This window comes from Platalea leucorodia, assembly GCF_965183815.1.
Source record: "Platalea leucorodia genome assembly, contig: HAP1_HAP1_SCAFFOLD_24, whole genome shotgun sequence".
Classification (NCBI taxonomy): Eukaryota; Metazoa; Chordata; class Aves; order Pelecaniformes; family Threskiornithidae; genus Platalea; species Platalea leucorodia.
In genome coordinates this window covers 462,636-525,940 of record NW_028121458.1, presented here as the reverse complement: position 1 = coordinate 525,940, position 63,305 = coordinate 462,636, and the positions used below count along the sequence as shown (strand labels likewise).

General features: G+C 53.1%; 1 protein-coding gene and 2 pseudogenes across 3 annotated transcripts; 1 reads left to right on the top strand and 2 right to left on the bottom strand.

Annotated features, from left to right (window-relative positions):
- Positions 1-4,549: 4,549 nt before the first annotated feature.
- On the top strand, positions 4,550-5,509 carry LOC309603161 (olfactory receptor 14J1-like; the record flags this gene model as incomplete). Its single annotated transcript, XM_082338075.1, has 1 exon — positions 4,550-5,509. The coding sequence occupies one exon, from the start codon at positions 4,550-4,552 to the stop codon at positions 5,507-5,509; it is 960 nt and encodes a 319-aa protein (XP_082194201.1).
- Positions 5,510-18,169: 12,660 nt separating this feature from the next.
- On the bottom strand, positions 18,170-19,160 carry LOC309603160 (olfactory receptor 14A16-like; annotated as a pseudogene). Its single transcript has one exon. The product of its transcript is annotated as an olfactory receptor 14A16-like (transcript).
- A 10,859-nt stretch (positions 19,161-30,019) lies between these two features.
- LOC309603159 (olfactory receptor 14C36-like) lies at positions 30,020-32,700 on the bottom strand (annotated as a pseudogene). Its single transcript has 2 exons — positions 32,696-32,700; positions 30,020-30,978 (listed from the first exon to the last, which is right to left on the bottom strand). The product of its transcript is annotated as an olfactory receptor 14C36-like (transcript).
- Between the last annotated feature and the right edge of the window lie 30,605 nt (positions 32,701-63,305).

Below are 63,305 nucleotides of genomic sequence, written 5' to 3'. Positions count from 1 at the left end.
GAAGGGCGTGCTGAGGAAAACCCAGCACCGTCCTACGTCTGCCTGGAGAGATGATGGAAAAACCCTCTCTTGTGCTGTCAGAAATGGTATGGCATGGGCAACAGCCCCAAACTGCCTCTTGGGAGATTCACACAGGGCAACAGGAAAAGTAACAAAAACCCTAGGAGTGTGGTGCTGCACTGCAGCAGGACACCCAGAGTGCCTCTGTGATCCCCACCCGGGGAGGTTTTCAGGTCTCAGCTCCCAAAAGTGCCACCAGCCTGACCACGGGGTTGGTGGTAGTTACCCTTTGGGCAGGAGGCCAGGCTGGAGACCCCCAGCAGTCCCTTTCCTACTCACGCTTCCACCAGCAGCCTGTGGCTTGCAGTATGCCCTAGAAGAAAGGACTCAGTTGAAGGTGAGGGTGTCTCTATCAGGATCATGGGAAGATTCAGAGAAGAAAGCAGCTCAAGCAATCTCTAGCCCATTGTGCAGCTCAAAGCAAGGCCAGCTCTGAGGTCAGACCAGGTTGCTCCTGAAATGTTGGTATTCATGAAAAGGCTCGAAAGAGGAGCCAGGCATCTAAGCCATGGTTAGAGAATCAGAGACAAGGCATTTGACCAGCTCCCTGGAGACCGGTATTGGGAACACCTCACCTTTTGGTCCTCTGCTGGTTTTGGTTGGGATAGAGTTGATTTTAATCATAGTAGCTCATATGGTTTTATGTTTTGGATCTGTGATGAAAACAGCCATGATAACACAACGATGTTTTAGCGATTGCTAAACTGTGCTGACACAGGGTCAAGGCCTTTTCTGTTTCCCAGGCTGCCCTGCCAGTGAGTAGGCTGGGAGTGGGCAAGAAGTTGGGAGGGGACACAGCCAAGACTGCTGGGGGAATCTCCACTTAATTGCTGAAAGGAAGGTTCTCTGCTGCGGATTTCAGGCTTCAGAGATCGGATCTGAAGAGAAGAGCTTTGAACTAGCAAAACTTTTCCATCATTTTGCGTGTGTTGCCTCACTTCCCCGCTTTCACTCATTGGCACCCAGAAGCATCACCATCTTCAATTTGCTCTCCTCTGAAATACGGCCAAGTGATGGGAAGAAAGGAAGAAGAAGGAGGGAGGAGGTCTTTTTCAGTCTGTATACGGCTGAATTTCAAAGGTATAATTCAGGTTAATTTTGGTACAAACCTTGAGAGTTTGAAAGCGTTCAAGGGACTCCCCTCCAGCCGCCCACCTTTGGCCCTGGCCTGGTGAGCACCTCCAGGGCCTGGTTCTACAAGCGCTGCAGTGCCATGGCTGTGCTGGGCCTTTGTGTATCGGCCGGAGCCTGGCACTTGGAGGGACAGGGTGTTGTGCCATTGGGCATCCATAACGGCTCAAGCTGGGAAGTGAGTCTGCGAGTCAGACCCAACGAGGTCCATGGCCAGGCATGGCTGTGCCCATGGCTGTGGCTGGCGAGCAGTATGCCCACAGCGTAGCTCTGGTCAGACTGACACTGGATTTCACATCCCTGATCCACTTTTCCCTGTTTGCAAGTACCAGATCCAGGTGAGCATCACCTCTGTTGGCACATCTGGCAGCTGGGCTAAGAAGCTGGCCCCAGGAACCAGAAGAAACCTGCGGGGCTGTTTGCACCCTGTGGTTTCCCCTTCTCATGAGCATCAGTGTGATTAGAGTCCCCAGGAGTGATGTGGGGTCAATGGACTTCCTCCCATTGCTTAAATAAGACTGTGTCCTCTTCCTCACCTGATCCCAGGTATTTAGCTCCTACCACAATGTCTCCCTAACTGGTCTCTCCTGTGACCCCCACCCACAAGAGCTCACCCAACCTGCTGCCCATCCCATAGAGGACCTCCATACATCCAGGCAGCTCCCTCCCCCTGAGGGCATCCCCCTCCTGACGTTCCCCACCTCTCTCCTCTGAACAGCCTGTATCCATGCATCACAGAACCTTAAGGTTTCTGACCTGTCCCACACACCTCAGCAGGTATTTACATCAATGTCACAGCTCTGTGACAGCACACAGGGCTCCATCCCCTCCTGTCTGTGCCCCAGGCTGAGGCCATTGGTGCACATTTGGGCTGCAGCCCCTCAGCTTGGTGCCACCAGGGCCAACCTCAGACTTGTCACAGCTCTTGCACCCAAGATCCTGTGCAAGCCAAGGCTTTGCTTCAGAGCGGAGACATGCTGGCGTGGATGGCAGATGGCAATGTGAGGCTGAAATGAGGGGCCCACAAGGTGAGCAAACCCTGTGCTCCCCAATGCCAGAGAGAAACAGGTTTGGACTGTGCGGCCCTGGCAGGAGAGGGCTTTGCTGTCTGCAATGTCACTGCAGCCCAGAGAGGCTGTGGTGGAGGTGAAGCTGATCTCCAAGCAGGACAGGTTGCTGCTGAAAATATCCTTGACTGTGGACATCCTGTTATCCAGGCACGCTATGAAAATCATTCACTTCTTCCTTGATTGTATCATCAAGGAGGTGAATAAAGGATGGGGGGAAGAAGAATCCTTTGAAAGTGTTGGCACATGAGTGGAGACCCTGCTGTGGTGTGCCTCGTACTCATGCACTGCCCCATGCATCTAATGGCTAGACGTGGGACAGACACTGCCTCCCTGCAGCAGTGGCATTCAGTAACTTGCTCCTAAGCCCCAAACCTCTCTGAGATGCCATTAGAGGTGTCTGTTAGTGACCAGCTCTGAATGGGGATTGCTGTGCGATAGGTCCTAAGACGCCCCCATCAGATGCCCTTGTGCTGGGCAGCTTTGGCATCTGAGATAGCACTACAGGCCGGTATTTGGCCATTAAATTGAGCAGCTGCCCTGTCGCTGTCTGGGTGACTGGTCTCATACCAGAACAAAAAAAGGCAATTCCTAGACCTAACTCTGACAGAAATGACACAGCTGGAAAGAAGTGTCTCTCCCCAGCTGAGAGGGGGAACATGAGTGATTGCTCCAGCCTGTTTCACAGCAGGTTCCCCTGGAGCCCCAGGGACACCTGGAGGGAGCCCAGAGGGGCAGAGAAAGTGCTGCCTTGGGCTGGGCCTCTGCTGCTGAGCTGGGCTGGGCTCCTGGGATGGAGGGAGCTCCTGGCAAGCGGGCAGCCCTGCAGAGAGACAGCTCTGCCCAGGAGCAGCTCCTCTGCAAAGCGCAGCAGGGCTGAGGGCACTGCCTGCAGGCACCGACGGGAGAGGAGCGAGGCAGAGAGAGGGTAAAGGCAGACGTGAGTGGGAAGGTGCATAGAGCTCACTGGAGCAGACATCTTCACAGCCCTTGACACGGTAAGGCTCTGGCTGCAGGGCAATGCACTGGAGTATTCTGGAGGGATCTCCTAGAGCTGGCACATCCCATGGTTGGTGCAGTGGAGAGGGGCGTGCTCCAGAGCAGTGGTTCTGTGCTGGGGCAGGGACCCTGCCGCCTGCCAGGGTCAGCTCTCAGCCTGCCCAGGGAGCTCCCCACAGCAATCTAGGGAGAAGCTGTGGGTGGAAGCAGGAACCCTCGTCAGGTTCTGCTTTTGAGAGGGTGCTGCATGGGCCAGGGCTGCTCACAGCTCCAGATCATCCCCAGGATATTTGCAGAGGGTCCTTTTGAAGAAGGCCATTGAGGCAGCATTTACCCAAAGGAGAAGATGGCTGGGTGGGCAGTGGAAGATGGGAATTTCCTTCTGCCTTGTGGAAAAGGCAGGGAGACCCCAGTTCTCATTAGCACTTGTCTGAGCTGCTCGTCAGCCCCTGCAGACACAGAAATATCCGCGGGCAGTGCCCTGCTGCCAGGAGGGGTCTGCAGGGCAGAGCTGAGCACACAGTGGGGGGGACTGACTGTTTGAGCAGGGACGAGGAGGAGATGTGGGGACAGAGAACCAGCCCCTGGCAGAGGCAGCTCCAGGCACCAGAGATGTGGGCAGGGAGGCAAAGGGATCTGCTCCCAGAAGCGCCATGGGAAGCGGGGGATTCAGGCACCTCTCTGCCATCCCCTGCACTGCAGATGCCTTCCCTGGAGCAACTCCCTGCTCTCCTCTCCCACCCAGAAGAGCCTCTGTCCCCATGGCCCCAGGGTCGAGGGCATGAGTTACCTCCTGCACAGCTGGACCTCCGGAAAAGAAGCACATGGGTCCTACAATTAATATTTATGTGTGCTTGTGTCTGTGAGGTGGAGAGCACAGCTGCGTATGGAGAAGGCTTCCCTGCATGCCTCTCTGCCTTCCTCTCCTTGCTTCATTTTTGTTTTTTTTTTTTTTGAGCGTAGCAGTATCCTTTCTTGATTCCCTCCCTGTCAGTGATGCTCTTGGTCTCTGGGGTTGGGGTGGTGGTGCAGGTCAGCTTCTCTCCTAACTATGACTAGGGGTCCTTCAATGGAGGTCTCCTCATGGGAACTAGGTGCCCAAGCTGTATTTACAACTGTGAGGCACCATGTCATTCAGTTGACAGGGTTGGGGACTGAGCTGACTCGTTCCTCATTCAGCTCAGGGAGGCGGGATTTCAATGAGAAATGGCAGAGGATTTTCGAGAGAAGATTCTCCTAACTTGTTGCTGTCTATTCCTTTTTGGACAGTGCCCAATGCCCAGAGGAAGCAAATGTCCAATGGCAGCTCCATCACCCAGTTCCTCCTCCTGGCATTGGCAGACAAACGGGAATTGCAGCTCTTGCACTTCTGCCTCTTCATGGGCATCTACCTGGCTGCCCTCCTGGGCAACGGCCTCATCATCACCGCCATTGCCTGTGACCACCACCTCCACACCCCCATGTACTTCTTCCTCCTCAACCTCTCCCTCCTTGACCTGGCCTCCATCTCCACTACTCTACCCAAAGTCATGGCCAATTCCCTGTGGGACAACAGGGAAATCTCCTACTTGGGATGTGCTGCACAGCTCTTTTTTTTAATCTTCTTTATCTCAGCAGAGTATTGTCTCCTAACTGTCATGTCTTATGACCGCTACGTGGCCATCTGCAAACCCCTGCACTACGGGACCCTCCTGGGCAGCAGAGCTTGTGTCCACATGGCAGCAGCTGCCTGGGGCAGTGCGTTTCTCTATGCTCTCTTGCACACTGCCAATACATTTTCACTACCCCTCTGCCAAGGCAATGTCCTGGAGCAGTTCTTCTGTGAAATCCCCCAGATCCTCAAGCTCTCCTGCTCAGATGCCTACCTCAGGGAGGTTGGGGTCCTTGTGGTTAGCGCGTCTTTAGCATTTGGGTGTTTTGTATTCATTGTAGTGTCCTATGTGGAGATCTTCAGGGCTGTGCTGAGGATCCCTTCTGAGCAGGGACGGCACAAAGCCTTTTCCACGTGCCTCCCTCACCTGGCTGTGGTTTCCCTTTTCCTCAGCACTGTAATGTTTGCCCACCTGAAGCCCCCCTCCATCTCCTCCAGATCCCTGGATCTGGTGGTGGCAGTTCTGTACTCAGTCGTGTCTCCAGCAGTGAACCCCCTCATCTACAGCATGAGGAACCAGGAGCTCAAAGGCATCTTGAGGAAAGTGATTTCAAGGGCTTCTTTCAGGAGGCATAAACTTCCTATCTGTATCCACAAATAACTCCCACGGTAAACCATACCAGGACTTTACTTTGTGAGGTGTTCTATCATCATTAGCATCACTATGTTTATAAGTATAATTATCATCATTATTATTATCACTATCATTATGGCTTCATTGAGCTTTCTCTGTCTTGCCTGTAGCATGTATTTATGTCTGTCTAACACTGGGTCAGTGCTGACTCTCTCGTAGCAGCTCTTTAATAAACGGCTTCTCCCCAGTGCAGTGCCCGAAGCCTCGACTTGTCTTCCAAAGCTGTTGCCAAGCGTGGTCATGAGCAGCTGCACCCCAAAAGGGCCTGTTGCTCCCTGGACTCAGGAGCAAAGAGCTCAATGTCATGTTGTGACCTGTTAGAGAGCAAGGTTTGCATTCAAGTTTCTAGTTACAGTGGAGATGGTGAATGGTCACTGAGGTACATATGCAGGGCTGTCCCACATGGGGGACATATCCCAGGGCTTCCAGATATGGCAGGTGATGTCCTTAAGGATGGGAGTCTGGAGTTGCCTGGGGAGCCTGGGGCATCCCCATGGACAGCGTGTGCTTGGGGTGGGCAGTGACACGAGCCCCGCAAAGTGAGAGGTCCCCCACAATGGAGTCACCCAAAGGGAAAGTGCTAAACGCAGGGGTCTGTAGGGAAACGAGGACTCTGCAGTCCCAGGGGAGGCAGTGGGCACCAAGCAGGTACAAAAAAGGAAGACTGGAGAGTGATTCTTGTCACCCTCAGGCCCAAATGAAGACACCTACTGTCCTTGGGAAAGCACCACAGTCCCTTCAAGCACCTGCCACATCCAGAGACCCCCAGGGAGGCGGATTAGCGGTTGTGATCCCCATCCAGGTCAAGGCCCTGCAGGGAGCATGGGGAGGGGGCCAGGAAACATCCAGCTGCATCAGAGGAGGGGTGGGGAAAATTCAGGTGGCAGCTGATGTGGGCTGGAAATTGCCTGGGGGAGACAAATTCTGGCATTGCGCTCGTCAGCAGTAGTGCCCAGACTGTGGTTACCCTAAAGCAGGCTCACGGTGCAGAGCCACAAGTCCTTTCTGTCCTGGTGCTCCCTGAGGTCTGGGAAGTGGATGAAGCAGAATCGGCATCCCTCACTCCCCACCCCTTAGTGCCATGGTTCCTCCTGAAGCGTGGCATTGAAAGGGAGGCTGGGAACCTTTGTCAGGGCTTGCACTGAAGGAAGCATGACCCCGTGAGTTTGCTGTTGTCCCTCAGTCCCTGTGCCCAGCACATGCCCTAGAGACAGTCTCCCCCAGCCCATATGCTGGCCCCAAAGTCACCCCCAATCCTGACCCTTTGTGTTTTCCAGCCCTGGCCATTCACCATGGTCCAGGTGTGGGCTGATCATTTAAATGTGACCAGCTCCACCTACACTGGGAGAACATCCAGCCCTTCCCCAACTCCCACATGCCCAGACCCTGGCAGTCCCCTGTCTACAAACCCCTGCCCGGGACACAGCCAAGTCTGGGCAGGGACTGGTGCTGGGGAGGGCTGCCAAAGCAGGAGGGCTGCCGAGGGATGTGGCACTGAGGTCCATTGGGCAGACCGTCCCAGGGGGATGTTTTCCCTCCCCCAAATGCAGCCTGCCCCATTGATGCCTGCACAGCTGGGCTGTGTGGCAGCAGAGCTGCGCTGCTGCAAGGATGGGAATGAGAACAAGAGCCATGATGCTCCAGGAAGCTCCCACACTGCCAGGACCCCAAATGACCCTCAAAATGACCCTCAAACAGGCAGGGCTGTCACCCCAGTCATAGTACTGGAGGGGCAGGCTGAGCTCCAACAGCTCCAGCTCTGCCAGCAGACTCTCTGAAGCCAGAGCAGCTCCCCACAGTCAGGAGAGGACTCAGGGCTACTCGCAGGCTTGGGGGTGCCTTGGGGGTGCAGCCCCTGGCACCGCTTCCAGGAGGCCCAAGACATGGAGGCAAGCATCAGTTCCCTGCACCACAGCCCCTGGTGCCTCCTTCCCTGCGTCACCATCCTCTCTCAGGAGCACCACTGGGTGCATTACTCCCTGCCTTGGTTGAAGGGGAGCTGCTGGAGGTCGTCTCTGATGTCCTCCATGGCCCCTGGCTCTGCCCCAGCACCAGCTCCCATTCACTACCACAGTCCTTCTGTAGGGCTTGTCTCTGCTTGGATCTGGCCACCCCAGCCTGCCTGCATGGTTCCAGAGGGTCCCAGCGAGGCTGTGCTTGGAGAGGAGGTTGTGATTCTCCTTGGTCTGAGTAGGTGCGATGATCTGGCTAGGGATCATGAAGGGAAGGAAGGGACAAGAGACCATAGAGACAAGCAGCAGTAAGGGGAATTTCTTATCAGGTTAAGCGAAGAAAAAAAAAACCCATATATATACTCATGCACACAGAGAGAGAGAGAGAGTTTTTTACACATCTATGTACACATATATCACCACGATAGTTGATAAGCAGTGGGTCAGGGGCACAGAGGTTTTCAAAACTCGGCTGGAGAAAGCACTGACCTCCCTGATCTAACAGTAAACTTCTCCCTGCTCAGAGCAGACCTTCGGATGTCCCTTCTGACTCAGATCCTCAAGGAAGAAGGGGCTGGACATGGACTCAAGAGGAGGGGACACTGCTGTATGTTGAGGCATTGCTGCCATTTATAATCACTGTTTCACCCTGTCCTCAGGGTTACAAGGTGAGGGAGATCATCCTCAGGAGGAGGCTCTGCTCCAAGGGACACCAGGAGTCCAGTTGGTGTGGGGATCCTACAGAAAAGTTCTCAGAAAGCCTGCCAGGCATTACAGACCCAGAGAATCACAAAAGAGTTGGGGTTGGAAAGGATCTCTGGAGATCACCTAGTCCAACGCCCTTGCTCAAAGCAGGGGCAGCTAGGGCAGGTTGCTAAAAGCCATTGGGTCCAGCTGGGCTGTGAATATTTCCAAGGATGGAGACTCTCTGGGAAACCTGACCCAGTGTTTGACCTCCCTCACATTTAACAAGTGTTGTCTTTTGTTCAGATGGAATTTCATGGGGTTTAATCTTTTTTTCTGTCACTGGGTACCACTGAGAAGAGTCTGGATCCCTCTTCTTCACTCCCTCCCATCAGGTTTTTTTTTACACTTTAATGAGATTCCCCCCGAGCCTTCTCTTCTCTAGGCTGAACGGTCCCAGCTCTCTCAGCCTCTCTTCATGTGAAAGATGCTCTGGTCCTCAGTCATCTTCACAGCCCAGAGACAGCCTCGTGTCTGCAAGTTCTCAATTTCGTTGCACTGAGGAGCCCAGAACTGGACCCAGCACTCCAGGTATTGCCTCACCAGTGCTGAGGAGAGGGGGAAGGATCACCTGCCTCTGCCTGCTGCCCTTCCTAACGCAGCCAGGGATGCTGATTGCCTTCTATACCATGAGGGCACATTGCTGGCTGATGTCGCACTTGTTGTCCACCAGGACCTGCAGGTCCTATTCTGTAAAGGACCTTGCATTTCCCTTTGTGGAACTTCATGAGGATCTCCTCTGAACCACTTCTCCAGCCTGTTGAGGTCCCTTGGAATCCCAGTGCAACCCTCTGGTTTATCAGCCACTCCTCCCAGTATCCTGTCATCTGTTAACTCCCTGAGGGTGCCCTCGCTCTCATCCTCCAGACCAGTAAGAGATTAAACAGTATCGGCCCTAATATTGGACCCAGGGGAACACCATTAGTGACTTGCCTCCCGCTGGAGTTTGTGTTGCAGGTCACAAAAGCTGTGAGCCCAGCAAGTCAGCCAGTTTGCCATTGCCCTCACTTTCCCCTTCTCTAGTCCATTCTTGGTCTAGGAGGGTGTTATGGGAGCCTGGCTGAGCAGCTCCACAGCTCCTCCTGCTCGTCCTCCTTGAAGACAGGACTGACACACGCTTTCTTCCAGTCCTCAGAAGTCTCACCCAAAAGCCATGGGACCCTTCAAAGGTGACCAAGAGTGGCTTCACAATGACATTGGCCACGTTGCTAAGCCCTCACGAGCACATCTTGTCAGGTCCCATGGCCTTGTTTATATCTGGTTTCTCTAAAGGTTCCCTAACCTGATCCTCCTCCACCAGACTTGCCCTCTGGTCTCAGGGGCCTGGGATTCCTGAAGGCCAGTCTCACCAAGAAGGCACTGGGTGCCTTGGCCCTTTCTGCATCCTCTGTCACTACAGCCCCAGCCCCATTTAGCAGCAGGCCCGTGTTTTTTCCCAGCCTTCCTTTTGCTGCTGATGTCACTGTAGAAGCTGCTCTTGTTCTTCAAATCCCTCCACAGATGCAACTTCAGGTGCGCTTTGGCTTTCCAAGCCCATTCTCTGCATTCTTGGGAAGTTATCGTTGATGGTCTCCAGAAACCGCCTGGATTGCATGTGTCCTGCTCTGTTGTCCTTCCAGCAAATATCAGGGTGGTTCAAGTCCTCACGAGGACCAGGGCCTGTGAATGTGGGGTTTCTGCTTGTTGCCTGAAGAAGGCCTCCTCTGGTGCTTCCTGCTCAGGTGCTCTGTACCGGGCACCCTCTAGAACATCAGCGATGCTGGTCTGCCTGCTAATCCTGACCCATAAGCTCCTAGCTAGCTCATTACCCATCCCAAGGCAGAGCTCCATGCGTTCCTGCTGACCTCTCCGATAAAGGGCAGCTCCCTCTCCTTTCCTTCCCCAAAAGCTTGGATCCTGCCTGCATGTGCTTGAGGTCTTTGTCCCCTTGGCCATGGCAGCTGTCTGTGCTACCGATGTCTACGAGGAGACAGGTTGCTGTCATGGCACCGGGGCCTTATTGTCTCCTTGCAGCCCCTGGGAAGGCCGGCCACTGCCATACTCTTGTCCTTCACTAAGCATTGCACATCCCACATCACCCTGCCCCAGGAAGAGCCCTGAGCTCTGTGAGGGACAGGATCTCCCTTCCCACAGGCTGCAGGTCAGCACTTGGCCTTTCTGCTTCATAAAGTCAGCCAAGGCTTGACTCACATCAGAGCCACCTGCACAGTGCCTTTGCCTACCTGCAATCACAGCCTCCAGCTATCTGCTCTGACAAGTCCATGAGGAGGCTTTGTCAGTAATGGCCCTCAGTGGGGCCCATTAATGCTTCAAGACAGCTTGGGTTTTGCTTCTGACTTTGACTTCTTGAGAGATTACTTCTGTCTTCTCTCAGTGGAGGACGTTCATGGACTCAGAGCACCAAATACACCATGGGGCTCATTAAAATGAAGAAAGGCCTAAGGAGTCATGTCTCTTCCATCATCTTCATCAAGTCTTCTCCAGCTAATTAGAGGGGTTTCAGGAGTGGAGTTAAAGAGAAAGATTTCAATGACAACTTTGAAGACGTGATAGCAGCATTCTCCAGTTGATATTGATCCAGGGTCTCCTAAGGAGGTCTCGACCAGGACGAAAAGCAGTCCCTTGAGGTCCAACACTGTATGGGCCTCTGTGCTCCTCATCTCCCCAACCCCACCGTTTCTCTCCTTCACCGCCTGGGACTTAGGTCACTTTTCCTTACAGCAGACTTCTCCAGAAGAGAACTGGCTGCAAACAGGCACAGAAGGGTTTTTCCTAATTGTTAAAAAACCCCCAAACAACCAAAAGTACAACATGATAAACAATAAATCACACCTTCACTGTATGGTACATCCAAGCTGCCTCCAAAGAGGTTTGCTTTTCACAAGGGGTAACCAGACAAGAGATGTTTTAGACAGAGAGGAAATGATAAATAGAATTCAAGAGCTAGCTATAGAGACAGCTAGGCAGACTACTGAAAGAAAAGTTCAAAGTAGCAGCTGGAATGGTGAGAGGTATCTGAATGGTCACAGAGGCAGAGGAAGGGGAATCTGGAGACCAATGGAAAGTGCATGAGTCCAGTTAGTCTGCTGGAAAGGTGACTTCAGACATGATCGGTTTAGTCAGGCCAGGTGGAAATACCTGAAAGATTAGTGAGATGATATGCACACTATAATACAGAGTAGCAGCAAGGCAAGTACAGGGGGAAAGCTATGTATCTTCTCACACGATTAAGACACATCCTGAAAATTCTGGCATTTTGGCATGAGAGAAATTACACTGACATTTTATTGAAAGTATTGAACCATTTCAGCTGATTAAAAGGTGCTCTTTTTTTTTTTTTAATATTGAAAAATTTTCTTAGGTTTTCAGGCTGAGTTCCTCTGTCTGACCATAAGCACCCAGTGCCACCTCTAGAGGCCCCAGTGCATCTGAGGTGCTTGCCTGGGACTGGCAGTTATCAGAGACCAGAGCCCCTCGGGAGCTGCAGATGGAGCCTGGGCAGAGGATGCCAGGGCATCGACACTGGCACCAGGCATCTGTGTCCCTGGAACTGCATCCTCCCCAGCACATGAAGTCACCAAAGACGAGTAGATTGCTACAAACCAAACCAAATCCAGGAGGATAGGAACACAAAGAATCCGAGAGGCTTAGCATTTTCTTCATTCTAGATCATTTTCTTATTTTCTCTGTTGGTTTTATTTTTTGGTTTTGTGTGGGGTTGTTTTTTGTTTTGCTTTGGTTTTTTGTTTGTTTGTTTTTTGGTTGTTTGTTTTTTTTTTTCACATTTTCTGATGCTAGTCAGGCCTACAGCATTCAAAGAGATCATTTTCTGTCTTGCAGAAAGCCCAGTGCCCCCCTCAAAAGAGTCCCTGCCCAGGACTGTGCATATCCCTCCTCACTCTTTGCACACAGCAAGTCACATTCAGGTGCCCAGCTTTCTCACCTGCTACAGGGGAGCAGAGTGACCAGTAGCATTGAAACACCTTGGGTTTGCATGACTACATTTGCGCTCGTCTTACATTTCTGTTACAGTGGCTTCCTAAAGGAGTTCTCAGACATCAAACCACGTTTCCTTTTCATCCCCTACAAGGTGTGTGATGCGTGACACTCTTTTAGGTGATGAAATAGATGAGAGTGGTCTCACTCGGTATTAAACAATTCAGCGCAGATGTCTATGACTAATCAGGTTGTCTAGACTTCCCTCTGTAGTCAGTGCAGAGCAAGAAGCTATTTCAACTGATATGTCCAGAGGTGCTTTTCTGGCGGTTACCAGCTAATGCTCCGGAAGGGACCCTGGAGGTCCTGTGTCATGGTTCCAAGCTACCCCAGGGAATCTCAGGCAGCAACAGACTCTCTACGTGGCCAAATTATTCAAGACCCAAATGTGGATTTTGTCATGAGTTGAAACCTAGCTCAAAAATAAATCTAGGCAATAACTGAAGAAAAGTCATCTTTCTCTAAACTTCAAATTTTTTGCCAGGTCTAATGATTCTTTGGTATCAATTCCATTGATTTTCTTCTTTCATTTTACTGACAGCGTCAAGTGTGCACACCACAGTTGTTGCTCTCTTGCTCTAGGAGCATATTTATGTGTAGTCATTCATAAAACCACATTTCCCACCAACACTGCTAGCAGAGAAACTTTGTTCTGAAGAGCCACTCAGTTTACGTAGGTCAGATCAATCTGCTCCTGAACCAGCTGGAATCTGCTTTTGGGCAATTCTGGGCAATGATTCTGCTCTTTCTCTTACTTCTCCACCAGTTCACGGTCATTGCAGCTGTGGCTATCCTCAGCACTGATATACCCATCCAGTTTTGCCTTTGTTATGAGTAACAGAGTCCAGCCCAAGTCAGCTCATTAATGTCTGTGACAACAGATTCTCTTCAGCATCCTCTGGGATGCTCCTGGGCTGCTGGTGCCCAGCCCTACTGGCCGTCCAGTGATTTGGGGCTTATTAAACTACACCATGAGAAGCAAGACTTGTGACCATGGGGCTTCCAGATGCCTGTGTGCATATCAAAGGACAGGAGGGCAGTGGGTGTTAATAAGGATGTCTTGGATAGTACAGGTCCTGAGCATAACGCAAATAGCAGGAATAAGTGGTGGAGATTGTACTGGGGCTGGCTGGGATGGCATTAATTTCCTTCACAGCAGCCAGTGCAGTGCTGTGCGTTGGCCTTGTAACCAAACCAGTGTTGATAACAATCCAGTATTTTGACTGTTGCTGAATATTGCTCACACATCAGCAAGGTTTTTTTCCTTTTCCTACTCTGTCCCCACAGCCAGTAGGCTGGGGATGAGCAAGAGGCTGGGAGGGGACACAGCCAGGACAGCTGACCTGAGCTGACCAAGGGGATATTGCATACCATATGATGTCATGTTCAGCAATAAAAAATGAGGAAAAGGATGAAGAAGGGGAGGATGTGGGTGCTTATGTCATTTGTCTTCCCAAGTAACTGTTACGTGAGCTGAGGCCCTGGTTTCCTGGAAATGGCTAAACATCTGTGTGCTGATGGGAAGTAGTGAATGAATTCCTTATTTTGCTTTGGTTGCGCGCGCAGCTTTGCTTCACTTAATAGACCAATAAATAGTTTTTTTATCTTGAACCACAAGTTCTCCCACATTTGCTCTTCTGCTTCTCTTTCCCATTCTGCTGGTGGAGTGTGAGCTTGCAATGGGTGGGTTCTTAGTTGCTGCCTGGGGTCAGCCCACCACACCTGCGTACAGTCTAGCAGTGCTGGAGTCAAAATTCTCTTTGCCTTTATTGAGAACTTTCATACTGCCACTTGCTTGACAGATAGAAAATGTTTTCTTCTTGTACGTTGGTCTAGATTGATCAGGGTTGGCCAGAGTGTTGGATATATGTCTCAGACAATATTTATGCACCAGGAAAACTGGCCGTTACTGTGCTAGGTCTGTGTTTTTGAGTATTTGTCTTAACCCTTCCCCTTCTGGTGTCCTCAGGACCCATTCCAAACTGCATTGGCTGGCCTTTGGAAATCCCGGGCCAAGGGTCTGGGTCATTGGCTGTTTTTTAGCTCCCAGATGGATTGCAGCAAATCAGCAATGTGGCATTCCCCTTTTAAGGTGCCCTACCTGTATAGTATAAAAAAACTGCACTCCTGGACGGAAGGCAGGCCTTACTCCTGCACACAGAATTCCCTCAACAAATAACTCTTTGTTCATTTAATATTGGGTTGGCTGACTTCAGGTATTGTCCCCAACACACCCTTGGCTGGACTCAAAGAGCATTTTGTCTGGGAAGCTATCCTAAGAAGCAGCCTCATGCCAACTTCATTCTGTAAACTGAGGGACAAGCCCTGCAGCAAAAGTGGAAGGTTCATGGGTGAGGGTGGTAACTGAAATGACGAGCGATACATCTTTTGGTCTGGCTCTCTGGATGCTCAGAAGCAAAAGAGCTCTGAAGAAAAGTAAATCTGGAATTGCTGCTTACAGAAAACACATTTAAAACTCCTTATTAGCCAGTTGGAGCAGCAAAATTCTTGTTAGTATTTGTTTGTGTGAAGGCAGCATGGGAAGTGCACAGAATCAAATAGATGACGCAGCTTGAGCTAAAATATATGTTAAGGAGCAGAAGGGTGTTACAAAACTCCATCAGTGGGTGATTAAACAAGGGAAATGCCCTTGGAGGTTCCATTGTTTTAAGGTAGCAGATCCCACCTCTGCAGCCTGTGAAGCACACTTGAGTCACTGCAAACAGGAAAACTTAAAAGGCAGTAAAAAACGAAGCTTGTGCTGTTGGCACCCGGCGGTGTACCTGATGTGATTGACAGGATCTCCTGAGAGAAACAGATGAGAAGGTGAAGAACGTGCAAAAAGACATTCAGAAATTGAAGGAAGAGGAATTTCCCAAATTAAGAGAACCGTCTTAATCAAAAGAGAGGAAGATCTTAGGGTTCACAGACATAGACTCTGGTTACAAATTAAATAGCTGGAGTTAGAATTTGAATGAGTACAAGATTTAGGAACAGACCTAAAAGTTCTGAGCTAGAGAAAGCTGGAACAGCAGCTCTGTTTCTAGCGGAGCAACATATAGTCACTAACATAAGTCACAATCAATGCAATGCAATCACTGCAGTCTGGGAACTCAAGAGTAAGTCTTGGACAAGATGCATAGGTTCTACTGGGAAGGCCCAGGTTCCTGTGGGCTGGCACCATGGATCCTGGTACCCTTGCCAGCAGATTCTTGGGGATGACCCACAGTGAAGTGGCCATTGGGAGCCTGAGAAACCTGGCCCTATTATTAATAGACACACGAGCATCCCTGAATGCTCCTGGGTCATCTATGGTGAACTCAGGCTGAATAACTCAAGAGCAAGTCACTTCAAGTGGCTGTGACAGAGCCCATCATCTTGACCCAATCTGGGAAAATGTCACCTTCTGACGAGGGACGTTAAAGGGAGTAACGTGAAAAGACCCATCAGGTCAATCCGCATAGTAAGGCAAAGTAATATTTATTGTGCTGTAGATGCAGAAGGCAATAAGCTTTGGATTGTGCCTCAGAATACTCAAGGAGATCTAATCAAGCTCATCCATGAGCTAAGGCAAACACTCTGAGCAGAGTGAAGGACAGTGAGTGGTGGCCTAACATGAAGAAGGGTGTAGATTGTGGGTGTAGGAACTGACTGTCTCATGCCATGACGAATGCAGATTACACTGGAGTAAAAGCCCCAGTCCAGCAACAACGTGTTGAAGGCCCACAGGCACAAGTGCAGATTGACTTTGTGGGACCTCTGCCAGCGACAGCTTGAGCTCTGCCAGAGCTTAAAAAAGCTTAAAAAGCTTTGCCTTCCTAAAAACACTGAAGTTAATATAGAAATACATTTCTCCCTTGTAAACTGTCCTTGCTGTCACGTCCCAGCAGCTGCTTCATGGCCCCTGTCAGAGCCAGCCCTGTCCCTGCACTGACCCGGCCCTGCTGCCCCACCCCTGCTGTATCGTCAAGGGAAGACCCATGGTGGAAGGAAATGCATGATCACTCATCCTGGAAGGGACCTTGGGAGGTCTGTCGGCCAAGCAAATCATAGTCAGTGGAAAAAGGGAAACAAGGCTTGGGCTGTTTGTATGCTATACGATGTTAGTGTAAAATGTATGCCTATATAGAAACGCAGACAGTACGGATCCCTCCAGGAAGCTGTCTTAGACACTCTGTCTCTCCAGAACCTGGCCCTGGGATCCCCTCGTCCCCCTATGCCCAGACAAGAACACACACATGCAAAGAGTTCTCTCCAGCACACAACCACAGAACTATTGAGTCATCCAGCTTCCACCTTTTCTGTGTTTCCTCTTCATGCTTGGTTCCAGTCAGGAGCTCCTTTCTCATCCAGGCCTTCCTCCTGCCACCTCTGCAGGACCTCCTGCCTGCCAGGGTGGACCATTTTGGAGCTGAAAGAAGAGACCCTTGACCATCAAACAGCTCTCTGCACCCCTCTTCTCTGCAGGGCTGTATCCCATGGGAGTCTTCCAAGCAGGTCAGGCCAAAGCCTGCTCTCCTCAAGTCCTGCTCTTTGCCTTGGTCCCCTCTCTCAGGAGCCTCCACTCTGCCTTCTCATCCCTGACCAGCTCTTCATTGTTTGTAAGTAGGAAGTCCTACAGGGTGCCTCACCTCACTGCCTCCTCAGTCACCCTTGTCAGGAAGATCATCGAATCGTAGAAGCATAGAAGCATTGAGGTTGGAAAAGACCTCTAAGATCATCAAGTCCAACCATAAACCTAACACTGCCAAGTCCACCACTAAACCATGTCCCTAAGCACCACATCTACCCGTCTTTTAAATACCTCCAGGATGGGGACTCAACCACTTCCCTGGGCATCTGTTCCAATGCTCGGGAACACATTCAGTGAAGAAATTTTTCTTAATATGCAATCGAAAGCTCCCCTGGCACAACTTGAGGCTGTTTCCTCTTGTCCTATCACTTGTTACTTGGGAAAAGAGACCGACCCCCACCTCGCTACACCCTCCTTTCAGGTAGTTGTAGAGAGTGAGAAGGTCTCCCCTCAGCCTCCTCTTCTCCATGCTAAACAACCCCAGCTCCCTCAGCCGCTCCTCATAAGACTTGTGCTCTAGACCCTTCACCAACTTCGTTGCCCTTCTTTGGACACTCTCAGCACCTCAGTGTCATTCTTGTAATGAGAGGCCCAAAACTGAACACAGTATTTGAGGTGCAGCCTCACCAGGGCCGAGTACAGGGGCACGATCACTTCCCTGGTCCTGCTGGCCACGCTATTCCTGATGCAAGGCAAGATGCTATTCTTGGCCACCAGGGCACACTGCCAGCTCATTCAGCTGGCTGTCCACCAACATCCCCGTGTTCTTTTCCACCAGGCAGCTTTCCAATCACTCTTCCCTGCGTGCCTGTAGTGGTGTGTGGGGTTGACCTAAGTGCAGGACCCAGCACTTGGCCTTCTTGACTCTCATAAAATTGGCCTTGGCCCATCAATCCAGCCTGTCCAGATCCCTCTGTAGAGCCTTCCTACCCTCCAGCAGATCAACACTCCTGTCCAACTTGGTGTCATCTGCAAATTTACTGAGGGTGCAATGGATCCCCTCCTCCAAATCATTGATAAAGATATTAAACAGAACGGGCCCCAGTACTGAGCCCTGGGGAACACCACTTGTGACTGGCCGACAACTGAGCAGCCCTGACTCAATGAACTCTGTTCATTTTTCTCAGTTCATTGAGTTCCTCAGTGAACTGGCTGCACGCGGACACAGCATGTTTAACTTCCTTGCTAACAAAAAAATTTAAACATGATGTAATTCAGGAAACCATAAACTGCTCTCCTCAACCTTATGCTAAGTGCAAACTGCATCTGACGCAGTCTGCCTTTCTCAAGGACCCTTCATACAAGAGCTCTTTGAGACCTAGAGATAAAAAAGAATAGACATAAACACAATTGAAGAGTGGGCTAAAGAGCTATTGAGACGTACTCCTGGAAGATAGGAAAGTTTTTAACTCCGTGAAGCTGGAAGCAGCAGCTACATAGTTTCTTCAGCTTCTTCAGTGGGTCTTTGAGCTCCTGGTTCCTCAGGCTGTAGATGAGGGGGTTCACTGCTGGAGGCACCACTGAGTACAGAACTGCCACCACCAGATCCAGGGATGGGGAAGAGATGGAGGGGGGCTTCAGGTAGGCAAAAAACGAGGTGCTGAGAAACAGGGAGACCACGGCCAGGTGAGGGAGGCACGTGGAAAAGGCTTTGTGCCATCCCTGCTCAGAGGGGATCCTCAGCACGGCCCTGAAGATCTGCACATAGGACACCACAAGGAAAACAAAACACCCAAATATTAAACAAGCACTAATCACAAGGAGCCCAATTTCCCTGAGGTAGGCATCTGAGCAGGAGAGCTTGAGGATGTGGGGGATTTCACAGAAGAACTGGTCCAGGACATCGCCTTGGCAGAGGGGGAGGGAAAATGTATTGGCAGTGTGCAGCACAGCATAGAGAAACCCAGTGCCCCAGGCAGCTGCTGCCATGTGGACACAAGCTCTGCTGCCCAGGAGGGTCCCGTAGTGCAGGGGTTTGCAGATGGCCACGTAGCGGTCATAGGACATGACAGTGAGGAGATAAAACTCTGCTGTAGCACAGAAAAAGAAAAAAAAAGACCTGTGCAGCACATCCCGAGTAGGAGATGGCCCTGGTGTCCCACAGGGAATTGGCCATGGACTTGGGGAGAGTGGTGGAGGTGGACACCAAGTTGAGAAGGGAGAGGTTGAGGAGGAAGAAGTACATGGGGGTGTGGAGGTGGTGGTCACAGGCTATGGCAGTGATGATGAGGCCGTTGCCCAGGAGGGCAGCCAGGTAGATGGCCAGGAAGAGGCAGAAGTGCAAGAGCTGCAGCTCCCGTGTGTCTGCGAAAACCCGGAGGAGGAACTCGGTAATGAAGCTGGCGTTGGACATCTGCTGCCTCTGGTCATGAGTGACTGTCCAAGGAGGAAAATGCAGTGAGAAGTTAGGGGAGACTTCTCTAAACAAAACAAAAGCCATTTCTCCTAGATGCTCCCCTTTCTACACCCACCCCCTTTTTACTTTTCTATGAGAACTTCCTTCAGCTCCATTTCTGAAACCCTGCTTGGTGCTGGCTGAATGTGCCATGAGAAATACGGGCTCTGCCTGCTGCCTGCCGAGGAGTCAGCCTGCTCTGCAGGAGTGGGTTCATGGGAAAGGTGGGGGAAGGACCCAGTCCTGGTGTTGGACTTTGTCAGATGAAACTGCTCCTAACGCAGAAGGGCCTGTCAGCACCTGCACTCCCTGTGGTGAGGAAGCAGAATGGCAGAGGGCAATTTCAGAGTTTATTCTTAAAGTTTCCCTCCGTTTCTCCTGGGGAGTGTTCTTGGATGTCAGAAACCTCAGAATTTCTGCTGTCCTCAGGGAGAACAGAGGGAGTCCTGAGAGGCAGGAGGATTGCCTGTGGCTTAGAGCAGAGTGAAGGGAGCTGGTCTGTCCCTCCGCCTTGTTCCCAGCTGCCCTGGGCTTGCACCTTTCAGAGATGGAGGGTGATCACACTCCCATGGTGCCCTGAAGAGCACCAGACACTGCTGAGAGCAGAGGGATTCACTGCAGACCACTAAATGTCTCACTCGTTCTCAAGGTCTCAGAACCCCACTTCTAGCCAAGGACACACATGCCTCATTTCACCAACCCGACAGCATCTCCTCGGTCGTAGAGTCTCTGTGTTCTCCATGGGGCTTTCAGAGAAAAGAGAGGTGCTATGGGACAGCTTTGCATCCTTGAGGGCAGTTCAAGGCTTGGAAGAACAACTCAAATAGACAGCCAAGTGCCCTAAAGATGGCATCTCAGTAAGAGTCAGCTCATTCCCCAGCCCCACAGACTGTATGGATGAGATCTCCACAGGTGAGAGGAAAGCTGGGACACCTGTTCCCATGGACACACCTGCATGGGATGACACACAAGATCAGTGTGTGACTCTGCAGCTGAAACTCCCATCCCCAGAGAGCCTGACAGCAAGAACAAAATAAAATAAGAATAACCTAGACCAGTGGAGAAACAAGTTAAAATAAGGTGAGGGTCTGGCTGAGAGATGCCAGGTTAGAAGCACTCAGGCACTGACTCAGGACAGCGTTACCCTTACCCAGCTGTGCACACCACCTCCCGGACACCAACATTGCCGGGCAGCTGCTCTCAGCCCCTGTGCTCTGCAGAGGGAGAAGGGCCCGTGGCTGGAGAGCTGCACCACGGCTCTGCTGGAGCTCTGGCTGCAGAGGAGGTGGTTCACGCCTTGGACCCCGCGGCCCTGAGGGCATGGGATTTGCTGGGTGGGAGAGGAGGCTTGCTCATTCTCCCTCCCACAACATTTCTGGTTTTAGTTTCCTCTCATTTCCTGATCATATATCTGCTGCCTAGAGATTTTTTTTTTCCCTGGGTGGTGTTTCCCTGTTCCATGTCTTTTCCCTGCTAACAAATCCCATGTGAACCTCTGGGCACTCACCTTGGCCCTACAGAAACCCTTCTGTTTGCAGGGACTGGCTGGGCACATGTTCCTGTTGGGAGTGTCAAAAGTTCAGAACAACCCTGATGGGTCCAGCAGAGGTGATGCTGGTGCTGTCCATAGGCAGAAGAGCAGTTGAAGGCACTTTAGGAGGCTATTAGCAGACCTACTGGCCACTCCAAGTTGCAGCTCAGGAGTCTCAATGACTTGCTCAAACTTGACAGGTCCTTTTCTCTTTCTCTTTCCCTCCCCCACTGCCCCTCTTCTCTCCCCTGCCCTCACAGTACGAAACTGAAAACACAGACTTGGGAAATCTCCTTATCTTTATTGTAAACCCTGCCTTGAACTTCCCCTTGAAACATCCCCTTGGAAGTTTCGTAGCGGTGATCTGGAGCTGTGAGCGGCCCCGACCCACGCAGCACGCTCTCTGCAGAAGAAGGATCCTGTCCTGCCCTGCCAGAGGTTGCCTTCCACTCACAGCTTCTCCCTGCGGCATCGTGGGCAGCTCCCCGGACAGGCTGAGTGCTGACCCTGGCAGGCGGCAGAGTCCCTGCCCCAGCACACAGCCCCAGCACACAGACCCTGCTCGGAAGGACGGCCCTGGGCACACCCAGCTTCACACCCCTGCAGTTGTCCCCAGGAGAAGGCAGCGATCGTGCCCTGTCCCTCTGACTGTGCAGCAGGGAAGCCCTGCTCTGGAGCATGTTCCTCTCCTCTCCAACAGGGATACTGTGAGAGTCATCCTGACAGATCCTGTCAACTGTGGGATGTACCAGCTTCAGGAGATTCCTGCAGCCAGAGACTTACCGTGTCAAGGGCTGTGAGGATTTCTCCCTTAGTGAGCTCTCAGCATCCTCCCACTGCTGACTGCCTTTAACACCTCTCTCTGCCTGGCTCCTCTCCCCTCGCTGCCTGCAGGCAGCTCCCATGCTAATTACTGGAGATGAAGCCCAGGAGTGAGGTGTTCAGATGCAAACACCTGGTGACAGTTGAGGTGCCAGAGCTGGTCCAAGAGACATGGAGGTAACTACATGTTCTAATGTATCTGCTCTGAGAGACAGGGTGGTATCTGGGGCATCATTTCTGAGCAGGAGGATGATTTCCTTTGGACAACTGAGATGACAGCAGATGCACACGTTTAGGACAAGAGAATCTTTCTCTAGTTGTCATTTTCTGGGCAGCCTACACAGGGATTCAGCTGATCAAATGGACTCATGGACCACAGGGAGAGCTAAGTCTCTCGCTTTCTGATCTCCATCAGCTGTACTTCCCAGATCTCTCCTGACTATCATGAGAGCTGTCTCGTTTCATCCCCACATGGCCTAACAGATTTCAGGACAGTTACTCAATGGAATGGCCAAAGAAAGGCCTGTAGTGTTATGTGAGGTGCCAAGGCTTTCACAGACAGCTACGTGCAGCTGGCAGGGACAGCACTGGTTCTGCACAGGAAAGCTGCCCCCCTTCAAAGCCTGTGTGTGACACACAGCCCAGACAGCACTGCCTTTGTGCAAGCCACTGATTGCCACCACTGCCCTGCAGCAAGGTCCGTCCCTGCTCTAGCCAGTAGATGCAGGACAGTGCAGGAATAGGAAGCACATCACACTGGGGTCTGCACTCGTGTGCCTACACTCTCAAGCTGCTGGTTTTTCTCTCCGCCACCCTTTACTCACCCCCTTGATGATACAGGCAAGGAACAGAGCAGCAATGTTCACAGTGTGCCTGTCAGCAGCACCTTGTTCTTGCTGGAGATCAGCTTCACCTCTGCCAAACAGCCTCAGGAACAGCGTAGACACCACTGACAGCAGTCAGTGGTCCTCAGAGAGGGTCTCCTGGTCATAGAAACTAAACCCCTGTTGCTGGTACTAGCTGTGCAACCAATTGCTGACCCACAGGATCTGTCCAGTCCCCAAGCCTCTCCCCCTCACCAGCAGGACTGAGGAGAACACTGCCTGTGCCACCATGCCCGTCATCCCCAGAGCCATGCAGTCACACTCAATCCTTTGCAGGTTTGGCTGTGTCATTGGTGCCTACAGGGAAGAGCAGCACGGGGTAACAGTCCAAGGTTTGGAAAAACTTTAGCAGCCTCTCAACACTGCACCTTTTGATGAAGGACAGTGGACAGGGTTCGTTAGAAGATGCTTGAGGTTAGTAGCAGCTTGTTGGAGTCAAGGAATCCTGTAGCCGTCCTTACCTGGCAGCAAAAGGCACCCTCAGCTTCCTCAGAGGGTCTCTACGAGTCCACCAAAGATCTTAGACATTTTCAGGACACTCTTGGACAAAAGCCCTTAGGAAGTTAATGGGAATTCATTGCTCATCCCAATGTGAGCAGGAGGTTAGTCTAAAGACCTCCCAAGGTCCCTTCCAACCTGAATGGTTCGGTGATTCTGTTGTCTCTGATGATAGCTACCACGATTCTTGCAGTCATGAATTCCCTCTCTGCATGTGGGTTAGCACCAAGCATGGCATCCCCAGAGCCAGCCTCTCCTCGTGGTGTGATATTGCCTCTTAGGCCTGAAACATGCTAGGTTCCAAGTTCAATTGTGAATGACGTCATGTTCAGACTGGACCCTCCTCACAGCCTGCAACACCTGCGCATGACAGCATGGTAACTAGTGAGAGTGGCACATGCAGAAAGCCAAGTGGAGGGGGCTGTGAAAGCCCTTGACGTGTTTCATTAAGGAGGATGGCCAAGCCCTGACCCCAGGACCCTAGGAATGGGGATCCTTTCCTTCCTGGGTGTCTCAGGGCTCTTGCTAGGGGCAGAGAGATGTGAGGGTTTGTGATGCTGAGTGCTGGTCAGTGCTAAGACACCTCCCAGGCTCTCTCAGGGGTGAGGAGGCAACAAAGTATGGGGGCTGCAAGGAACTGGTGTCCTCACATGGGCCTCAGCCCAAGAGTCAGCAGCCCTAGCCAAGAGAACAAGGACCTCAGTTCTGGGTCCCAGCCCTACCAAAGCCCTTGGCTTTCCCCACCACAGGCTGTCCTACACTGTCCTCTGTCTGTGCCCGTTTCTCTGCAGATTTTAACCACCACCCCTGCTTCCCCAGCTCACTCTGCCCCCATGATATCCCAAGGCTTACTGATAACTCTGTGTCCTCACTGTTCTTCAAACACAAAGGTGTGGTTTTCTGAGGATTTGCCAATGTCTCTGAGTTCCCCACAACCCATCTGGCTTCTTTCAAAGCCCTGTTCACGTTCCTCTAGCACCCAAGATGTCCTAGCCCCAGACTTGCTTGAATCCTCACATGCTCTGCTCTCTCCCTGCACTACCATGTGCCTCACAAACCCTTCCCTCTTCCCCTGCAGTGGCAGGACCTCAGCCCAGGAGGTCTGTGCATCCTCCACGCTCATCGATGTTTCCTGAGGTCCATCCAAGTGTGGGAAGTGAAGGAGGTAAAGGGAGCACGGTCAGCTCACGGTGCATGACTGAGCACAGCCATCCTCAGCAGCGAGCGTTCCCCTTCTCCTAGGGGATGCACATCACATGGAAATGTCTGTCATCCCTGATTTGCAGAAGAGGGGTCTTCCCTCCTGACATCTTCCCAGGACAAACCTCCTCCTCTTCCCCATCCACACACATCAGTTGCTTTCCATTTCTGGGCTCAGATATGCTTAAGGATAAAGGATAAAGCCATCAGCCACCTCCTTGTTTCTCACTGACACCCCTCGACCCTCTCTCTGAGACCTACGCACAGCCAGTCAGCGTTGCTTACAGCCACTCACTCTTCAGAAGTGGCCTTAAGCTTCCTGGATCTTCCTGGTGCTTGTTAACTATCTTCCTGGCTCCCGCCAGAGCCCATGGCAAACTTTGTTGTCTATAACAGGGCTTTTACGACCATCTGCTATGAAATCTTTGTCTTTTTAAGATCTTCTGTGCAGAAAGAGTAGCCACAGAAAAGTACCAGGTACACCAACAGAGATGCCAGTAAGAACCAGGTGAGCAACACCCAAGGCTGGGACTCCCTGGCACGGAGTCTCTCCTGCTTGTCACCTTTTCTCATGAAAGAAACAGGAAAACTGTCCATGCCATGGAGCTCTGCAGCAGGAAAATGGAGCTGTACCTAGCGTCCGGTGACACAAGTGGGATCAGCAGGGAGAGAGGACTTCTGTAGGGAAGGCTTACCGAGGCAGTACCCTGGCTTCACCCAGATCAAAAATAGAGACCAGGCAGTGTGCTGACGTGATGGGGAGAAGTGTCCTGGGGTAAAAGAGTGTGGAGGAGAGAAGGCTGGAGAGACTTGGTTTGCAGAGAGTTGAGGTAGTACTTTCCAGGTCTGAGCAGCCTGAGCTTTGGAGACGAGGAAAAATAAAGAAGCTCTCAAGGATGTTTTGGAATTAGTGGTACTGTCCCTAATGGCAGTAACAGGACAGTGCTGTAAGGGAACTCCTTCGTATTCGCGATGATGAACTGAAGCTCTTCCATTTCATCTTTACTTGACAAAATAGCTACAAGTTCTCCGTGATTAGCCTCTGGCATGCAATTCTTAGAACAGTGCTTTTTCTCTCACTGCTAACTCTCCGTTATTATTTAATGCTTACAGCTCTTAGACAGAATTGCCCTTAAATCATCTCTGCTCCATCTGTTTCTCACAGTTTTCATCAGGACAGGGAGGTGGAATAGGGGAGTTGTTCTGTTTTTAGCCAAAGGTGGCCAAGGGACAGATCCCAGGTTAGTGAAAAGGCACAAAGGAAGGCAAAACCTTGATGTGGAGCACACCGCCACGACACCGTTACCTGCCTTTCCAGTCTCTGAAGTCCTAACTGTGCAGCAGGGAGCCTGGAAGCTCTGAGCTCCCTGCATCTGCCCTGCATGTCAGCATGTAAAATGAGACTAACCTAGTCATCAAGTTGGTTTTGATTGTCTTCAGAGCCTAAAGCACCGCATGGGTCAGGAGATTGGCCAGGACACATGAAGAGGAATCACGCTTCTGTGGACAAAAGCGTAGCTGTTCCCAGGAGTCTCAGGTGGCATGGCATACCGATTCCTGGGTGCAAGGAGCTGGTCAGGTGCCTTGTCTCCATGTCTGCAATGGTGGCCTCCCACCAAAGGGTGGGGTATCACCAACCCCAGGGTCAAGCTGGCTGTGGCTTTGTGGAGCTGAAACCTGAAAACCTCCAAACATGGAAATGAAAGATCCTCTCTGGATGTCCTGCTGCAGGGCAGCACCACCTGCCTTGTCAGGGTTTCCTAAGGCCCAGTGTGAAGCTCCCGGAGGAACTTGGTGGCTGTTGCCTCTGCCATACCATCTGACACCGCAGAAGAGTTTGGCTCCACCACTTCTCCAGGTCGGTGTCACCTGCTTCTAGACTGCCCTGTGCCTCTCCTTCAGCAGACTAAAGAGGCCCAGGTGCCTCCACCTCTCCACACAGCTCATGTGCGTTAGGCCCCGAAGCCCATCATGACCGACTTCCTCTGGACCTTCTCCGGTTTCTCCATCCTCCTTTCAAAATGGGAACCCCACTGGCTCCTATGGCATAAGTTTTATTCAGGTAGAATAATAATTTTGACAGAGTTCAATGAATTCGATGGAATTTAACAAAGTTTAAGAGTGGTTGCTCAAGGTTCAATAAGTTAGATGATGATGTTTACTCTATTAATTACTGCATGGAAGAAACATACAAAGGAAAATTGAGTTACACTCAAGTTCACATGATTCACGGGGAGACCAGGGATACAAAAGGGTAAGGAGGACCCTCCCGTTGAGTCACAAGGTTCAGAGTAGACCTCCTTGCTTTCTAAACTCCTGATGGAGCTTAGGTGTGGCTAGGTCCAATCTTAGTCTCAGACTTGGACAACGATTTATGTCTAAGAGATTATATAGGCAAAATTTGTCAATTCAGCATGCAATCAAAGTTGCCAAGACAAAATCAAAGTTACCATGCTACAACGTTCTGCACGATATCAGTCTCCTACCAAAGATCTGTCGTTGTTAAAAGGTCTCTCTGCCTTGAGGAGCAGCCTTGAGAGGTGTCCCAGCTCAAGGGGGGATCACCGCCAGGCACCCACGCTGCCTAGCAGGGAGAGCTCAAAGAAGGCTCACTGAGGCTGTCGTATTTATAGGATAAAGTGGTTGGCTTGCGGTCAAATTACATGCGATAGGAAAGGTATGCAGGAGGCTCCTTGTACCCCCGAGTTTCTTTGTTCCTTGATAATTGAGTCTTGGAATAGCCACCCACTATTCCCGTGTCAGTCGCATGATTGGTGTTCCAAGCTCATAGACATCATGTACCCCTCGTCTCCTTTGTGGGTTTTCAGAGAACAGATAGAAACTAGAGGAGTTCATGGCCTGGCTACGGCTCACGCCTTTACCTCTTCTGAAGCCTGTACCAAACTACTGCTCGTTTGGTTAAGAGGTCGAGGGCATCCATCGCAACTGGCTGCACACAGGCCACATAAGGATTTTTCCTATTGCAAGCAAAGCAAAGCAAAGCATGATCAGTTTTCACAAACAATAAAACACACTCTGTAACCACAGGCTAAGTACAAGCTGTCTCTAATGAGGTTGCCTTTGTACAAGGGATAATCTTATGAGAAATGTTTTAGATAGATAGGTACAAACAGATAGATTTGAAAACAACTCAAGTGTTGGCTAAAGAGACAATTCGACTACTGAAAGACAGGCAAGCTTTGAACTCTGTGAAGCTCAAAGCAGCAGCTGGGTAGGTGAGACATCGAATGAACAAAGAATAATGGGAGGAGAAAATTAGAGACTAATGGAACTGGCCTTGGCCTAGAGAGTCTGCATCTGCAAAGATGGCATTAGAAATGGTCATTGTATGGGGACAGGTGAAACTGTTTGAGAGATTAGAGAAACTAAAGACACCATCTAACAGGCAGAGGAGTGATGAAGAAGGTACAGGTGAAGATCAATATTTCTTTTGAATATCCCTTCTGAAAGGTCATGGGATTGGTAGAGGTCTCTTGTGAGTGAGGACAAGCAAATGGTGCACCCATCTTTGAAAGAGGCCAGAAGTACAAGCCAGGGAATCCCAGGCTGTACAAGCTCACTTTGGTGAGGACTGGGCCATTGAATGGGTGCTCTTGGGTGACATTCCTGGGCACCCAAAAGAGAAGAGCATCGTCATGCACTTCCCAAGGGTGAATCATGCCTCACCAACCTGGTTGCCTTCATGAGGAAGTAGCTTCCTTTGTGCATGAGGGGACAACAATGGATGTCATTTACCTCCACTTCAGCAAGCCTTTTGGCAAGGTCTCCCTCAATGTTCTTGTACCCAAGTTAGGCCATTACAGTCTGGATGGACAGACAAACAGATGGGCAAAACACCGCTTGGATGATGAGGCTGAGAGAGCAGTGGTGAAGGGGCCAGACTCTACCTGGAGGCCAGGGGCCATACTGGGGTTTGGTGAGGTGGCACAGGGGACTCTCCTGAGCCCTGTGCAGTTTAACACCTGTATCCATGACCCGGAGGAGGCAACTCTCACCACATTTTTCAATGTTACTAGCATGGGAGGACCATTCCTGTGCCTTAGGGATGCCTTTCAGGGGAAACCTGAGAGGCAGGAGGACTGTCCTGTGGGGACCTTCATGAAATAGAAGGAGGACAAAGGCCAGATCCTGTGCCTAGGATAGACTGGTTGGGGCCTGGAGCACATTATGGACAAGGAGAGGCTGAGAGAGCTGGGTTTTAGCGAAATCCCTCAGAGTGAAACACTGGAGCAAGGATGCAGGCCAGTTGGTGGGATGTCAATCAATGGATTTTTCAACATTTGTTGAGACAAGGTCATGGGCACCTGATCTAGCTGGAGCTGTCTGAGAACTGGCTTGACTGAGAGAGACCAGCTGTGGCAAGAGCTCTGGGACTTGGTGTGTAATAAGTGTCTCTAAGAAACTGGTTCCCTTTTTCTTAATCCCGGTGGTGGAGTTGGATATATCACAGAGCCCCGGAGGAGGAGGGAAGTGACCATGCAGCAAAGATCACTTCTCAGGGTTGGGGTGTATGGCCAGAGATGGAAATGGCCGGTGTGTGGCACTGATCTGGGACAGTTTTCCCAGGGCAGCTTTCCCGAGGTGGCCAGGGGACATGGCAAGGACTGGGCTTCTTACTTATGCACCTTTGGTGCCTTGCTTCCTTCACCACGATGCCTGACTGCACTGTGAGCAGTGCTGGGTGCCCCCACCCTGCACACTCACACAGCTTAGCTCTACACTGCTGCTTTCCTTTCCCAGGCATTTTCCCAGCCCAGCCCCTCTCCAGCTCTCCCCACCTCCCCTGCCCTCTCCCCAGCCCAGCCCAGCCCAGCAGAGCAGCCCAGCCTGGGCTGGCCCCACGGCAGTGCCCACCGCAGGGTGCTGCAGAGCTCTGGGCACTCACCCCACAGCCCCAGCCCCTCTGAAGGGCACAGCAGCTCCTGGGGGGCAGAGAGGCACTGTTCAGAGTGCAGAGAGGCTCAGTTCAGGCTCACCATCAGCTCCAGGGATGGTGCTGGCCCCAAGGGCATGAGTAAATAGGGGCCAGGAACACTCTGGATCTCCTGAATACATGTTGTAGGTGATGCCCATACCTGATTGCATTTGCCCCCTTCTCTGCCTCCATCAGCCCCACTGCCCAGGACAATGTGACAGTCCTGGCCCTGGGCCTCCTCAGGCAGCTCCTGCATCTCTCCAGGCTCCCCTCCCTGTTCCTCCTGGGTCCCCACTGACTCCCATGGCATTGCAGAGACCTTGTTCATGGATACATTTATTTAGTGCTTTACTTTTCGGGACTTCACCATTGAGGGTGTTTCACCTTCTGAGCCTCCATTCATTCCAGCCCCAGGGCACATGGTGAGTCCCCATCCTCTCCTCTCCTCACCCCTCCAAACTCATTTCCAGAGAGTCTGGTATATGCCATCACTCCTGTCATACATGAAGAAACCTGAGGAGATAATGGGAGCTCATGGGCCATCTCCTCTCCCATTGGACACCAAAAAGAGAGCTTTTAAATCCAGAGCATTTGGCTCAGTGGAATGAAATAGTAACATGACCTTTAACTCCTAAAACATTGAGAACATGAGGAGAACAGACAGCTTAAAAGACAAATTCCTTGGATATTATCTTGGAAATACCTTTGGAGGAAGAGCCCGGCCTTCAGGCACTGGACCTGGGAGATCCCATTTTACTGAAGAGCTGCTATCTGACAGGCCACATCTGATACAGTATGGTACAAGGGCCAGACACAATAACATCAAGCCTCAAGATAAGTAGTACAAACCCACAAAATTCTCTATACTTTGGATTATCACAAGAGGAAAAGGCAGACTGGTGGACTAAGATAAACTGTGGGAAATGTGCATAGAAAGGGAGGCAGGTTATTGTCTGTGAGATAGCGCCCATTGGGCCAGTTTAGATAGGGCATCCTTGAGCTCCTCATTCCTCATGCTGTAGATGAGGGGGTTCACTGCTGGAGGCACCACTGAGTACAGAAATGATACCACCAGATTTAGAACTGGGGAGGAAATGGAGGGGGGGTTTCAGATAGGCAAACACTGCCGTGCTGATAAAGAGGGAGACCACGGCCAGGTGAGGGAGGCACGTGGAAAAGGCTTTGTGCTGTCCCTGCTCAGAGGGGATCCTCAGCACGGCCCTGAAGATCTGCACATAGGACACCACAAGGAAAACAAAACAACCAAATCCAAAACAGGCACTAACCACAAGAAGCCCAACTTCCCTGAGGTAGGCATCTGAGCAGGAGAGCTTGAGGATGTGGGGGATTTCACAGAAGAACTGGTCCAGGACATTGCCTCGGCAGAGGGGGAGGGAAAATGTATCAGCCGTGTGCAGCAGAGCATAGAGAAACCCAGTGCCCCAGGCAGCTGCTGCCATGTGGACACAAGCTCTGCTGCCCAGCAGGGTCCCGTAGTGCAGGGGTTTGCAGATGGCCACGTAACGGTCGTAGGCCATAACAGTGAGAAGAAAGTATTCTCCTCCAATGAAGAAGAGAAAGAAAAAGAGCTGTGCAGCACATCCCAAGTAGGAGATGGCCCTGGTGTCTCAGAGGGAACTGGCCATGGCTTTGGGCACAGTGGTGGAGATGGAGGCCAGGTCCATGAGGGAGAAGTTGAGGAGGAAGAAGTACATGGGGGTGTGGAGGCGGTGGTCACAGGCTACAGCGGTGATGATGAGGCCATTGCCCAGGAGGGCAGCCAGGTAGATGGCCAGGAAGAGCCAGAAGTGCAAGAGCTGCAGCTCCCGCGTGTCTGCCAATGCCAGGAGAAGGAACTCGTTCATGGAGCTGCCATTGGACGTTTGCTGCTTCTGGGCATGGAAACTGCCAAGGGAGAGAAAAGAGAAAAATTCAGAGAATCTTCTCTGAGCCACATTTCATTCATTCTTTGTGAACTACCTAAGGGTGCTTTTCTTTCCTGGGGGGGGCTGTTATGCAGCTCGGAGGCTTCAGCTGTGGTTTGTGCTGGCTGAGTGTGCTGTGCAGAGCCGTGCCCTCTCCCCAGGGGCTCCTGAAGGGTCAGCCCTGCTTTCCAGCAATGACCCATGGAGGCAGCAACAGCCCAGGAGGACCGGGAGTGTTACAGGTTGGTCAGCTTCACCTCAGCCCCTGGGAAGGTGGCAGGGCAAATGCTCTTGCAGCTATCTCCATCACTTGAAGGACAAGAAAAGGATTGCTGAACCCATGTGGGAGGGGAAAGAAGGGCATGCTGTGTACCTGGACTTTTGCAAGTCCTTGCATGTGGTTTCCCGTGGTCTCCCTAGAGCGGATTGTTGACATCTGGACTGAAGAAGTGGATGATGCGGTGGGTGGGAAGTTGGCTGGACGATCAGGAACAAATTCTGTCAGTGGTACAAAGTCCTCCAAGGAGCCAGATACTAGCAGCATCCCTCAGGGATCAGCAAAATTTCTTAAAAAATCATGAAAAGCTGGAAATTAAGACTTTTTCAGCTATTACATAGATTTCTTTTTCTGAACTCCTTCCAGTACAGACTGGGACCAGTCCCAGTACACACTGGAACCCTCTCAGTACAGACTGACCCCCCTCCAAGCAGAACCTGGGTCCATTTAACCACTCCCAGTAAAGACTGGGCCCTGTCACATTATAAACTGGATCCTGTTAACCCCTCATGGTACAGAATGGACCCTGTCTGAGTCCAAACTGGTTCTCTTTAACCCCTCCCAGTACAGACTGGGCCCTGTCCCAGTACAAACCTGGTCACTTTACCTCTCCCAGTACAGACTGGGCCCCCTCCCAGTACAAAGTGGATCCTTCAAACACCTCCCAGTAGAGAATGGGGCCTCTCCCAGTGCAAACTGGACACATTTAATACCTGCCAGTACAGACTGGGCCCTGTCCGAGTCCAAACTGGTTCCTTTTAACCCCTGCCAGTAGAGACTGAGCCCCCTTCCAGTACAAGCTGGATCCATTTAACGCCTCCCATCACAGACTTTCCCTGTCCCAGTATAAACTGGATCCCTTGGTCCCCTTCCCAGCACAGACTGGGCCTCATCCCAGAACAAACTGGATCCCTTTAACATTGCCCAGCTCAGACTGGGCCCTGTCCCAGTACAAACTGCATCCTTTTATCCTTTTCCATTACAGACTGGGCACGTCCTAGTACAAAATGGATCCCATGATCCCTTCCCAGTACAGGCTGTGTCCCATCACAGTCCAGCCTGGATCCCTTTAACTCCTGCCAGTACAGCCTGGGCCCCATCCCAGTACAAACTGGATCCCCTGGCCCCATCCCAGTAGAGATTGGGCCCCGTCCCCATACAAACTGGATCTCTTTAACCTTATAGACTGGGTCTCATCCCTGTACAGAACCCTAACTGCCCCCCAGACCCCTAAGGGCCCCCCTGGACCCCTAAGTGCAACCTTGGCACCCCTAAGTGCGTCCATTGGCCATACCCCTCCCTCCCTTCCCTCCACTATGCCATGCCCCATGTGTCCTCTGGCCCCAGCTGCAGCCCCGCTTCTTGACCTTCACCTTGCTGTGCGCCAGCGCCTTCAGCCCTTGGCTGAGACTCCCCTCACCTCATCCAGCCTTCCTTGGAGGGAAGCCTCTGCCCAGGTCTTCACCAGACCTTGGGTGGGCTCAAGGCTTGTCCTCCTCAGGTAGTGCCAGGTGGCCATTAGATCTTTAGAAGGTCTCAAGCTCAACCTTGGGTGTTGACTGAGAAGACAACCACTCCAATGGAGACATCAGAAATCCTGTGGTAGTTTCAAGGTCAAATCTAAGAGGAAGAAGAGAGGTTGTAGGTGCTGGAGATCATCTAGTCAAAGCCCACCTTGGAGTGGAGACCACCCCTGGAGATAGATACCCAACGCACGAGTGGTGTCCCTCTGGGGTCCATACTGGGACCAGTAGTGTTTAATGTCTTTAGCAAGGACATGAATAGTGCAATCAAGTGAAAGTTTTGAGATGCCACCAAGCTGAGTGGTGCAAGTGACACTCCCGAGGGACAGGATGCCATCCAGAGGGACCTGGACAAGCTTGAGAAGGGGGCCTGTGTGAACCTCATGAGGTTGAAGAAGGCCAAGTGCAAGGTCCTGCTGTCACGTCCCACCTAGGGAGGAGGGAGGAGGAGTGACAAAGATTCGCAAATCCTCTCGGTGTGGATTAAGGTGGGCCAACACTCAAGGTCCATACACAAACACCAGCTTTAATAGAAAGCTTCTATAGAGACAAATATTGAGTACAAATATTCGATACCCGCCAACCCTCACAGTTATATTCACCCCAGCTGTGCGGTTTTACAGAAAATCAAGGTAGGCTATGCAGTACTTGACTTCAATTTAACAACTTTAACAACTTAACCACCTTAGGAAAAGTGAAAAAGAGTGAGAGAGAGAGAGAGAAAGAGAGAGAAAAGAGAATCACCAGTCCTGGATCCAGCATTGGTCCTGCCAACAAGGGTATTCGGTGAGGGAAGAAAAAGAGTGAGGAGAAGTGAGCACGAACGTAAACACGAGTACTGGTACACACACGAGCACCACCACACACACAAACTACAGCACATTTATCAGGCTACATGATTAGTATAAACCCGCCTAAATTTACACTTATTGGTTAGTGATTAACATTTCGTACACTATTGGTTTACTGTATTTAAATTAGCCTCGCTTGCTATGTAAATTAGCACGCATGCTCCTTTCAGGTGGGGGGGGGCAAGTCTTTTCGGTCCTGAATTGAGTCGGTGGTCGTGATCTCCCCTCGCCACATTTACCTTTCGCCTACTTTCTGCAGTTGTATCTTCTCTGGCCGCTGTCCAGTCTTTGGTGCCAAGAGGTTCACTTTTGTCGGCTTGTTAGCTCTTCTTCAAGGTTAGAGCCGTTAGTTTTCCACAGTTTGTTATCTTTTATCTCCCTCCCAAATTCCTTTCCCAAGGCACAAGTGGTTAGTAGTTTTTGCTAATTGGAAGATTACATCAGCGCCCAGTCAAACCAAGAGGAGCGATACCAGGGCTGTCCTCCAGGCAGTAGGGGTGTGGGGGGGAATAAGACGCTTCACAGACCATGGGGAATGGGGCCGAGGCAAGGCCGCCCTGTCTCCACAGGGCTCCCTCCCTCACCCTCACTCCAGGGTACTGTCCGGTCCTGGGTCCTAGCGACCGTTGCTCTGCATTGTGGTTTTAGCACCAGGCTGTTTGAGACATCTTGTTGTTTTACATTAGCAGTTCTCTACACCTGCCCCTGGCTCAGGGCAATCCCCAGTATCAGTACAGGCTGGGGGATGAAGGGATTGAGAGCAGCCCTGAGGAGAAAGACTTGCGGGGACTGGTAGATGAAAAGCTCGACATGAGCTGGCAATGTGCTCTCGCAGCCCAGAAAGCCAACCGTATCCTGGGCTGCATCAAAAGAAGCGTGGCCAGCAGGGCAAGGGAGGGGATTCTGCCCCTCTACTCTGCTCTGGTGAGACCCCACCTGGAGCACTGCGTCCAGCTCTGGAGTCCTCACAGAGGAAGGACATGGACCTGTTGGAGCGGGTCCAGAGGAGGCCACACAAATGATCCAAGGGATGGAACACCTCTGCTATGAGGAAAGGCTGAAAGAGCTGGGGGTGTTCAGCCTGGAGAAGAGAAGGCTGCTGTAGGAGGGTAGATTTAGATTGAACACAAGGAAAAATTTTTCACAATGAGGGGAGTGAAACACTTGAATGGTTTTCCCAGAGTAGTGGTAGATGACCCATCCTTGGAAACATTCAAGGAAAGGCTAGATGGGGCTCTGAGCAACCTGATCTAGTTGTAGAAGTCCCTGCCCATTGCAGGGGGGTTTAACTAGATGACCTTTAAAGGTCCCTTCCCACCCAAACCATTCTATGATTCTACGATTCTATGATTCTATGAATGCTATGACCAGGATTAGAGGGGGCCCTGCCTCCAGCCAGATGGAAGAAAGGGAAAACCGGGTTTACTGGACTGTGTGGATTCGATGGCCTGGCACAGGAGACCAGCAGGAGTATAAGGCTCTAATGGACACCAGTACACAGTGTACCCTCATGCCATCAAGCTATAAAGGGGCAGAACCCATCTGTGTTTCGGGAGTGACAGGGGCATGACCATGGGACTGTAGGAAAGGAGTGCAGGTGCCTATTTTTAACAGATGCCACGACTGAAGCAAGAGGATTCCCACCTCCTGGGGGTTTGTGGCAGGCATGGGAGGCAGCTGAGGTCCCTTCCAGCCCCAGCACTACAAATCCAGCATGAGATGCCTCCACTGACTCAGCTGATTGCCTTCCCTCAGCATGGCTAAAGGAGATGCCTCCCTGGCAGTGTCCGGGTGTCCTGTCTCATGATGGGCCAAGGAAGGGGGATTCTCAGACCTAACTGTGTCTCGGAGAGCAGCAAGGCCACTGCTGCAAAGAAACGTCTCTGCAGAGGTGAGACAGTCAACAGCGGTGATTCCTTCAGTCTCTTCCCAAGCAGGTTCCTGGAGAGCCCCAGGGACACCTGGAGGGAGCGCCGAGTGGGGTGGGGGGCAGAGACAGTGACATCTTGGGCAGGTCCCCTCCTCCGGGGCTGAGACAGGCTCCTGGGGTGGAGGGAGCTCCTGGTAAGCAGGCAGCAGTGCAGAGAGACAGCTCTGCCGAGGAGCAACTCCTCTGCCAAGCGCAGCAGGGCTCTGGGCAAAGGAGTAGGGCAGAGCGCGATTAAAGGCAGGCTGGAGTGGAAGGAGAGAGGAGAGCTGCAAGGGAAGAAACCTTTGCAGCCCTTGCCACGGTAAGTCTCTTGGTGCAGGGCAATGCAGCTGCCCTTGCGGGAAGGGTCTCCGAAAGCGTTCATAGGCTCCAGCCTGCAGGGTCTGTCAGGAGGCCTCCCAGCCCAGGGGCTCATGTCAGACCAGGGGGAAGGGCTGAAGGCAGGGTGTGCAGCCAGAGCTGCCCAGGGCATTTCAGAGGGGACTTTTGCAGAGGAAGAGCAAGGCAGGGGATCCCTTACAGCTAAAGAGCTTTCCTGAGGCTGTGCTTTCAGTTTCCTGCTGTTTCAGGACAAAAGGGAAAAGGCGCTGCTGCGTTTGGAGGGGGAGCCTGAGAGTCCTGAGCTGCCACCCTGAGAGATCAGGAGGTCTGGTAGGAGGCAAGGCAACTGCTTGCATCCACTCCTCTACCTCCAGAGAGCACCAGCATCTCCTTTGCTGTCCTCAGCAGGGTTTCTCTGACCTGCTCCTTCCTGCCTGCAAGCGGGGAGTACCTCTGGAGAGTGCCTGGAACTGGGAGGTTTCTTGAGGTCAGAGCTGAGCAGACAGGAGTGGGTGATGGGGTCTGTGATCCCTGACAGGGAAAAACTGGAGGGCAGAGCAACAGTTCCCGGCAGGGATAGCTCCAGGCAGCAGCGACATGGGCAGAGAGCTCTAGGAACCTCCAACCCCAAATGCCATGGGAGGGAGAAGTTGGGAAGCTCCCTGCCATCCCCTCCAATGCAGACACCTGCCTCTGCGCAAGACCCCTGCTCTCGTCTCCCACCCAGCACAGCCTCTGCCCTCAAGGCTGTGTGGTCCCGGGCAGGAGTTGCCTCCTGTGCAGCCAGAGCTCTGGCACAGCAGAGGGGCATCTCTCCTGACACGTGGCCGCTTCCCTCTGCAGGGCAAAGGGGCTGCGAGCGACTGCCCTGGGCTTTTGCTAACTGGGAGGTGCTGTGCTCTGCTGGGTAAGGAGAAGGCTTTCCTGAGTGCCCGGCCACCTCTCCTCTCTCTGTATCACTAATTGGAGCTGTTTCATAGTGTAGTTAAGGAGGAAGATTTCAAAGTGCACCTAATAAGAATTATTTTTTATTTTAAAGGGAATACTTTATTAATTTTATTTTTTAGAGAAGAGGTTGTAGCAGCATTCTCTCTGTGATAATGATCCAGAGTGTCTCCTCAGAAGGTCTGGACAGGTAGAAGAATCAGTTCCTTGAGGTCTGACACCGTATGGACAACCTTGCTCCTTCCCTCCCAAACCTCACCATTTCTGACATTGGCCCCCTGGGACTTGCATCACTGTTCCTTGCATCAGACTTCTGCCCTGACGTCTGCAGCTGGATGCTACAGGTCCTTTGCAGCATCTCCCACCTGCTCTCCTTCGAGAACTGGCTGCACACGTTTTTCCTATTTGCAAGCAAAGAAAAGTAAAGCATGATAATGTTTCATAAACAATAAAACACACTCTACCCGTATGGTCAATTCAAGTTACCTCTAATGAGGTTGCCTTTCTACCAGGGATAATCTTATGAGAAATGTTTTACATAAGTAGATACAAAAAGAGAGATATAACTAAAAAGTTGGCTAAAGAGACAATTAGACTACTGAAAGACAGGCCAAATTTACTCCCTGAAGCTCAAAGCAGCAGCATAGGGTAGGTAGGTGGATACAAAAAGATAGACATAAAGACAATTAAAGAGCTGGCTAGGGAGACAATTAGAGTGTTGAAAGAGAAGTAAGCTTTTACTCCCTGAAGCTCAACCTGTGAGAGGTATCAGAATGAACAAAGAACAAGGGGAGGAGAAAACTGGAGAAAAATGGCAAGGGCCTTTGCCGAGGCAGTCGGCATCTGCAAAGATGACTTCAGAAATGGCCATTGTATCAGGACAGGTGCAAATATATGAAAGATTAGAGAAACTGAACAGACTGTGTCACAGGCAAAATGGTGGTAATGGAGTTGCAGGGGAAGATCGATATTTCTTTTGAATCTCCCTTTTGACTTGGGATGGGCAGAGGTCTCTTGTGAGTGAGGACAAGGCAATGTTGCACCCATCTTTGAAAGGGGCCCAAGGTGCGACCCTGGGAACCCCAGGCTGTACAAGCTCACTGTGGTGAGGAGTCTGCCATCAGTTAGAGTCCTCTTGGGTGACTTCTCTGGGCACCTAAAAGAGATGAGGGTGCCCAAAAGCAGTCAGCATGGACTTACCAACAGTAAATCCTAGTTCAGTAAGGCAGTGGTGATGGTACGGAAAGCTCTCAGGTTTCCTGTGACCCTGGAAGAAAGTCACATGTCAGTACAGTCAGAGCAGCTGCAGCTTTCTTGTCCTGCTCCAGGCTGTGTGGCTCAGATGCAGGGCTACTTGACAGGTATCCCCAAACAGCCCTGGTCACTTCCTTTGCTTCACCATTCATTTCCTTTTCATTAATTTCCCACCTCTCAAGTGCTACTCTTGAACCAGCCTTAGCCCCTCCCCTGCAAAAAGCCAACCCCTTTTCACCATTTCCCCCCTGGCGCTGCCTTTCCTCACTTTGTACCCACCTTTGCTGTTTCTGAGATGGTTATCACAGTGCTTTCTCCCTTGATTAGCAACTCCATTACACTAGTACTCTTTTCTTATCATCATTAGTGTCCTGCAGCTGCTTAAGTTATGGTCTTGTTAAAGGCACCGTGCCTCAGGATGGACATCAGCACATGTACTTTCAGTGCTTGACTGCTGGAGGTTCAGTCCAGAGCAACCTCGACACATCTGAGGATTTGGCTGACAGAAACCTGAAGGTTTGGAAGGAAAAGCTGGAGAACAACTGCATGCAGCAGCATGGGCAGTGACCATACCAGCTAGGGAGTGCCCTGAGGAGAAGGGCCTGCGAGTCATGATGGCTGCCATAGGAGCCCGTGGGCTTTGCATTTCAAAAGGAAAGTGGAGAGACTGGAGAGGGCCCAGAGGAGGTCTGCCAAGATGGAGTGAGGAGCCTAAAGCAGGAGGTGTGAGGAGAGTCTGAGGGAGCTGGGCCTCTCTAGCCTGCTGAAGTGGAGGCATGGGGCAACCTAACAAGAGCTTACACCCCCCTGGAGAGGTGACAGATCCAAGCTCTCTTTTTGCAGTGGCCAATGAAAGAGGCAACAGCCACAAAGTGCCTCTTGGCAGGAAAATAGGAAAGATAAAATGGACTAGGATGAGCATTTCTGTGATCTCCACCTTTGGAAGTCGTCTTTGCTCCACAAAGTCGCAGCCAGCCTGGAGGCTGGACTAGAGTCCCCCTGCAGGCTCTTTCCCACCAACTCTTCCAGGAGTCTGGGCACTGACCATGTGCCCTAGGAGAAAAGATTAAGGTGGAGGTGAGGGCCTCTACATCATGTGCTCACAGGACAATTTAGGTTGGAAGGTGATCTGTAGTCCAATGCCCAGCTCCAAGCAGGGCCAGCTCTGAGGTCAGACCAGGTTCCTCAGTAAATGTCAGCATCCAGAGGGAGAGTTTAGACATGAAGCTGGCATCTAGGCCACCATTACAGAAATAGAGACGAGATCTTTGGCCAGCTCCCTGAACAGCTCCCATCAGTACGCCATGCCTCCTGAGACTCCTGGGAACATCCACCTTCTTGTCCAGAGGAGTGGCTTCCTTAGGCAAGTGTCCTGGCATAGCTCCAGAGCATGGGGTGCTTTAGGCTGGAAACAGAATTGAAACAAAGCCTCTGACTTGGGTACTATCAACTTCATTGCTAAGGGAGAGGGAGATGGAGGGATCTCAGCATTTCCAGCTTCCTGCAGAAGATTTAAGGCCTCTGAGAAAGGAGGTGAAGACAACAGTTTTGGACTAGCATAGCCTCTAGATCATTTCACTTGTGAAGGCTCTGCTTCAGTCATTGGCACCCAGAAATCTCACCTGCTTTGCCTTCCTCTCCTCCCAAAACCTGACCAAACGACAGGAGGTAAGGCAGCAGAAAGGCCCTTAGGCCTCTGTGAATCAGCTGGGGGCTGGCACTTGGAGGGCTATGGTGCCATTCCATTGCACATCTCATAGAGAATCAAGCTGGGAAGTGAGTCTGCAATTCTGTATCAGTAAGGTCCATGGACAGGCAGGGCTGTGTCTATGGCTGTGTCTGGAGACCTGTACACCTCCAGCATAGATCCAGCTAGGGCTGAAACTCAGGCCTGGCTTCAGTGGTCTCCTGGGCCCATGGACAGAGATGCAGGTAGAGGCCCCAGGTGAGGCTGGTCATGGCCATGAAGGCCTATGGATGCTCTCAGGGCCCTGACATGGGATCCCATGGGATCCCACCTGCCCGTGCCCTCAACAGAACAAGTTCTCACTCCCTGATGTGCAGGGTCTGCTCTCTGCTCCTCCTTCCCCATTTCCCTGGGGATCTGGGAGACAACCATTTCTTTGTCACTACAGCCAAGGCTGACGCTGCTCTTCACATCCCTGACGAGTCCTTCCTCTTTTGGGCGTATCAGGTCCAGGTGAGCAGAAGACTGGATGGCTCAGTTAGAAGCAGGAGAGGGAGTTGCAAGAAGGACAAAGTGCTGCTGAGAAAGTCCCTGGGGGAGGGCAGCCTGTGACCCAGCCACACTGTGGACATCATGCTGGTGGCGGACCAGCAAGGTACCAGCTCTGCAGAGAAGGACTTTGAGATCCTGGAGGACAACAAGCTGAGCATGAGCTTGCATTGCACCCTTGCAGCAAAGGCCAACAGCCTCCTGGGCTGCATTAGGAAAAGCCTTGCTGGCAGATGGAGGGAGGTGACCCTTCCCCTCCAGTCAGCACTGGGGAGGCCCCATCTGGAGTGCTGTGTCCAGTGCTGAGCTCCTCACTACAATAAAGTTGTTGACCTACGAAAGCAAGTCCAGCAAAGGGTGACAAAGCTGTTTTAAGGGACTGCAGCATCTTTCATAGGAGGAAATGCTGAGAGATGTGGGACTGTTCAGTCTGGAGAAGAAAAGGATCTTGTTAATGTGTATAAATACCTGATGGGAGGGCCTGAAGACCGAGGAGCCCAACTCTTCTCAGTAGTTCCCAGTGACAAGACAAGGGGTGATGGACATTTTCCGTCTGAAATCAAGAAAGCACTTTTAGATTGTGAGGGTGGTCAAACACTAGAGCAGGCTGTGGAGTCTCCATTCATGGAGATATTCCAAACCCAGCTAGAGACGGTGCTGACCAACCTGCTCTGGCTCACCCTGCCTCAGCTGGGGGGTTGGACCAGATGATCTCCAGAGATCCCTTCCAACCTCAACTATTCTGTAAGTATAAAGGAGAAAAGAGAGAAAGAAAGGAACAACACCTAGCCTTGACAACAAATACCTTGGAATCCTGTGGAGAGGACCCATGCTGAGAAGGGGGAAACTGTCATCAGGAAGGAGCAGCAGAGATGAACCACTAGGTACTGGCTGTAACCCCCATTTCCCATCCCGCTTGTGCCTCTCAGTGCCGGAGTGAGTGGAAGAACTGGGAATTAAGCAGTAATTTGAGCCTGGTGTCATGGTTTAACCCCAGCCAGCAACTAAGCACAACACAGCCACTCGCTCACTCCCCCCCGCAGTGGGATGGGGGAGAGAATCAGAAGAGTAAAAGGGAGAAAACTCATGGGTTGAGATAAAGACAGTTTAATAATTGAAATAAAATAAAATAAAATAAAATAAAATAAAATAAAATAAAATAAAATAAAATAGTAGTAGTAGTAGTAGTAGTAATAATAATAATAATAATAATAATAATAATAATAATATACAAAGCATGTGTTGCATGATGCAATTGCTCCCCACCCCATCCCTGAGCAGTGGTCCCCCACCCCTGGCCAACTTCCCCCAGCTTCTGTACTGACGATGACGTCAAATGGTATGGAATAGCCCCTTGGCCAGCCTGGCTCAGCTGTCCTGGCTGTGCCCCCTCCCATCTTCTTGTGCACCTGGCAGAGCATGGGAAGTTGAAAACTCCTTGACTGGTGTAAGCGCTACTTAGCAACACCTAAACCATCAGTGTGTTATCAACATTATTCTCATAGTAAATCCAAAACACAGCACTGTACCAGCTACTAGGAAGAAAATTATCTCTATCCCAGCCAAAACGAGGACACTGGGAAAAAAGAAGTTGGGTAGGGAATGGTCTTCAATGTTTTTATCATAGTTTCTCACTATCCAAATTTATTTTGACAATAAATTGGAAATTGGTAAGTGATCTCTCTGTCTTTATCTGGACCCATGACCTTTTTAATCTTATTTTCCCATGTCCCCCCGCCCCATCATTTTGAGGAGGGTGGGTGAGTGAGTAGCTGGGTGGGTGTCTGGATGCTGGCCAAAGCTAACCCACCACAGGACCACATCAGGAATGCTGTGTCCAGTATGGGGCTCTCCAGCACCAGAAAGAACCTGAGAGACTGGAGGGAGTCCTGCAGAGGCCAGAAGTGTGGTTGGGGCCTGGAGCCCACTCTGGACAAGGAGAGGCTGAGAGAGCTGGGGATTTTTGAGAAATCTCTCCAAGTCAAACACAGGAGCAAGGACCCAGGCCAGTTGGTGGGATCTCAGTCAATGGAGATCTCAACGTTTGCTGAGACAAGGCCATGAGCACCTGAACCAGCTGGAGCTGTTTGAGAAAGGGCTTGGCTGAGAGACCAGCTGTGGCAAGAGCCCTGGGACTTGTGTGTAATAAGTGTCAGTAGGAAACTGCTTCCCTTTTTCTTAATAAAGGTGGTGGAGCTGGGTAACCACAGAGCCCCGGAGGAGGACAGAGGTGACCATGAAGCAAAGGACCCTTCTCAGGATTGAGGTGTATGGCCAGCAATGGAAATGGCCGGTGTGTGGGAGGATTTCCATGAGAGAGCTTCTCTGGGCTGTCCAGGGACCATGGCAGAGACCAAGCCCCTCTTCTGCACCTTCAGTGCCTTGCTTCCTTCACCGTGATGCCTGGCTCTGCACTGAGAGCACCCCGCTGGGTGCCCCCACCCAGCTTAGCTCTACACTGGTGCTTTCCTCTCCCGGGCACTTCCCAGCCCAGCCCAGCCCCTCCCCAGCTCTCCAGAACCTCCCCTGCCCCCTCCCCAGCCCAGCCCAGTCTGGGCTGACCCCACAGTAGCGTCCACCACAGGGTGCTGCAGAGCTCTGGGAACTCACCCCACAGCCACCCCCCTCTGAAGGGCACAGCAGGTCCTGGGGGGCAGAGAGGGTTCTCAGCCTTCCCCATTAGCCCCAGGGCTGAGGTCCAGCCATAGCCTGAGGAGACAGAGGCCAGTGTCTCCTATTGTCTCCAAGAGAACTTTATTGCCAACTGACAGAAGCCCCTCTAAGACAGCCCCTCTCCCCAGCACAAGACTCCTGGCCCAGTGGCTCCTCAGGCTGCTCCTGCTGCCCCAGTGACAGTGCAGCTTGCCCAAGTTGGTGCATGCAGAAATCGGTCTCTCTGCCATTTATCCCCCCCTGGAAGCACGGAGTTGCTCCTTTGCTCTTCCATAGGGACGTCCCTGCACCCAGAGTGCCTTATCCCAGGGAACTGTGCCCATGGAGGACCCAAGCACAGCAGCATGAGCTCGTGGGAGTAATCTCTTCAGCCTCTTCCTGACCTCAGGTTTGGAAGAAGAGCCCAACCTCCAGACATCTGCACTGAGGAAATTCCCTTTTATTGCAGAGATGTGACACACGAGGCCACCTGTACAGTTGTGCCAGATGCATGTACAAAGGCCTCTAGGTCAGACAGACTGGTGTCTTGTCTCCGGAGAAGTGGAGTGGCTGCAGACTTTCTTGGACAAACATGGTTATCACAGATAAAATGCCCAAAGCACAGGAGGATCCTGATATGAATTGGAAATCTCTTGTGAAGAGACATGGGTAGCTATTGCTGCTGCAAGACTACTGATTGAATCATCTTCTTCAGTGCGTCCTTGAGCGCCTGGTTCCTCAGGCTGTAGATGAGGGGGTTCACTGCTGGAGGCACCACTGAGTAGACAACGGCAACCACCACATCTAGGAATGGGGAGGAGGTGGCAGGGTGTGGGATATCTGAAAAGCCAAGGACATGTAGTGAGCAACCCAGACTCAGACTATGTGGACTTAATCTGCATTTAACGCAAGAGGAATTCAAGGATGCTGCGAAGGTCGACTGTGGTTTGGAAGACATGAAACAAGCAGATTAAGAGGAAGAAACTATTGGCTTGCAATGTTGAAAACAAGATATGGGAGAAGCGGGCGGTGCGTGTGAACTATTGTTATGAACGAATCAGAATATTGCTAGCAGCGCATGAACAACATATTGCCAAACATAGTTAACCAATTAGCGGTAAGTTTATGCATGATTAGGAAGGCAAGAAACTATATTAACTAAGCTGTGTATGTAATAAACCGACATTTTGCTTGATCATATTGATCGTGTGCTGTGTCCTTGACTTCCGCGTCAGCAGGTGGCGCCCAAACAGGGACCCTCAGATCGGAGTTGGATTTTCTGACGAAACCGAGAACGGAGGGGGCGGAAGCCGGCCGAAGGTGAGTGCTGCCCCAGCACTCGGGAAACGCTAGCGCAAAAGGTGGAATCTCACCCTGATCAGGTGAGCGGCCGGGGAGGAGATGGGGGCTACCATGACAAAAGAAGAGTCAGCGGTGGTTAAGCTCCTCCAACATATCCTCTCAACGAGAGGTATAAGTTATGACTCGCCTACTCTGAAAGCGTTATTGCTCTGGGCAAAAGGAAAGGATTTGATCCCCATGGTTGGAGTTGCCTCTGATGCTATGACACGGGAGAAAATAGGGGAAGAACTGTGGGAAGAAATAAGTAAAGGATCCAAAGAGACGAGCAAATTCCCCACTGTGTGGAGACTGATTCATGAAACTTTAAAAAGCATGGGGGAAGAGCGGCAAGTCGCTGCATCGGCATTCGCGGCTTTGACTCCAGGGGGCGGGCCCACCTCTGCAACCAGTATGTTGTTTTCGGGTCCGACAATCCCTGCAGCGACCCCGGCCCGCGTTGCAGGAGGGGTCCGGATCCTAGCAGGGACTGCAACTGCAGCTCCCACCACCACCGAAGTGCAGTCACCAGAAGAAAACGCTGCGGAGGCTACTCCACCATCGCCCGATGTACCACAGTCGGACCGCCCTCCGAGTTACGATGAGGCTGATCCACCAAATCGACCTCCCTCACCGGTGGCGACCACCTCACTTTACCCTCCTTTGCCACCAGGTGGCGAAGAGGAGGAGGAAAACGATGGTGTTCTAGAGGAGAAAGCTGAATTACAGGAATTGATAAAAAGACTAGAGACTTTAGAAGCGCGATTGGCGGCCCCGCCAGAAAACCCACCAACGTCACTGTCCGCATTATACCCAGGACGGTCAGCACCCAACGTTTTTGCTCCAACTAGGACACCGGTGGAAACTGGTGCTTTTCCGTCTTTGCCACCGCAACAACCATCGGGGGGTGGGGGGGTATTCGGGCAAGGGATGTTGGTGGGAGGAGTTGGGATCCGTCAATGCGATGGAAAGGTGTTATCCGAGATGCCATGATAGAGGGACAGGTTTTACCCATGGCTTTTCCTGTTGTAGTTGGTAATAACGGGAGAGGCGTATGGGAAGCACTGGACTGGAAAATACTGAAAGAAGCGAAAAGCGCTGTTGCTCAATATGGTTTAAAATCACCATGTACTCAATCTATATTACAGCACATTTTTTCAGCACAGTTATTAACTCCTTATGATTCTAGAATGATTGTCCAGATGCTATTACCACCATCGCAACAACTACAATTTTTCCAACATTGGCAAACTGCCTGTGATAGGGCAGCTTCAATACCTCGACAACAAGGCGATCCGTTATTCGGAATCCAGGCTCAAATGTTAATGGGCGCAGGGCCTTTTACGCGACCTGGTTGGCAAGCAGAGTTTGCTACCAAGGTATTGCAATTGAGTCAGGAGTTAGCTTATAAAGCTCTTAGTAAGATGCAGGATGAGAAAATTAGACCTGCTTTTACTGCTGTAAGGCAGGGACCCACTGAATCGTACGGCAAGTTTATTGATCGTTTGCACGCTGCAATTATGGCTCATCCAGATATGGATGAGGGAATGAAAGTAAAGTTCTTAGATATGCTTGCTTTTGATACTGCTAATGAAAAAACAAAAAGAGCACTCAGTGTGTTGCCAAGAGGATCCAGCACAGGACAGTTGCGAGAGGCTGCTGAGCGAATGTTAGAACAAGAAAAGGCTACGGTTATGGCCGCAGCTGTAGGTGCAGCAGTGAAGCCGTTGGTATCAAAAAAGCAAGGGGGAAAAAAGGACAAGAAGTGCTTTAATTGTGGAAAACTAGGCCATTTTAAAAAAGAATGTAGGAGTCCAATTAATACTGAGGGTTGGAAAGAAAAATGGTGTACGAATTGTAAAAAAGATAATCACGACACCCAAGAGTGTCGAAAATCGGGAAACACGGCGCGGAGCGCGCCACACCCAAGCGTGAAGACAGAAGTGCAGGGTGCTTGGACCGCTGCGCAGCCGCCACAGCCGGTAGCGCCGGAGTGGACCTGGCAACAGCAGTAGACATAACCTTAACAACGTCTGAGGTTAAATTAATTGATTCAGATCAACAAGGACCTCTAGGGCATGGGTTGAGTGCACTGCTCATAGGCCGTTCTTCAATATCACGAAAAGGTATATTTATAGTACCAGGACTCATCGATGCGGATTTCTGTGGAACCATAAAGATTATGGTATGTACCTTAACGCCACCACTTACAATACCAGCACAGTCTAAAATAGCTCAATTAATACCATTTCATGCGTGTGTCCCTAAAGCGCATTCAATTGTACGTGGGCATGGAGGTTTTGGATCCACAGGAGTACCAAATGTGTTAATAGCAATAGATATTGCCAAGGGAAAACCTGAAGAAAGGGTAACATTAAGACATCCTAATGGACAATCTTTAGTACTGTCAATGTTAATTGACACGGGGGCAGATGTAACTATTGTCCCTATCACAAAATGGCCTCGTCATTGGCCACTGGTACCTGCAGCTACCAGTGTTGTGGGAGTTGGGGGGGCACAATGCACGATGATTAGCAAATTACTGATAGCATTCAATTTTGAAGACGGTGCCACTGTTACCACAAGGCCATATGTAATGCACTTGCCTGTAGCTCTTATAGGTCGGGATATATTATCCCAAATGGGAGCCAAACTTGTAACCCAGCATTTTTAGGAGTGGCCATGGTTGAGCAGCCCATCTTAAAACTCACCTGGACTACGACAACGCCAGTGTGGGTAGACCAGTGGCCGCTGAAACAGGAGAGGCTGCATATTTTACAAAATTTAGTTAAAGAACAGTTAGAAGCAGGTCACATTGTGCCTTCCACAAGCCCTTGGAACACACCCGTTTTTACCATCCCGAAAAAATCTGGAAAATGGCGATTGTTGCATGATTTACGAGCGGTGAATGCTGTAATGCAAAATATGGGGGCATTACAGCCAGGATTACCCTCCCCTGTGATGATCCCAGAAAATTGGGAGTTACTCATCATTTATGCCTTCGAACCTCCCCATGGTGGTGGAATAAAGCAGAATGTCCCTGTGGCGGTGGCCCCATGTCTTAGACCCTCCCCATAGTGGTGGAACCAATCAGAATGTCCCCGTGGTGATGGCCCATTGCCTTAGAATCTCCCTAGGGTAGTGGAACCCATCAGAACATCCCGGTGTAGTGGCCCCACGCCTTCGAACATCCCTGTGGTGACGGAACCCATCAGAACTTTTCCACGACTGTAGCCCCATGGCTTGAAACCTCCATGCGGCGGTGGAACCCATCAGAATGTCCCCGTGGTGGTGACGCATGTCCTTACAACATCCCCGTGGTGGTGGAACCCATCAGAACATCGCTATGGTGGTGACCCGTTGCCTTCGAACCTCTGCGTGGTAGTGAAACCCATCAGAATGTCCCTGTGGCGGAGGCCCCACGCCTTAGAAGCTCCCCGTGGTGGTGGAACCCATCAGAACATTTTCACGATCATAGCCCCATGCCTAGGAAGCTGCATGTGGCGGTGGAAGCCATCAGAACGTCCCCGTGGTGGTGGAACCCATCAGAACATCACCGTCGCGGTTCCCCTGCGCCCTGAGAACTTCCCTGTGGTGGTGGAAACCATCAGAACATCGCCATGCTGGTGGACCCCTGCTTTCGAACCTCCCCGTGGTGGTGGAACCCATCAGAACATTTCCACGATCGTAGCCCGTTGCCTTGGAACCTCCGTGTGGCGGTGGAACCCATCAGAACGTCCCCGTGGCCGTGTCCCCATGCCTTAGAATGACCCTGCGGTGGTGGAACCCATCAGAATGTCACCGTGGTGGTGGTCCCATTCCTTCGAACCTCCCCGTGGTGGTGGAACCAAGCAGAACGTCCCCATGTGTTGGCCCCGTGGCTTATAACCTCTCCGTTGGGGTGGAACCCATCAGAAGGTCCCTGTGCTCGTGGCCCCACGCCTTAGAACCTCGCCTTGGTTGTGGAACCCATCAGAACGTCCTCGTGGCGGTGTCCCCATGCTTTTGAATGACCCTGCTGTTGTGGAACCCATCAGAATGTCACAGTGGTGGTGGTCCCATTCCTTCGAACCTCCCCATGGTGGTGGAACCAATAAGAACGTGACCATGGTTGTGGCCGCGTGGCTTATAATCTCTCCGTTGTGGTGGAACCCATCAGAACGTCCCCGTGCTAGTGGCCCCACGCCTTCGAACCTCCCCGTGGTTCTGGAACCCATCAGAACGTCCCCGTGGCGCATGCCCCACAGCTTTAGAACATCCCCGTCGTGGCGGAAACAAGCAAAACGTCTTTGTCGTGGTGGCCCCTTCCCTTCGAACCTCCCCGTGGCAGAGAAATACATCAGAACGTCTCCGTGGCGGTGGCCCCACGCCTTACAACCTCCCCTTGGTGGTGGAACCCATCAGAACATCCACGTCGTGGTTCCCGTGTGTCTTACAACCTCCTGGTGGTAGTGAAACCCATCAGAACGTCCCTGTCATGGTGGCCCCGTGCCTTAGAACCTCCCCGTGGTGATGGAACCCATCAGAACATCACCATGGTGGTTCCCCTGCGCCTTTAGAATCTCCCTGTGGTGGAGGAACCCATCAGAACGTCCCTGTGGTGGTTCCCGTGCCTTAGAACCTCCCTATGGTGGTGGAACCCATCAGAACATTTTCACAATCATAGCCCCATGCCTAGGAAGCTGTATGTGGCGGTGGAAGCCATCAGAACGTCCCCGTGGTGGTGGAACCCATCAGAACATTACCGTCGCGGTTCCCCTGCACCCTGAGAACTTCCCTGTGGTGGTGGAAACCATCAGAACATCGCCATGCTGGTGGACCCCTGCTTTCGAACCTCCCCGTGGCGGTGGAACCCATCAGAACATTTCCACGATCGTAGCCCGTTGCCTTGGAACCTCCGTGTGGCGGTGGAACCCATCAGAACGTCCCCGTGGCCGTGTCCCCATGCCTTAGAATGACCCTGCGGTGGTGGAACCCATCACAATGTCACCGTGGTGGTGGTCCCATTCCTTCGAACCTCCCCGTGGTGGTGGAACCAAGCAGAACGTCCCCATGTGTTGGCCCCGTGGCTTATAACCTCTCCGTTGGGGTGGAACCCATCAGAAGGTCCCCGTGCTCGTGGCCCCACGCCTTAGAACCTCGCCTTGGTGGTGGAACCCATCAGAACGTCCCCGTGGCGGTGTCCCCATGCCTTTGAATGACCCTGCGGTGGTGGAACCCATCACAATGTCACCGTGGTGGTGGTCCCATTCCTTCGAACCTCCCCGTGGTGGTGGAACCAAGAAGAACGTCCCCATGTGTTGGCCCCGTGGCTTATAACCTCTCCGTTGTGGTGGAACCCATCAGAATGTCCCCGTGCTAGTGGCCGCACGCCTTCAAACCTGCCTGTGGTTGTGGAACCCATCAGAACGTCCCCGTGGCGCATGCCCCACGTCTTTAGAACATCCCCGTCGTGGTGGAAACAAGCAAAACGTCTTTGTCGTGGTGACCCCTTCCCTTCGAACCTCCCCGTGGCAGAGAAATACATCAGCACGTCTCCGTGGCGGTGGCCCCACGCCTTAGAACCTCCCCTTGGTGGTGGAACCCATCAGAACGTCCCCGTGGTGGTTCCCCTGCGTCTTACAACCTCCTGGTGGTAGTGAAACCCATCAGAACGTCCCCGTCGTGGTGGCCCCGTGCCATAGAACCTCCCCGTGGTGGTGGAACCCATCAGAATATCACCGTGGTGGTTCCCCTGTGCCTTTAGAACCTCCCTGTGGTGGTGGAACCCATCAGAACATCACTGTCACGGATCCACTGCACCTTAGAACCTGCCGAAAAACGTGGAACCCATCAGAACGTCCCCAGGGTGGCGACCCCACGCCTTAGAACTTCCCCGTGGCGGTGGAACCCATCAGAACATGACCATGGTGGTGGCCGCGTGACTTAGAACCTCCCAGTTGCGGTGGAACCCGTCAGAACGTCACCGTCGTGGTGGTCCCATGCCTTCGATCCTCCCTGTGGCGGTGGAACCCATGAGAACGTCACCGTGGTGGTGTCCCGTTGCCTTAGAACCTCCCTATGCTGGTGGAATCCATCAGAAGGTCACTGTCGCGGTTTCCCTGCGCCTTAGAAACTGCCCGAGAAGGTGGAACCTATGAGAACGTCCCCATGGTGGTGGCCCCACGCCTTCGAACATCCCCGTGGCGGTGGAACCCATCAGAACATTTTCACGATCAGAGCCCCATGCCTAGGAAGCTGCGTGTGGCGGTGGAAGCCATCAGAACGTCCCCGTGGTGGTGGAACCCATCAGAACATCACCGTCGCGGTTCCCCTGCGCCCTGAGAACTTCCCCGTGGTGGTGGAAACCGTCAGAACATCGCCATGCTGGTGGACCCCTGCTTTCGAAACTCCCCGTGGTGGTGGAACCCATCAGAACATCACCGTCTCGGTTCCCCTGCGTCTTTAGAATCTCCCCGTGGTGGTGGAACCCATCAGAACGTCCCTGTGGTGGTGGCCCGTTGCCTTAGAACCTCCCTATGGTGCTGGAAGCCATCAGAACATCACTGTCGCGGATCCCCTGCACCTTAGAACCTGCCGAAGAACGTGGAACCCATCAGAAAGTCCCCAGGGTGGCGGCCCCACGCCTTAGAACTTCCCCGTGGCGGTGGAACCTATCAGAACGTGACCATGGTGGTGGCCGCGTGACTTAGAACCTCCCGGTAGCGGTGGAACCCATCAGAACGTCACCGTCGTGGTGGTCCCATGCCTTACAACCTCCCCGTTGTGTTGGAACCCATCAGAATGTCACCGTGGTGGTAGTCCCATTCCTTCGAACCTCCCCGTGGTGGTGGAACCAAGCAGAACGTCCCCATGTGGTGGCCCCACGCCTTCGAACCACCCTGTGGTGGTGGAACCCATCAGAAGGTCCCCGTGCTAGTGGCCCCACGCCTTCGAACCTCCCCGTGGTTCTGGAACCCATCAGAACGTCCCCGTGGCGCATGCCCCACGGCTTTAGAACATCCCTGTCGTGGTGGAAACAAGCAAAACGTCTTTGTCGTGGTGACCCCTTCCCTTCGAACCTCCCCGTGGCAGAGAAATACATCAGAACATCTCCGTGGCGGTGGCCCCACACCTTAGAACCTCCCCTTGGTGGTGGAACCCATCAGAACGTCGCCGTGGTGGTGGCCCGTTGCCTTAGAACCTCCCTGTGGTGGTGGAACCCATCAGAACATCACTGTCATGGATCCCCTGCACCTTAGAACCTGCCGAAGAACGTGAAACCCATCAGAACGTCCCTGTCGTGATGGCCCCGTGCCTTAGAACCGCCCCGTGGTGGTGGAACCCATCAGAACATCACCGTCTCGGTTCCCCTGCGCCTTTAGAATCTCCCCGTGGTGGTGGAACCCATCAGAACGTCCCTGTGGTGGTGGCCCGTTGCCTTAGAACCTCCCTATGGTGGTGGAAGCCATCAGAACATCACTGTCGCGGATCCCCTGCACCTAAGAACCTGCCGAAGAACGTGGAACCCATCAGAACGTCCCCAGGGTGGCGGCCCCATGCCTTAGAACTTCCCCGTGGTGCTGGAACCCATCAGAACGTCCCCGTGGTGGTTCCCTTGCTTCTTACAACCTTCTGGTGGTAGTGAAACCCATCAGAACGTCCCCGTCGTGGTGGCCCCGTGCCTTAGAACCGCCCCGTGGTGGTGGAAACCATCAGAACATCACCGTCTCGGTTCCCCTGCGCCTTTAAAATCTCCCCGTGGTGGTGGAACCCATCAGAACGTCCCTGTGGTGGTGGCCCGTTGCCTTAGAACCTCCCTATGGTGCTGGAAGCCATCAGAACATCACTGTCGCGGATCCCCTGCACCTTAGAACCTGCCGAAGAACGTGGAACCCATCAGAACGTCCCTGTGGTGGTGGCCCGTTGCCTTATAACCTCCCTATGGTGCTGGAACCCATCAGAACATCACCGTCGCGCTTCCCCTGCGCCCTGAGAACTTCCCTGTGGTGGTGGAAACCATCAGAACATCGCCATGCTGGTGGACCCCTGCTTTCAGACCTCCCCGTGGTAGTGGAACCCATCAGAACTTTTCCACGATCGTAGCCCCACGCCTTGGAACCTCCGTGTGGCGGTGGAACCCATCAGAACGTCCCCGTGGCGGTGTCCCCATGCCTTAGAATGACCCTGCGGTGGTGGAACCCATCAGAATGTCACCGTGGTGGTGGTCCCATTCCTTCGAACCTCCCTGTGGTGGTGGAACCAAGCAGAACGTCCCCATGTGTTGGCCCCGTGGCTTATAACCTCTCCGTTGGGGTGGAACCCATCAGAAGGTCCCTGTGCTCGTGGCCCCACGCCTTAGAACCTCGCCTTGGTTGTGGAACCCATCAGAACGTCCTCGTGGCGGTGTCCCCATGCTTTTGAATGACCCTACTGTTGTGGAACCCATCAGAATGTCACAGTGGTGGTGGTCCCATTCCTTCGAACCTCCCCATGGTGGTGGAACCAATAAGAACGTGACCATGGTTGTGGCCGCGTGGCTTATAATCTCTCCGTTGTGGTGGAACCCATCAGAACGTCCCCATGCTAGTGGCCCCACGCCTTCGAACCTCCCCGTGGTTGTAGAACCCATCAGAACGTCCCCGTGGCGCATGCCCCACGTCTTTAGAACATCCCCGTCGTGGCGGAAACAAGCAAAACGTCTTTGTCGTGGTGGCCCCTTCCCTTCGAACCTCCCCGTGGCAGAGAAATACATCAGAACGTCTCCGTGGCGGTGGCCCCACGCCTTACAACCTCCCCTTGGTGGTGGAACCCATCAGAACATCCACGTGGTGGTTCCCGTGTGTCTTACAACCTCCTGGTGGTAGTGAAACCCATCAGAACGTCCCTGTCGTGGTGGCCCCGTGCCTTAGAACCTCCCCGTGGTGCTGGAACCCATCAGAACATCACCATGGTGGTTCCCCTGCGCCTTTAGAATCTCCCCGTGGTGGTGGAACCCATCAGAACGTCCCTGTGGTGGTTCCCGTGCCTTAGAACCTCCCTATGGTGGTGGAACCCATCAGAACATTTTCACAATCATAGCCCCATGCCTAGGAAGCTGCATGTGGCGGTGGAAGCCATCAGAACGTCCCCGTGGTGGTGGAACCCATCAGAACATCACCGTCGCGGTTCCCCTGCGCCCTGAGAACTTCCCCGTGGTGGTGGAAACCATCAGAACATCGCCATGCTGGTGGACCCCTGCTTTCGAACCTCCCCGTGGTGGTGGAACCCATCAGAACATTTCCACGATCGTAGCCCCATGCCTTGGAACCTCCGTGTGGCGGTGGAACCCATCAGAACGTCCCCGTGGCGGTGTCCCCATGCCTTAGAATGACCCTGCGGTGGTGGAAGCCATCAGAATGTCACCGTGGTGGTGGTCCCATTCCTTCGAACCTCCCCATGGTGGTGGAACCAAGCAGAACGTCCCCATGTGTTGGCCCCGTGGCTTATAACCTCTCTGTTGTGGTGGAACCCATCAGAAGGTCCCCGTGCTAGTGGCCGCACGCCTTCAAACCTCCCCGTGGTTGTGGAAACCATCAGAACGTCCCCGTGGCGCATGCCCCACAGCTTTAGAACATCCCCGTCGTGGTGGAAACAAGCAAAACATCTTTGTCGTGGTGGCCCCTTCCTTTCGAAACTCCCCGTGGCAGAGAAATACATCAGCACGTCTCCGTGGCGGTGGCCCCACGCCTTAGAACCTCCCCTTGGTGGTGGAACCCATCAGAACGTCCCCGTGGTGGTTCCCCTGCGTCTTACAACCTCCTGGTGGTAGTGAAACCCATCAGAACGTCCCCGTCGTGGTGGCCCCGTGCCATAGAACCTCCCCGTGGTGGTGGAACCCATCAGAATATCACCGTGGTGGTTCCCCTGTGCCTTTAGAACCTCCCTGTGGTGGTGGAACCCATCAGAACATCACTGTCACGGATCCACTGCACCTTAGAACCTGCCGAAAAACGTGGAACCCATCAGAACGTCCCCAGGGTGGCGACCCCACGCCTTAGAACTTCCCCGTGGCGGTGGAACCCATCAGAACATGACCATGGTGGTGGCCGCGTGACTTAGAACCTCCCAGTTGCGGTGGAACCCGTCAGAACGTCACCGTCGTGGTGGTCCCATGCCTTCGATCCTCCCTGTGGCAGTGGAACCCATGAGAACGTCACCGTGGTGGTGTCCCGTTGCCTTAGAACCTCCCTATGCTGGTGGAATCCATCAGAAGGTCACTGTCGCGGTTTCCCTGCGCCTTAGAAACTGCCCGAGAAGGTGGAACCTATGAGAACGTCCCCATGGTGGTGGCCCCACGCCTTCGAACATCCCCGTGGCGGTGGAACCCATCAGAACATTTTCACGATCAGAGCCCCATGCCTAGGAAGCTGCGTGTGGCGGTGGAAGCCATCAGAACGTCCCCGTGGTGGTGGAACCCATCAGAACATCACCGTCGCGGTTCCCCTGCGCCCTGAGAACTTCCCCGTGGTGGTGGAAACCATCAGAACATCGCCATGCTGGTGGACCCCTGCTTTGGAAACTCCCCGTGGAGGTGGAACCCATCAGAACATCACCGTCTCGGTTCCCCTGCGTCTTTAGAATCTCCCCGTGGTGGTGGAACCCATCAGAACGTCCCTGTGGTGGTGGCCCGTTGCCTTAGAACCTCCCTATGGTGCTGGAAGCCATCAGAACATCACTGTCGCGGATCCCCTGCACCTTAGAACCTGCCGAAGAACGTGGAACCCATCAGAACGTCCCCAGGGTGGCGGCCCCACGGCTTAGAACTTCCCCGTGGCGGTGGAACCTATCAGAACGTGACCATGGTGGTGGCCGCGTGACTTAGAACTTCCCGGTAGCGGTGGAACCCATCAGAACGTCACCGTCGTGGTGGTCCCATGCCTTACAACCTTCCCGTAGTGTTGGAACCCATCAGAATGTCACCGTGGTGGTGGTCCCATTTCTTTCGAACCTCCCCGTGGTGGTGGAACCAAGCAGAACGTCCCCATGTGGTGGCCCCACGCCTTCGAACCACCCTGTGGTGGTGGAACCCATCAGAAGGTCCCCGTGGCGCATGCCCCACGGCTTTAGAACATCCCTGTCGTGGTGGAAACAAGCAAATCGTGTTTGTCGTGGTGACCCCTTCCCTTCGAACCTCCCCGTGGCAGAGAAATACATCAGAACGTCTCCGTGGCGGTGGCCCCACGCCTTAGAACCTCCCCTTGGTGGTGGAACCCATCAGAACGTCCCCGTGGTGGTTCCCCTGCGTCTTACAACCTCCTGGTGGTAGTGAAACCCATCAGAACGTCCCCGTCGTGGTGGCCCCGTGCCATAGAACCTCCCCGTGGTGGTGGAACCCATCAGAACGTCCCTGTGGTGGTGGCCCGTTGCCTTAGAACCTCCCTATGGTGCTGGAAGCCATCAGAACATCACTGTCGCGGATCCCCTGCACCTTAGAACCTGCCGAAGAACGTGGAACCCATCAGAACGTCCCCAGGGTGGCGGCCCCACGGCTTAGAACTTCCCCGTGGCGGTGGAACCTATCAGAACGTGACCATGGTGGTGGCCGCGTGACTTAGAACTTCCCGGTAGCGGTGGAACCCATCAGAACGTCACCGTCGTGGTGGCCCGTTGCCTTAGAACCTCCCTGTGGTGGTGGAACCCATCAGAACATCACTGTCGTGGATCCCCTGCACCTTAGAACCTGCCGAAGAACGTGAAACCCATCAGAACGTCCCTGTCGTGGTGGCCCCGTGCCTTAGAACCGCCCCGTGGTGGTGGAACCCATCAGAACATCACCGTCTCGGTTCCCCTGCGCCTTTAGAATCTCCCCGTGGTGGTGGAACCCATCAGAACGTCCCTGTGGTGGCGGCCCGTTGCTTTAGAACCTCGCTATGGTGGTGGAAGCCATCAGAACATCACTGTCGCGGATCCCCTGCACCTTAGAACCTGCCGAAGAACGTGGAACCCATCAGAACATCCCCAGGGTGGCGGCCCCATGCCTTAGAACTTCCCCGTGGTGCTGGAACCCATCAGAACGTCCCCGTGGCGCATGCCCCCTGTCTTTAGAACATTCCCGTCGTGGTGGAAAAAAGCAAAACGTCTTTGTCGTGGTGGCCCCTTCCATTCGAACCTCCCCGTGGCAGAGAAATACATCAGCACGTCTCCGTGGCGGTGGCCCCACACCTTAGAACCTCCCCTTGGTGGTGGAACCCATCAGAACGTCCCTGTGGTGGTTCCCCTGCGTCTTACAACCTCCTGGTTGTAGTGAAACCCATCAGAACGTCCCTGTCGTGGTGGCCCCGTGCCTTAGAACCTCCCCGTGGTGCTGGAACCCATCAGAACATCACCGTGGTGGTTCCCCTGAGCCTTTAGAATCTCCCCGTGGTGGTGGAACCTATCAGAACGTCCCTGTGGTGGTTCCCGTGACTTAGAACGTCCCCGTGGCGGTGGAACCCATCAGAACATCACTGTCGCGGATCCCCTGCACCTTAGAACCTGCTGAAGAATGTGGAACCCATCATAACGTCCCCAGGGTGGCGGCCCCACGCCTTAGAACTTCCCCGTGGCGGTGGAACCCATCAGAACGTGACCATGGTGGTGGCCGCGTGACTTAGAACCTCCTGGTTTCAGTGGAACCCATCAGAACGTCACCGTGGTGGTGCTCCCATGCCTTAGAACCTCCCCGTGGTGGTGGAACCCATCAGAACGTGACCATGGTGGTGGTCCCATGCCTTCGATCCTCCCTTTTGCGGTGGAACCCATGAGAATGTCACCGTGGTGGTGTCCCGTTGCCTTAGAACCTCCCTGTGGTGGTGGAACACATCAGAAGGTCACTGTCGCAGTTCCCCTGCGCCTTACAAAACTGCCCGAGAAAGTGGAACCTATGAGAACGTCCCCATGGTGGTGGCCTCACGCCTTCGAACATACCCGTGGCGGTGGAACCCATCAGAACATTTTCACGATCATAGCCCCATGCCTAGGAAGCTGCGTGTGGCGGTGGAAGCCATCAGAACGTCCCCGTGGTGGTGGAACCCACCAGAACATCACCGTCGCGGTTCCCCTCCACCCTGAGAACTTCCCCATGGTGGTGGAAACCGTTAGAACATCGCCATGCTGGTGGACCCCTGCTTTTGAAACTCCCTGTGGTGGTGGAACCCATCAGAACATCACCGTCGCGGTTTTCCTGTACCCTGAGAACTTCCCCATGGTGGTGGAAACCATCAGAACATCGCCATGCTTGTGGACCCCTGCTTTCGAATCTCCCCGTGGAGGTGGAACCCATCAGAACGTCCCTGTGGTGGTTCCCCTGCGTCTTACAACCTCCTGGTGGTAGTGAAACCCATCAGAACGTCCCCGTCGTGGTGGCCCCGTGCCATAGAACCTCCCCGTGGTGGTGGAACCCATCAGAATATCACCGTGGTGGTTCCCCTGTGCCTTTAGAACCTCCCTGTGGTGGTGGAACCCATCAGAACATCACTGTCACGGATCCACTGCACCTTAGAACCTGCCGAAGAACGTGGAACCCATCAGAACGTCCCCAGGGTTAAGGCCCCACGCCTTAGAACTTCCCCGTGGCGGTGGAACCCATCAGAACGTGACCATGGTGGTGGCCGCGTGACTTAGAACCTCCCAGTTGCGGTGGAACCCGTCAGAACGTCACCGTCGTGGTGGTCCCATGCCTTCGATCCTCCCTGTGGCGGTGGAACCCATGAGAACGTCACCGTGGTGGTGTCCCGTTGCCTTAGAACCTCCCTATGCTGGTGGAATCCATCAGAAGGTCACTGTCGCGGTTTCCCTGCGCCTTAGAAACTGCCCGAGAAGGTGGAACCTATGAGAACGTCCCCATGGTGGTGGCCCCACACCTTCGAACATCCCCGTGGCGGTGGAACCCATCAGAACATTTTCACGATCATAGCCCCATGCCTAGGAAGCTGCGTGTGGCGGTGGAAGCCATCAGAACGTCCCCGTGGTGGTGGAACCCTTTAGAACATCACCGTCGCGGTTCCCCTGCGCCCTGAGAACTTCCCTGTGGTGGTGGAAACCATCAGAACATCGCCATGCTGGTGGACCCCTGCTTTGGAAACTCCCCGTGGTGGTGGAACCCATCAGAACATCACCGTCGTGGTGGTCCCATGCCTTACAACCTCCCCGTTGTGTTGGAACCCATCAGAATGTCCCTGTGGTGGTTCCCGTGCCTTAGAACGTCCCCGTGGCGGTGGAACCCATCAGAACATCACTGTCGCGGATCCCCTGCACCTTAGAACCTGCTGAAGAACGTGGAACCCATCAGAACGTCCCCAGGGTGGTGGCCCCACGCCTTAGAACTTCCCCGTGGCGGTGGAACCCATCAGAACGTCCCTGTGGTGGTGGCCCGTTGCCTTAGAACCTCCCTATGGTGCTGGAAGCCATCAGAACATCACTGTCGCGGATCCCCTGCACCTTAGAACCTGCCTAAGAACGTGGAACCCATCAGAACGTCCCCAGGGTGGCGGCCCCACGCCTTAGAACTTCCCCGTGGCGGTGGAACCTATCAGAACGTGACCATGGTGGTGGCCGCGTGACTTAGAACCTCCCGGTAGCGGTGGAACCCATCAGAACGTCCCCGTCGTGGTGGTCCCATGCCTTAGAACCTTCCCGTGGTGTTGGAACCCATCAGAATGTCACCGTGGTGGTGGTCCCATTCCTTCGAACCTCCCCGTGGTGGTGGAACCAAGCAGAACGTACCCATGTGGTGGCCCCATGCCTTCGAACCACCCTGTGGTGGTGGAACCCATCAGAAGGTCCCCGTGCTAGTGGCCCCACGCCTTCGAACCTCCCCGTGGTTCTGGAACCCATCAGAACGTCCCCGTGGCGCATGCCCCACGGCTTTAGAACATCCCTGTCGTGGTGGAAACAAGCAAAACGTCTTTGTCGTGGTGACCCCTTCCCTTCGAACCTCCCCGTGGCAGAGAAATACATCAGAACATCTCCGTGGCGGTGGCCCCACACCTTAGAACCTCCCCTTGGTGGTGGAACCCATCAGAACGTCCCTGTGGTGGTTCCCGTGTGTCTTACAACCTCCTGGTGGTAGTGAAACCCATCAGAACATCACCGTCTCGGTTCCCCTGCGCCTTTAGAATCTCCCCGTGGTGGTGGAACCCATCAGAACGTCCCTGTGATGGTGGCCCGTTGCCTTAGAACCTCCCTATGGTGCTGGAAGCCATCAGAACATCACTGTCGCGGATCCCCTGCCCCTTAGAACCTGCCGAAGAACGTGGAACCCATCAGAACGTCCCCAGGGTGGCGGCCCCATGCCTTAGAACTTCCCCGTGGTGGTGGAACCCATCAGAACGTGACCATGGTGGTGGCCGCGTGACTTAGAACCTCCCGGTTGCGGTGGAACCCATGAGAACGTCCCCGTGGTGGTGTCCCGTTGCCTTAGAACCTCCCTATGCTGGTGGAACCCATCAGAAGGTCACTGTCGCGGTTCCCCTGCGCCTTAGAAACTGCCCGAGAAGGTGGAACCTATGAGAACGTCCCCAGGGTGGTGGCCCCACGCCTTCGAACATCCCCGTGGCGGTGGAACCCATCAGAACATCACCGTCGCGGTTCCCCTGCGCCCTGAGAACTTCCCCGTGGTGGTGGAAACCATCAGAACATCACCATGCTGGTGGACCCCTGCTTTCGAAACTCCCTGTGGAGGTGGAACCCATCAAAAAATCACCGTCGCGGTTCCCCTGCGCCCTGAGAACTTCCCCGTGGTGGTGGAAACCATCAGAACATCGCCATGCTGGTGGACCCCAGCTTTCGAACCTCCCCGTGGAGGTGGAACCCATCAGAACATTTCCACAATCGTAGCCCCATGCCTTGGAACCTTGGTGTGGCAGTGGAACCCATCAGAACGTCCCCGTGGCGGTGTCCCCATGCCTTAGAATGACCCTGCGGTGGTGGAAGCCATCAGAATGTCACCGTGGTGGTGGTCCCATTCCTTCGAACCTCCCCGTGGTGGTGGAACCAAGCAGAACGTCCCCATGTGTTGGCCCCGTGGCTTATAACCTCTCTGTTGTGGTGGAACCCATCAGAAGGTCCCCGTGCTAGTGGCCGCACGCCTTCAAACCTCCCCGTGGTTGTGGAAACCATCAGAACGTCCCCGTGGCGCATGCCCCACAGCTTTAGAACATCCCTGTCGTGGTGGAAACAAGCAAAACATCTTTGTCGTGGTGGCCCCTTCCCTTCGAACCTCCCCGTGGCAGAGAAATACATCAGCACGTCTCCGTGGCGGTGGCCCCAAGCCTTAGAACCTCTCCTTGGTGGTGGAACCCATCAGAACGTCCCCGTGGTGGTTCCCCTGCGTCTTACAACCTCCTGGTGGTAGTGAAACCCATCAGAACGTCCCCGTCGTCGTGGCCCCGTGCCTTAGAACCTCCCCGTGGTGGTGGAACCCATCAGAACATCACCGTCTCGGTTCCGCTGCGCCTTTAGAATCTCCCCGTGGTGGTGGAACCCATCAGAACGTCCCTGTGGTGGTGGTCCGTTGCCTTAGAACCTCGCTATGGTGCTGGAACCCATCAGAACATCACTGTCGCGGATCCCCTGCACCTTAGAACCTGCCGAAGAACGTGGAACCCATCAGAACGTCCCCAGGGTGGCGGCCCCATGCCTTAGAACTTCCCCGTGGTGGTGGAACCCATCAGAACGTCCCCGTGGTGGTTCCCTTGCTTCTTACAACCTTCTGGTGGTAGTGAAACCCATCAGAACGTCCCCGTCGTGGTGGTCCCATGCCTTAGAACCTTCCCGTGGTGGTGGAAACCATCAGAACATCACCGTCTCGGTTCCCCTGCGCCTTTAAAATCTCCCCGTGGTGGTGGAACCCATCAGAACGTCCCTGTGGTGGTGGCCCGTTGCCTTAGAACCTCCCTATGGTGCTGGAACCCATCAGAACATCACTGTCGCGGATCCCCTGCACCTTAGAACCTGCCGAAGAACGTGGAACCCATCAGAACGTCCCTGTGGTGGTGGCCCGTTGCCTTATAACCTCCCTATGGTGCTGGAACCCATCAGAACATCACCGTCGCGGTTACCCTGCGCCCTGAGAACTTCCCTGTGGTGGTGGAAACCATCAGAACATCGCCATGCTGGTGGACCCCTGCTTTCGAACCTCCCCGTGGTAGTGGAACCCATCAGAACATTTGCACGATCGTAGCCCCATGCCTTGGAACCTCCGTGTGGCGGTGGAACCCATGAGAACGTCCCCGTGGCGGTGTCCCCATGCCTTAGAATGACCCTGCGGTGGTGGAACCCATCAGAATGTCACCATGGTGGTGGTCCCATTCCTTCGAGCCTCCCTGTTGCGGTGGAACCAAGCAGAACGTCCCCATGTGGTGGCCCCACGCCTTCGAACGTCCCCGTGGTGGTGGAACCCATCAGAACGTCACCGTCATGGTGGTCCCATGCCTTACAACCTCCCTGTGGTGGTGGAACCCATCAGAACGTGACCATGGTGGTGTCCCATGCCTTCGATCCTCCCTGTTGCGGTGGAACCCATGAGAACGTCACCGTGGTGGTGTCCCGTTGCCTTAGAACCTCCCTATGCTGGTGGAACCCATCAGAAGGTCACTGTCGCGGTTCCCCTGCGCCTTAGAAACTGCCCGAGAAGGTGGAACCTATGAGAACGTCCCCAGGGTGGTGGCCCCACGCCTTCGAACATCCCCATGGCGGTGGAACCCATCAGAACATCACCGTCGCGGTTCCCCTGCGCCCTGAGAACTTCCCCGTGGTGGTGGAAACCATCAGAACATCACCATGCTGGTGGACCCCTGCTTTCGAAACTCCCTGTGGAGGTGGAACCCATCAAAAAATCACCGTCGCGGTTCCCCTGCGCCCTGAGAACTTCCCCGTGGTGGTGGAAACCATCAGAACATCGCCATGCTGGTGGACCCCAGCTTCGAACCTCCCCGTGGAGGTGGAACCCATCAGAACATTTCCACAATCGTAGCCCCATGCCTTGGAACCTTGGTGTGGCAGTGGAACCCATCAGAACGTCCCCGTGGCGGTGTCCCCATGCCTTAGAATGACCCTGCGGTGGTGGAACCCATCAGAATGTCACCGTGGTGGTGGTCCCATTCCTTCGAACCTCCCCATGGTGGTGGAACCAAGCAGAACGTCCCCATGTGTTGGCCCCGTGGCTTATAACCTCTCTGTTGTGGTGGAACCCATCAGAACGTCCCCGTGCTAGTGGCCGCACGCCTTCAAACCTCCCCGTGGTTGTGGAAACCATCAGAACATCCCCGTGGCGCATGCCCCACAGCTTTAGAACATCCCCGTCGTGGTGGAAACAAGCAAAACATCTTTGTCGTGGTGGCCCCTTCCCTTCGAACCTCCCCGTGGCAGAGAAATACATCAGCACGTCTCCGTGGCGGTGGCCCCACGCCTTAGAACCTCTCCTTGGTGGTGGAACCCATCAGAACGTCCCCGTGGTGGTTCCCCTGCGTCTTACAACCTCCTGGTGGTAGTGAAACCCATCAGAACGTCCCCGTCGTCGTGGCCCCGTGCCTTAGAACCTCCCCGTGGCGGTGGAACCCATCAGAACGTGACCATGGTGGTGGCCGCGTGACTTAGAACCTCCCGGTGGCAGTGGAACCCATCAGAACGTCACCGTCGTGGTATTCCCATGCCTTAGAACCTCCCCGTGGTGGTGGAACCCATCAGAACGTGACCATGGTGGTGGTCCCATGCCTTCGATCCTCCCTGTTGCGGTGGAACCCATGAGAACGTCCCCATGTGGTGGCCACACGCCTTCGAACCACCCTGTGGTGGTGGAACCCATCAGAAGGTCCCCGTGCTAGTGGCCCCACGCCTTCGAACCTCCCCGTGGTTCTGGAACCCATCAGAACGTCCCCGTGGCGCATGTCCCACGGCTTTAGAACATCCCTGTCGTGGTGGAAACAAGCAAAACGTCTTTGTCGTGGTGACCCCTTTCCTTCGAACCTCCCCGTGGCAGA